Source organism: Mirounga angustirostris, unplaced genomic scaffold, assembly GCF_029215605.1.
Source record: "Mirounga angustirostris isolate CCGP_5_RB_7025 unplaced genomic scaffold, mMirAng1.0.hap1 SCAF_5, whole genome shotgun sequence".
Classification (NCBI taxonomy): Eukaryota; Metazoa; Chordata; class Mammalia; order Carnivora; family Phocidae; genus Mirounga; species Mirounga angustirostris.
In genome coordinates, this window is record NW_026991713.1 from 790544 (window position 1) to 849524 (window position 58981).

The 58981-nt window shown below is 63.0% G+C and overlaps 3 protein-coding genes across 10 annotated transcripts in view; 1 reads left to right on the forward strand and 2 right to left on the reverse strand.

Moving 5' to 3' along the window:
* The window catches only part of PIM3 (Pim-3 proto-oncogene, serine/threonine kinase), a 14804-nt gene extending 14185 nt beyond the window's left edge, over window positions 1-619 (reverse strand). For 2 of the 3 annotated variants that reach the window (XR_010411259.1, XM_064590449.1), the window contains exon 1: window positions 1-619. This exon is cut by the window's left edge and continues 481 nt beyond it. The gene's annotated coding sequence lies outside the window, so the exon portion shown is untranslated. The other variant, XM_045872314.3, reaches the window with a different exon arrangement.
* A 29431-nt stretch (window positions 620-30050) lies between these two features.
* CRELD2 (cysteine rich with EGF like domains 2) lies at window positions 30051-40573 on the reverse strand. 2 transcript variants are annotated; one of them, XM_064590453.1, is made up of 10 exons: window positions 40227-40573; window positions 39538-39620; window positions 38924-39056; window positions 36699-36790; window positions 35633-35809; window positions 34274-34369; window positions 33293-33376; window positions 32045-32140; window positions 31318-31464; window positions 30051-30336 (listed from the first exon to the last, which is right to left on the reverse strand). In XM_064590453.1, exons 1-10 carry the CDS (start codon window positions 40556-40558, stop codon window positions 30287-30289), a joined length of 1290 nt encoding a protein of 429 aa, XP_064446523.1. In that variant the 5' UTR covers window positions 40559-40573; the 3' UTR covers window positions 30051-30286. The 2 variants fall into 2 exon arrangements, with proteins under 2 accessions (XP_064446523.1, XP_045728275.1); XM_045872319.3 differs by having other exon boundaries at window positions 38924-39034; window positions 40227-40478.
* Window positions 40574-40720: 147 nt separating this feature from the next.
* Window positions 40721-49077, forward strand: ALG12 (ALG12 alpha-1,6-mannosyltransferase). Of its 5 annotated transcripts, none has more exons than XM_045872316.3 (10): window positions 40721-40859; window positions 43150-43373; window positions 43445-43577; window positions 44649-44822; window positions 45624-45818; window positions 46271-46374; window positions 46783-47006; window positions 47947-48116; window positions 48241-48316; window positions 48421-49077. In XM_045872316.3, exons 2-10 carry the CDS (start codon window positions 43206-43208, stop codon window positions 48707-48709), a joined length of 1533 nt encoding a protein of 510 aa, XP_045728272.1. In that variant the 5' UTR covers window positions 40721-40859; window positions 43150-43205; the 3' UTR covers window positions 48710-49077. The 5 variants fall into 5 exon arrangements, with proteins under 5 accessions (XP_045728272.1, XP_045728273.1, XP_045728271.1 ...); XM_045872317.3 differs by lacking the exon at window positions 40721-40859 and adding an exon at window positions 41545-41683; XM_045872315.3 differs by lacking the exon at window positions 40721-40859 and adding an exon at window positions 41582-41936.
* The last annotated feature ends 9904 nt before the right edge of the window (window positions 49078-58981 follow it).

The window sequence follows — 58981 nt, forward strand, 5'->3', positions numbered from 1 at the left end:
GCGACGGTCTGGCGGGGCCGGGCGCCGTCACCCCGGGTCACGAGGGCCGGTGGGCCCGGGGTGCGTGGCGAGCCGCCCGGAACTAGCTCGCTGTAGTAGAGCCGCGGAGGCGCACAGCGTGGCGCGGAGGTACACGTCAGCCCTCCCCCGCGCGCGCACACACACACCCACCGCGCACGCGCAGCTCCTGCGCGGGCGGTGGCCGAGGCGTGTGGGGCGGGGCCGTGGGAGCCAATGGTAGCCGGGGTTTCCAAAGGGCCCCGAAGCCCCAGCCAATGGCGGCGCCTGGGTGGGGCGGGGACTCGCAGGTCCCGCCCCAGGTTGTGCCGGGGAAGGTCACCGGCGGAACGCGCTCCCACCTCCGCCGTGCCCTGAGCGGGCGGCCAGACCGCTAGGGCTGTCGCGAGCGCGGGGTCCCGAACAGGGGCGGGAGTCCTGGAGACGAACCCCCTGTGCCTCGGGCCGTGCGAGTGGGTCCCCGGCCGTCCGTTCACCCTCGCGCGCAGCTGGTCCAGCGCGGGGAGGCGGTGCCGCCCCCTCGGGGACCCCGCTCAGCGTCCGCGCTCGGGAACTCGCAGCCCCTGGTGTGGGCTAAGTGCTGACCCAGCCCCGGGCGCCCCCTGCTCACCCCGAGGCCGCCGTTCTGACCGGGGCTTGACCTCAAGCCCGCAGCCCGAGGTCCCTGCCTGGCCACGCCTCCCCCCCTTGGAACCTTTGCCCTGCTGTCCCCATTACCTGGAGCGCCCGTTCCTGTTCTCCACCCCCCTGGCTGTTCTCCAGGCCCAGCGGCTGACCGCCTTTACTCGGGGCTCCACCTTGACCACCGCAACCAGGGCCAGAGCCGGCCCAGGTCCACTCGGACCTCCAGTGCTACACAGAACCACCTGTGTGATGTGGTCACCCCTTAGAGGTTCTGACCTCGGCCCAAGGTCACCAGCCTGAGCTGCTCAGGACTCGGTGTGCGCAGCGGTGTGAGCAGCTGTCTGCCAGCCACAGGGGCGTAGAAGAGCCTTCCCCGCCCGCCACGCGGGCTCCTTCCGCATCTCAGAGAGGGGTGAGGATTGGGGTAGCCTGGAGGCCACAGTGCTGGCACTGCAGGGGCTGTGTGTGGCCTTCGTGGCACCTGTGGGCCAGGCTGGCGTCTAACCTGGCAGCCACAGCCTTCAGGTGTGCCCCCCAAGCATGCACACTCAGCTGCCTCGGGGGCCTGGGCTGGGCTGCTGGCTCCCTCAGGGCACCCGGCCTCCCCCAAGCTCCCCCCTTCACTGCCATTCACTGCCACTCAGATCAGAAAGTGGGCCCTCCACTGGTCCGGCTCTTAGGTTCTTGCCTTACAGGAGCTCGATCCCCATCCTGCAGCATGGGCCTGTGAGGGCAGGATCCCCCACAGGGTCAGATCCAAGGTAGGAGGCAGGAGCCCACCCCTTTGGCTGAATCCACACAGCACCTGCAAGGGAGGAGGGGCTATTGTCCACTTGTGCGTCCCCCCCCCCCGCTCCCAGCCTCAGCCGGGCCAGTCTTCCCGGCTCCCAGCCATCGTTACTGTGCTACTGCCCCTGCCCACAGAGCTGGCTGTCAGGTGAGGCCCAGTGACTTGGCCACGGTCACAGCCCTCACCCTCAGCCCCTCCGGCCCCCACGCCCACTGCAGGAACCCTTGGCCTTCCCGGGGCTGTCCCGTCCCCAGCCCGTGCACCTGGCTTGCTGTCTCCCAGACACCCACTCGCGCCCCGGCCCCCAGCTGGGCCCTGAGAGCTCTGAGACTGGCCCAGCCTGCGAGCAGCCCTGCAGGGCTGCCCCTCCTCCAGCGCCCGCACACAGCTGCAGGCTGGTGAGGCGGGGAGGGCCTCCCCTCTGGCCTCCACTCGCCTCACCTCCGTGCGGCCTCTCCCCCGCTGGGGAGGGGAGCCAGCAGAACCGGGCCAGGGTTTTGCAACATTTCCCAAAGTCAGCCCAGGGTAGGGCCTGGGCTGGGCTGGGGGGAAAACCAGTGGGAGCCAGCGGGCAGTGGTGGCCTGCGTGAACTCTGGCCTCCCTGCCCAGGAGACCCCAGCCTGGCCTGACCCTCAGCCAAGGCCAGCCTGCCTTCGAGAGCTTGACACCCCACCTACTGAAGAGTGTTTATCCCCCAAGCCACTGAGGCCTGGCAACGGCTCACTGCGTTCTTGGCCAGGGAGATCCTGAAAAACCAAAGAAGCCCAGGTAGTGTCCAGGCCTAACCTGGAGAGACACCAGGTCCCCCGGAGGGCTGACCCAAGTGCAGCCGGACTGGCTTGGCGGTGGTGGCCATGGGCACGGTGAGCCTTCACGGCAGGAGTCCTCTCCTCACACAGCCCCTGGGATCGGGATTGGGCTGCCCCCAGGCTGCGCAGTGTGTACCGCACCAGCTCCCCGGACACTTAGCTGGGGCTTCACACCTCTTGGCCTTCCCTTCCTGCCCCCCCCCAATTCCTTACCCCGCAGGGCCTTCTCCTCTGACCCAAGCCGAGTAGCCTCAGCCCAGCCCCCCCCCACCAGTCAGACACGTCCCCACTCTGCCACTAACCCACGCCAGAACCACGGGCACGTCCCCAACCTCTCCTAGCCTGGGTCTCCCCGTCTCTGGGGACTCTGACCACCCTTGCGTGGGCCTGAGAGGAGCGTCCAGTGAGACGTGTGGGACGGGTTTTCCGTGGCCCACAGTAGGCCTCTCACAGCTGCTGTGCTGGGTACAAGCCCTGCGTGCCATCGAGAGGGTCCAGGATTTTCCTGGGACGGGGAGGCCCGGCACACCCTGGCAGCTCCACCCCACCAAGCTGAGACCCTCAAGGCCAAGGAGCCCAGGTGGATGGGACTGGGGAGGGCAGCCCCCCCGACGCCCCTCCTGCGTGCCCTGGAGGCCCGTCCACAGGGGCCAGGGTGGTAGTGCGGCCCTCTACGGGGACTCCACACCCTGCCTGCAGCCTCTCAGAATCTAGCCACGGAGAGTCCAACAGCCTCTGTGGATGGTGGCCAAGCTGGCCAGGCTCCTTGCTCCGGCTCTGCTCCAACCTCCAACATGCAGATGAGGAGGAGATGCAGAAGGGGCCACGAGGGGGATCCCCGAGGAGCCGGAAGCTGGCTGCGCCTCTGTTTGCCTCTGATTTGCATACAGCTCTCACTGGCCCCAGTCCAGGAGGTGTGCAGGCAGCGGGTCTCACGTGGGGGCCTCCTGGAGGAGGAGGCCCAGCTCAGCTGAGTCTCCAAGGCTGACCGAGAACAGAGGGAGGGTGAGGGCGGCTCTCAGCACCTGTGACTAACAGGGTGCAGGCTGGGGCAACAGCAGGGCCAAGGGTTGGACCAGAGTTGTGCTGTTTGGAGCAGGTCGGGAGGTCTCTCTAGAGGGGAAGGGGCTGGTGTCTTGAGTCCCGGAGGGAGGCCACCACTGCCTGCTGGGGCCCAGGGCCTACAGCAGTGATGACATTGTCTTGGGACAGTCCGTGGGCTGTGGCCCAGGCCACTCAGACCACACTCAGGCTATGGAGGAACGGCCCCCTGCAGATGGATCCCCAGGGTCTCCAGAGCACAGACTCCCGAGGGCCCGGTCCCAGCAAATGGGAGCTCAGGACACAGTATGGCCTTGGAGATGCACGTTTAGTGAGTACTTGGGGCATACCTGCCTGTGCTCAGCGCGCTCACGCACCCCCACGTCAGCCCCTGATGCTTTCACACTGCATCCCAGAGACGGCAGTGGCCCACGGGGCAGGGCAAGCCCAGGGGTGGTGGCAACCGGCTCAGCCAAACAGACACGAGAGCCACTGCCAGGATGTGAACTCTACCCAAGAACAGGTCAGTCTGGGAGAGACGCAGGCAGCGCCGGTGAGGACTTCAGGTCATGCTCGATCCAGCCCCTCCCTGCCAGCGCCTGGCAGCCGCACGGCGCGGAGCTGATAAGCCTGGGTGCCCCAAGCCCTGTGGGTCCTCCCCTTAATGGGCCAGAAAAAGACCCTTGGAGAGAGTCCCCCATGCCGGGCCCTGGGGGTAGAGTGCCAGTGGTTCCAAGGACAGCCTGGTGTGGCCCGAAGTTCTGCTCAAGCATGAAGGATGAGATTTGCGCTGGCCGAGGCCTGTGTGGTCCTCAGCACCCCAGGGACACAAGTTGGTGCCCAAGGCTCCCTGGACCCATGCTTCAGCCGGCCCGCTCCTTTCCATGCTGCTGGGGGTGGCCCCGGGCCTGTGGGGAGGGGCCGAGCATGGCAGCCACGGGCTGGAAGGGGGGCCGGGCAGGGCAGGCAAGTCTGCCAGGGGGCCCCAGGAGACCCCTCTGGCCTCTGTGCTGCTTCCCAGACTCCCCACACTGTGGCTTTTGCCAGAAGGACCCTGGTCTGGCTCCCGAAGTGTCTCCAGCGGCAGACGAGGGTGGCCGCTGAGAGATCGCAAGACGTGGCAGTGTCAGAGCGTGGAGGCTCCAGGGACCCAGGCTCAGGAAGTGGTGCCCACTGGGGAATGTCAGTATTCAGGGTCTGCTGGCCAAGCCTGTGAGGGAGGAAGGGGACAGTCCCTGGACTCAAGGACTTTCCTGCCTTCTCATGTTGTTCTGGGGGGTGGGGGAATTGAGAACAGCTAAAGGAAGAAGGGTTCGGGGCTGCTCTAGCTCTGGGCTGCCCGCCCCCCGACTGAGTCTAGGCTCCAGCACAGACTGGGGAAGGTCAGAGGGCCCACCGCAGGAGCGGCCCTGCCCTGTCCCCGTCCCTGCCCCAGGCGAGAGGTGGCCTGGACAGAGCATCCGGTTCGAAAGAAGTGGCTGGCTAGCTTCCACCTCAGGGCCGCTTCCCTGTTCCCAGAAAGTGACCGTGGAAGGGAGGGCCCTGGCCAGGAGTTGTCCCCAAATCCCCCTGCTCACTCCAGCTACCCCCCAGGTGGGGTCGTGTGCCACCGAGGGGCTTCCTGGGGCTGGGGGCAGCGCCATGGGTTCCCCAGGGCCCAGGAGCCTAGAGGGGCCCGAGCTGGCTGGGAGGCTATCCCAGAGCTCCCTAGTGGCTGGTCAGCCCGCATCCGGGCTCAGACAGCAGGGGTGAGCACTGTGGACAGGCGAGCACTCAGGCGTGCGTGCTTGCAGCCTGCTGGTCCGTGTGGACGAGGCAGGCCATGTCCGGACGGGCATGGTGGGCACTCTGGCAGGCAGGCTCTGGCCACCGCTTGTACCTCCCTCCCCCTCCTCCCAGGCCCCGGCCCAGCTGGTCAGGCACCATGGCTTGCAACCCTGGCCCTGTCCTCCCCCAGAGGCAGGGGTGAAGCCTTCCTCCCTGGTCTGGTCTGTACCTGGCTATGGCCAAGGGCTCAAGAATTGGGGTCTGGCCAAATGTCCACCATCCAGATGCGGAGCCTGAGGCCCAGGAGAGGCCATCCCCACCCATACCCCACGGCAGGGCAACTGAGTCACCGTGGGGTTGGGGGCAGAGCCTCACAGACCCTTGTGTGGACCCTCTGCCGGGATCCAGAGCCAGGTCCTCTGAGGGCAGCAGGGGCCAAGGCCCCTGTGAAGACCTGGAGGCAGAAGGCCGGGCGGGTGTAGGGATGGGCATGGCCGGGTCCTCAGGGGGGGCTGCAGGGACAGGGGAGAGCGGGGGAGGTGTGGGCTGAGCCGGGCAGGACCACACCTGACAGGGAAGAGAAGTGGGGCTGGGGCACACGCGGCGGGCGGGGGTGGGGGTGGGGGGTGTTGCTACCCCCACCCTCCAGGTCAGGCACATTCCTGGGCTGACGCAGGCCCTCAGGGGGGAGGGGAGGCGGAGCCACTGAGTCACCACAGAGAAATGGAAAGACCTCTGTGTTTTTACTCTCTGGTAAGCTCCCCCACGCCCAAGAAATTCCCCATCCCGAGCCTCCCACACCTCCCTGCCCGACCCCCTTCCTGCTTCCTGTGGGCCTAGCTAACCCCCACTGACCTGGGAGGAGTGTTGGCCCTGGGCATTGGAGGACCCAGCCCGCAGGTCACCCTGTGTCAGCTCAGCCCTGGTTCCTGGGTGTGGGCAGCTTCTTCCGGGCCCAGAGAGGCCCCCACTGGCCTGGGTTGGGGGGCACAGCTGCCTAGACAGTGGCCCAAGAGCCAACCTGGCCCGGAGTGGACGCGGGCCAGCCCCCTCTGCCTCCTTTTGGGAGCCTCCCCGGGCCTGGCTGGGCTCAGGACAGGGGCCTTGCCTCTCTGTGATCAACAGCTCAGCAACCCCAGCCCCTTTGGGCTCTGGGCCCCAGGGGCTCCACGCTGAACCTGTCTTCCTATCTGTGAAATGGGTCCTTCAGTGACTCCCCAGCACTGCTGGTGGGGGCCCGATGGTGGGGAGCTGCGGGTGCCCACGACTCGTGGCCGGCGAGCTCCTCCACCTGTGCCCGCCTGGCCACACCCCCCCACCGCCCCTTGCCCCCCGGCCTCCATCTCTCTGCCACGCCCCGTCTGGGCGTTCCCAGAGTGGCTGCTGACTTGTGGTTTCTGGGACGCGCCAGTGTGGGGTTTCGACCCGGCCCTGGATCCCCTCCCAGGCAGGCGAGTCAGCTGCTCTGGGACCCGGGGCTGAGGCCGCCCCATGGGCAGCAGGAGAACCAAGCTTACTGGGCCACCCACCCGCTACAACAATCCTGGTATCCATCCTGCCCCCACCTGGACCGCCCCCAGCTCCAGCCCCCGGGCTCTGCACTTCTCGCTGCCCTCAGGGGCCCTCTGCACCCTCCTTCCGATGAAGCCTTTGGAGCCTGCTTCTAAACACACCATTCTCTTGCTCAAAACCCTTTAGTGGCTCCCTCTTGCCTGAGGAGGAAAGGCAGAGTCACTGGGCCTCAGTTTTCCGAGCTGCAAAATGGGTCTGCAGGGAGGACCGCCTGCCCCCATAGGGCTGCCAGGGGAAGGTGTGAGTGGGGAGGGGCCTGCTGTGCTGGGCAGGTGGGGGCACCCAGCAGCACCCGGAAGCCAGTGGGACCTGCTTGTCTCTCCCACCCCTTCCTAGCACCCCAACTCCTGCGCCAGCCACTCCTGACCTCGGGGCGCTAGAAACACACCATATTCTCATGCCACTTCCCAGGCTTCACCTGGGCTTTGCCTCTTCCAAAGGCCCAGAGTGGACCGGGTCAGGGCTGGCTGGGCAAGCGATGGGTGTGTGCCAGACTGAAGTGGGCTTGGAGGTGGCCTCAGGAACGAGCTCAGGCCGGGGGGGCGTCCTTCCTGGTCCTGGATCCCAGTTCCTGGCATCCCTCCCAATGCCCACTCTTGTCTGTTGGTGAGCAGGGCTAGGACAGGGAGGGGAGGCGGATAACCACACCCCATCTCGGCTCAGGACCTGCCCACCACCCCTCTCTTCTCATGGGGCTCAGGGCAGAGGTGAGGCACGCGGTCCTCCTCTTGGTCCTCATTTGCCTATTGAGAAAGAGGCTTGGGAATGCAAATGGCCAGCCAGGCCCCGGTTGCCAGCTCAGGTCAGGCAGGGCTACCCAGCTCACAGGCTAGACAGCCAGCCGAGGCTGGGGGTCACTGGGCCGGTGGGGGGCGGGGCAGGAGGAGGGGAGGGAAGGTTGGGGAGGGGTGGGCGGCCCAGAGCCCAAGGCCTGGCCTGGAGGCTGGGCAGGAGGGGCTGGGTGTCCCTGAAGCTCCCTGTGTCAGGCACCATCAGGATGGAGGTTGGGGGTGTCTCCCACCAGAGGATCTAGGGTCAAGGAGGAGGGGAGAGGAGCTTGGGGCAGAGGGACTCCAGCCAGGCCAAGAGGAGCTGTTTTGGAGGAGGTGATGGCTGCTGGGACAGGGTGGTGGGGGAAAGGAGCCCAGGCGGTGGCAGGAGGAGTGGGCTGGGCTGAGCCCGGACAAGGGGGCCTCCGTGGAGGGTCTGCCCTCCTGACGTCTCACCTGCCAGGACCCCAGGAATCCCAGCAGAACTGACTCAACTGCATGCCTGGGTGTGAAGCCTCTCCGTGAGGCGGGGGGGGGGGGGGGGGGCGGGGCCAGCGTCTGGACAGCCTAGCCACTGTGGGCCCCAGGCTTGCTGGAGCAGGGCGGCCCATCCGACCAGCATGCTGGGACTGGTCTCTCGGCGAGCTCAGGGGCTGGCCAGGCTGACTTTGGGCTGAGGTGGGGTGGGCAGACCTAGGGCAGGGCCACAGAGCAGGTCTGGGCACCCCCCAGTGGCCAGGTCCCAGGCCAAGTCTAGCGTCCTTGCACCCATCTGTGTGCTCCAGTCCTAGGAAGAGGAGCAAAGCTGATGCCTCTCGGCCCATCCGTCCCCCAACCCCCCGGGGCCCAGCCTTCAAGGCTCTGCTGCCAGTCCTGGCTCTGCCATCTGCCGCCGGCCGGGCGCCCCAGGGTGCTGCCCGTGACGCAGGCTGTGGCCTCTGGTCTGCCTGCCTCCTGGCCAGATCCCAGCCTGCGCGCACACGCGAGCATGGTCACGCATGCACACACGCACGCGCACGCACGCTCACAGTCAGACCGGTTCTAGGCGGCAAGTTCTTGGCCTGTGGAGGACAAGCCTGCCCGGCGGCTGTCCTCTCCCTTCCCTGCCTCTAGCCTTGGCCTCCTACCTGCCAGGTGGGCAGGACTGCCCAGCCGAGGCTTCACTAGGCTGGGCACATGGAGGGGGCACATGGCTGCAGGGGGTGGGGAGCAGGGAGAGGACAGACCCTGGTTGTGGGGACCCTGGAGACTCCTGTGCGGCTGAGTGGCTGGGTGAGGTCATGGAGCACCCAGCCCTCCCCCACACAGGCGCCTCCAGCTGGGTGGGTGGGTTCACCAGCAGCGCCCTCGAGCTCCACGTCATCCATGCTCGTCCCTGTCACTTGGCCCTCGGGGCCTGGAAGGGGCTGCTGATGGGCCCCGAGAGCCCCTTAGGGCAGGCCTGGTGGGGCGGACCCTCAGATCCCAGCAGCTCCCGTTACTTAGGTAGCTGGTTGGATGCCTGACGCATCAAGGACACACCAGCCCCACCTCTCACCCTGGCCCCCACGCTCCCCTGGGCTCACGGTGACACCCTACCTGTCACCGCAACCATTTGGGCCATCCTGACTTGTGGGTGCCCCCCTCACCCTCTTCTGGCCCCTGCCCCAAGGTGTGGGGGTGTCCGAGGGGCATCTGGGGAAGCTCTGTGCAAGCTGCAGAGCCCGCTGGGACTGGCGGGAGTGGACATCTGCATGGGCAGGGGCAGTGAGCGCACACCCGTGTGCCAGGACCTGGGTGGGCTTGCCCGGGTGCTGGGTCACGGCCCGGGCCTGTGTGGACCCTGACCAGCAGGCCTGAGAGCCGGCCTCCCAAGGAGGGTGCAGGTGGCCCTCCCCGTGCCCGAACGTCCCCTGAAAAGTCCAGACCCCCCGATGCCTGGGCGGCTGCAGCTTTCACAACCTGTGACCAGGCCTCACCCACAGGCTTGGTCTCTGGGCCAGGGCAGCTGGGCCACCACCACTGGGCAGCAGAGGGGCTCATCGATCCGGGGGCTCAGCCCTGAGCCTGACAGAGGGCACCAGGGCCTGCACCTGCCCCCCCAACACACACCCCAGGACCTTTGGCCCCACCCAAGCGATTGCCACCTCTCAGGCCCCCTCCAATGGGAAGACCCTGCAGCCTGGGGGCTGTGCTTTCCCCAGGCTCTGGCCCAGCCTGAGGCAGTTGGTTGGGAGGGTCTCCTGCCCTGGGGACACCAGTCTGGGTGGGGCAGAGGGGAGGAGAAGCGGGTTGGCCCATTAAGCATGAGCACCAGGGCGGTGTCTAGGCTGGGAGCCACACCACAGATCTGGATCCAGGAAGCCTGGGCCCGGCGGGTGGCCAGGGTGTGTGTTGTCAGGGTCGTGGGCACCGCGGGAATGAGGCGGGGACAGGCTAGGGGGCACAGGCCAGGGAGAGCAGTACAGAGGCAGTGGGGGGGCGCAGGTGGAAGGAGGGGAGGGCAGGGACAGCAGACAAGAGGCAGGGTGCGGGTCTGGAGGTGGGGGCAGAGCAGTGGGGAGTGGGGGACCCGGCGGGAGCCTTGTGGCCCATGGCCTCGGGGCAGGGGCGCCTGGGGACACAATGGGCCCTTGTCTGGTCTGCTGAGGCTCCTGGGTGCCGTGCCGGGGCCCGTGGGGTGCCTTGAGCAAACACACGCCCTGTTCCGGCTGCACACAGTGTCCTGGGACCGGCGGCCGTGGCGCTGGGCCAGCAGAGAGGGCGGCAGCAGGCCCGGGCACACACCGCCAGCCAGAACCGCCCCTGCCCGGGGTCCTGAGCCGACCGCCAGGGCCCCCGGGGCTCCCTGAGGCTCGGCCTCAGCGCTCGGCCAGGCGCAGGTGTTCCCGAGGCCCCACGGGCCCCGGCAGGAGCCTCTCTCGGCCGATGGCGGTGGGCTCATCACTCAGCCCGTCTCCCAGGGCCTGCCACCCTGACCCCACGTGGCGGCAGGACCCAGGGGCTGGCCGACGCCGGCCCGGGCTCCCCTGGACGCCTGGTCTGTGCCCTGGACGCAGGGGCAGGCTCAGCTCTGGGGGTGGTGGGGCTGCAGGGTAAAGCTCCCCTCCCTCTTCCTTCATAGTCTGGAGGCAGCCACGGAAGGAGTCCTGGCCATCCAGGAACGCATGGGGGACCACGGCTGCGCTGGGTCTGCTGAGGGTGGGCCTGCACAGGGCCAGCATGGGCACTGAGGCCTTGGGGTCCCGTCGCGGCCAGCCTGGGTCTGCAGCTGAGGCCCCTCGCTGAGGGCCGTCTCTCGGCTGCCACCCGCTGCAGGGGAAGGGGCGCAGGACCCCACAGGCCCAGCGGGGGACCTGTCTTAAGCCCAGGAGGGTGACAGCTCTCCAACCCGCCGGGGAGGTTGGCAGGGCCCCAGGAGGGGGCATTTGCATGACAGTTGAGTTCCCTGGAAAGCTGCTGCGCCCAGGAGGCCCTGATGCGGTCATGCCCTTGGGCACCGCGCCCCAATCCTGGGCCCCCAGCCACCTGAGCCTAGCCACCCTCACAGGCCAGCCCCTCCCACTCCTTTGTCCCCCAGGCCTAGGCAGGCCTGTGTCCCCAGCTGGTGGTAGCCTGCTACTCCCCGGGAAAGCCCGGTTCCGGGCCACACAGCCAGGTCCTAGCCCCAGCCGGCCTCAGAACTTTTCCTCACCTTTAGGAAGACCTCATCCAGGCCCAGAGCCACTCGGTGCCCCTGGGGTCCCTACGCCCTGCAGGTGGTTCTAGGCCAGTGGGGACAGAAGTGTCTGCCATCTGAGCCAGGCCTCCTCTGCCTCCCCTGGCCTCCCAAGGTCGCTACCCCACTCCACAGCTCTGTAGGTGCGGGGGCTCCCTCCCAGATTCCTGGTCCCCCGCGTCAGGGAAGAAGGGGAGACCTGGCCAGCTCAGGTAAGGGGAGGTGGGAAGGGAGGGAGGACGCCTGTCTGGCTGCGGGAGCCAGTGTCAGGTGCTGTCAGATGGGGCTGGGGGCCTGAGGGGGCCACCTGCTCTCCCCCTTGGCCCCCTTGGAGACATCAAAGAAAAAAGGCATCTGACCGTGATTCACTGGTGGTGGAGGGGTGCCCAGACCAGTGCCACCAGGTGAAAAGTGAATGTGGGCCACGTGGGTCATTGAACGTAGCCTGAAACAGGTGAGATTAACTTTAACAATTGATCCCAGGGGCGCCTGGGTGGCTCAGTCGGTTGGGCGTCTGCCTTTGGCTCAGGTCATGGTCTTGGGGTCCTGGGATCGAGCCCCGCATCAGGCTCCCTGCTCGGCAGGGAGTCTGCTTCTCACTCTCACTCTCTCTCTCTCTCAAATAAATAAAGTCTTAAAAAAAAAACGAAAAAAAACCAATTGATCCCAGACCTGCTGTCCGAATCCCTTCAACACGCGGTCCGCATAAACCAGCGTCAGTGACGCCCTTCACGTCTCTCCCTCTACGAAGCCCCCCACCTCCTGCACCTCCCACATCACGGGCAGCGCAGGCCGCGGCCCAACGGGGCGCCTTTCCCATGGTGCGGCTCTGGACCCCGGCTGGGGGCCCAGAGCCCGTGACAGACCGATCGCCCACCAAGGATGTACTGGTCGCTCCCTGGAGATCCCAGGGCACCTCCGAGTTCCCAAGCCCGGGGCGGGGGCCTTGGGAGGAGGTGGGGAGATGTGCCCAGGGAATATCTTTTTAAAAACTATGCACATTTTAATATCCAAATTACTAAATGCAACACGCATGCAGAAAAGGGCACCAAATTCTGTGCAGTTCGAACAATAGTAACAACGCAAACACTGTATGTGACCCCCAGTCACCCAGTGGGGCCTTGCAGAACCTCAGCCTGCCCTCGCGCCCCCTCTTGCAGAAGACCACGTTCGTCATCCCGTGGCTGTCCTTATACTTACCACCTGTGCTTACGTTGCACTCCGTGTCAACACGGTCCTGCAGGATGCCTTCTCCTCCCCTGCAGCTCCCCACCTGAGCCTGAGGCCAGCCCCCTGCCCTCCCTGCCGGCCCCCTGCCTTCCCCACGGGCCCCCTGCCCTCCCCCCGGCCCCTATCCTCCCCGCCGGCCCCCTGCTCTCCCTGCGAACCCCTGCCCTCCCCGCCAGCCCCCTGCCCTCCTCGTGGGCCCCTGCCCTCCCCACTGGCCCCCTGTCCTCCCTGCCGGCCCCCTGCCCTCCCTGACGGCCCCTGCCCTACCCGCCGGCCCCCTGCCCTCCCCACCGGCCCCTATCCTCCCTGCCGGCCCCTGCTCTCCTTGCGAACCCCTGCCCTCCCCACTGGCCCCTGTCCTCCCTGCCGGCCCCCTACCCTCCCTGCCGGCCCCCTGCCTTCCCCACGGGCCCCCTGCTCTCCCCACCGGCCCCTATCCTCCCCGCCAGCCCCCTGCTCTCCCTGCTCTCCCCTGCCCTCCCCGTGGGCCCCCTGCCCTCCCTGCGAACCCCTGCCCTCCCCACCGGCCCCTGTCCTCCCCGCCGGCCCCCTGCCTTCCCCACGGGCCCCCTGCCCTCCCCACCAGCCCCTATCCTCCCCACCAGCCCCCTGCCCTCCCCGCCGGCCCCCTGTCCTCCCCGCCGGCCCCTATCCTCCCCGCCGGCCCCCTGCTCTCCCTGCAAACCTCTGCCCTCCCCGCCAGCCCCCTGCCCTCCCTGCCAGCCCCCTGTCCTCCCCGCCGGCCCCCTGCTCTCCCTGCGAACCCCTGCCCTCCCCACCGGCCCCTGTCCTCCCCGCTGGCCCCCTGCCCTTCCCGTCAGCCCCCTGTCCTCCCCACTGGCCCCCTGCTCTCCCTGCGAACCCCTGCCCTCCCCACTGGCCCCTGTCCTCCCCGCCGGCCCCCTGCCCTTCCTGCCGGCTCCCTGCCCTCCCCGCTGGCCCCTGTCCTCCCCGCCGGCCCCCTGCCCTCCCCGCCGGCCCCCTGCCCTCCCTGCCGGCCCCCTGCCTTCCCCACGGGCCCCCTGCCCTCCCCACCGGCCCCTATCCTCCCCGCCGGCCCCTGCTCTCCCTGTGAACCCCTGCCCTCCCCGCCAGCCCCCTGCCCTCCCCGCCAGCCCCCTGCTCTCCCTGCGAACCCCTGCCCTCCCCGCCAGCCCCCTGCCCTCCCTCCCCGCCGGCCCCCTGTCCTCCCCGCCAGCCCCCTGCTCTCCCTGCAAACCCCTGCCCTCCCTGCCAGCCCCCTGCCCTCCCCGTGGGCCCCTGCCCTCCCCACTGGCCCCCTGCCCTCCCCGTGGGCCCCTGCCCTCCCCGCTGGCCCCCTGCCTTCCCCACGGGCCCCCTGCCCTCCCCACCGGCCCCTATCCTCCCCGCCGGCCCCCTGCTCTCCCTGCGAACCCCTACCCTCCCCGCCGGCCCCTGCCCTCCCCACTGCCCCCCTGCCCTCCCTGCTGGCCCCCTGCTCTCCCCACCAGCACCCCCCATACTCTCCCCCCCAACACCCCTGCCAGCACTGGCCCAGGGACCCCTGCTCAGAAAGCAGGAAGAAGTAACACTGAAGGAACTGAAATAAGAACTTTTTCCTTTTTTCCATGGTCTTTTTCTCAACTAGTCATGGTGGTTTTTGTCATTTAATGTTTTTCTGAGTAAAACATTAAATTGTGAAGTTGTTTTCGTCGATGTTCCCATTTTTACTTTGTGTGGCCCGAGTTTTAAATGCAAATATCAGCACAGAACTCACTACAGACATGGAAATCCCGTGGTTTTGTTCCGTGGCTCCTGACAGGTGTGTGTACTGTTTTCGGAACAGAGCAGGGAACAAGACAGCACCCTAAGCCATAAAGGGGTAAAACATCCACGACTCGAAATCCACCCTCTAACCACAAGGTGTGCAGTTCGGGGGCGCTAAGCACATTCGTCCCTCTGCACCCGTCACTGAACTTTTGTCTCCCCAGACTGTCCCCATCACCCACTCTCCCCACAGCCCCCTCCCCGGCCCCGCCGTCTGCTCTCTGTCCCCCTGGGTCTGACCACTGCAGGTGCCTCCTAGAAGTGGAACCAGACAGGATTTGTCCTTCTGGGTCTGGCTTGTTTCAGCACAGTGTCCTCAGGGCTCCCCCGGGTCGTGGCAGGTGTCAGCAGGCTGAGTACTACTCCACGATGCTGATGGCCACGTTTTGTCTGTCCCTCCGGCCGGTGGGGGACAGCGGAGTTGCTTCCACACTTGGTCCACTGGAATAACGCTGCCAGGAACGTGTCTGAGTCCCTGCTCTTGGTTCTCAGAGCCATATGCCCACGAGCAGAACCCCGTGTCCCACGGTGACGCCCCCGCTGTCGTCCACGGCGACGGCACCGTTCTCCATCCCCAGCAGCCGTGCACAGTCTAGGCCAGCACATAGTGCTCTCCGGTGTTGGGGTTGTAGCTGTCCTGGTGCGGGGAGGGGGATCTCAGGTGGTTTTGATTTGCAGTGTCCCTGGGTTTTCCTGCCCGACACCTTCTCCCTGTCCTCAGGGTCCTCTGCACCCAGCTAAGATCCCCAGCCACCATGGGCCCCCTTCCCCCCTCAGCGCCCCCTGTGGCCACTCCCTCCGGCCCCGGGCAGCTGCTTGCCCGCTCCTTCTGCTCCATCCTCTCCTCCTGGCCCCCACCTGCTCAGGGAGCCCCTCCAAGCCTCCCGTCCCCAATATCAGTTTTCCCCACCACCATGTCCAACAGTCACATCTGGGGCATCATTTCTCATCCTTACAAGCCTCTCGGCGCCGCACCCCCAGCCGTGAGACTTCACCGGCTAGCTCCTGGAGCGGTGGCCCCGGTTGCCGCCTCCTGCCCTCCTGAACACCCTGGGCTCCACCCTCAACGTTGTGTGCGTGAGCTTTGGCCACGCAGCAAACCATCCCGAGCTTTACCAGCACTGGTTTGTGACCTCACGGTCTCCGTGGGTCTGGAGTCCAGGTGCAGTGAGGCTGCTTCCCCCGTGGGTGGCGGATTCCGGCCTCCCTGACGGGGCTTCCCGCAGCTCTGCAACCACATGGGGTGCACCTCCGTGGGGCACCTACCTGCGGAGTCTTACAGGTCAGCCTCCCACCGGGCCCACGCGGGACCGGAGGGCATGGCACAAAACGTGAAACCAGGAGGCGGGATCCAGAATCTTCCCGGTGCTCACCACCCGCCCTGGTCCTTGTCTCTGACCTGGATGACCCCAGGGCCCCTCCTCGCTGACCTCCCTTCTCCCCGGGAGGGCCTGGGATCACCTAAGTCCTGTCCCACCACCGCTCTGTCCTTGGTCCTCCCAATGGCCTTCTTGCTGTTGTCGGCACTGCCTCCAGCTGAGGCCCCTGGCAGCTCCGTGGCGGCGACGGAGCAAGACGGAGGTGGACAGCCTGGCCCGCCCACTGAAGAGACGCCGGGGCCTCGCGCAGTGGTGACTCGCGGGCTCTCCCTGTGGGGCCCGCAGCGCGCTCTGGGGGGAGGGGCGTGGCCGGCGTCCGCCTGGGTATCTGCAGCCGCGGAGGAGCACTGTGGCCCCAGGAGCGCCCGGGGCACGTGGGGCCGCGTCCTAAGTCCACACACCACAGTCCCCAGGTGAGCAGCTGGGGTTGAGAACGCCGCCTACACGCCGGGCTGTACTGCGGCCGCAGGGAAGCTTCGGGACCCCCCCCCAGCCAAGATCTCAGACCAGCAGAGCACCCCTCCGGGGGGGCAGGTGTGGCACAGCGACCCCACCCCCACTGCCCCAAGCGAGCAGGCCAAGGCTGCTGCCACCCCCGTTAACTCGCCGGCCGGCCCGCAGCCTGGCGGCCACAGGCCACCACGGAGCTGCCCGGGAAGAGTGGTGGCGTGGCGGGAGCCGCTCTGCTGAGGGCGCCACCGTGGGTTTGGTGAACGCACGCTTCCCTACCCCAGCCAGGGGGACCAGAAACGGCTCCCCCACTGAACAGACCACATGGGCTTTCCCGTTTGGCCCCGGAGCCACGGGTGTGAGGTCTCCTGCACTCAGACGACGAGGTCTGGGGTCCAGAACCCTCAGGGGTGCTGTCCTCACGCTGGGAAGGTCAAGCCAGCCGCAGGGGGACCTGGCTGGTGTGCAGCCGGGGTGGTCACTCCCGTGACTGCGTGGGGGCCCTGTGCTCCTGTCCCCAGCGCTCTGGGCCCCGCCGGCCAGAGGTCCTGCTGCCCCACGAGCCCCAGTCTCTCCAGGGAACACAGGGAGCCCGAGCTGGGCGGCCCCACGCTGCAGGGGAGTGCAGTGGCATCTCGCTGGGGCGGCTGGCCCTGCGGTGGGAGCTAGGCTGCTGTCAGCCATGCCCCAGCATGGCCCCGATGGACAGATGGCCAAGGCCAGACCCCTCGGGGATGAAGGCTTGTCTCAGGGAGGAGTCGCCAGCGGGATACCCCAGCGGCAGGGACCCTCATGCGTGGAGAAAACCCTGGGGCACTGGGGGCCCACGCACCCCTCCAGCCACACGGCCCCACCCCCTCAGCAGCCCCCGTGGGTTCTGATCTGGGCACAAATACCTGAGGCTGATTTTGGGGGTAAGTGATTTTCAAGCAACATGTCCAAAACTCCCGCGGTTGCTCCACCCTTGAGAAAGCGACCTCCTCGCCCCCCGGGGCCACCGCTTCTGCAGCCCCCATGAAGGGGCGCCCCCTCCCCATCTCACCCCTTGCTGTGACAGCCAGCTCCCGTCTGGGGGCCCTCGCTGGCGACGATGGGGCTCACCCCGCGGGCCAGGGCTGGGGAGCCTCGGGGGCCACCCCGCACACCTCAGAGCCCAGCCTGGGCCCGGCCTGAGCAGCGCGGCCATCCGGCCACCGGGCATGGGGCTGGCCCCGGGGGGGGGGGGGGGACACAGCTGTGGCTTTGTGTCCCCCGCGGGCAGGAGGCGGCCTCAGCCGCCCAGACGCCTCGGCGCTGCCTGTAGCTTCAAGAAGCTCCGTGCACAGCGTTTTGGGCCACTTCTCCTGTTTGCTCCAGAGCGCCAGACGGGCTCTGAATGCACGGGGTCAGCAGTGAGCAGAAGCGGGGGCTGGGCAGCCCGTCCGCCACCCAGCACTCCCTCCGCCACCGCGGACTCATCACGTGTGCGCTCCGGCGCTCACTCCGGCCCTCCCTCGCTCAGCACGCACCCCCTGGTTCCCGCACTCGTTCATTCACTCGCTCACTGGTTCATTCATTCATTCACTCGCTCACCCACTGGTTCACTCACTCATTCATTCACTCACGCACTCACCCCCTGGTTCACGCACTCATTCATTCACTCACTCATGCACTGGTTCACGCGCTCACTCATTCACTCGCTCACCCCTGGTTCCCGCACTCATTCATTCACTCGCTCACCCCTGGTTCACTCACTCATTCATTCACTCACGCACTCACCCACTGGTTCACTCACTCATTCATTCACTCGCTCACTGGTTCATTCATTCATTCACTCGCTCTCCCACTGGTTCACTCATTCATTCACTCACTGGTTCACGCACCCACTCATTCATTCATTCACTCATTCACTCACTGGTTCACTCACTCATTCATTCACTCACTAACTCATTTATTCATTCATTCATTCAATAAGTAGTTTTTTCCTGAGAGCCAACTCTGAGCCAGGCCCACATCAGGTTTCAGGGAGAGAGGGCAGTGGCTGGAAAGAGAAACTTTCTGGAGAGGCTATGGGTCTGCAGCACTGAAGATGGCTGGACAGATGGACGGATGGACAATAGACACACAGATTCCCCGGCTGTGCGTTCTGGGGGAAGCATCCCTGCAGTAGTCACCTGAAGCGAGGCTGCCCCCCCACCCCGCCCGCTGCCCTCTTATTTTCTCCGACAGAGGCAACCATCTGGTTGGCCAAGGTGGCACCTCCAAGGGGGCCTCAGCAGGCTGCAGGCTGTTGGCAGGCCCACAGAGGACATGACCCTGTCAGCGTGCCAAGGCCTGCATGTGGGAATCAAGAAAATGGTGGACCTGGACCACAGGTAACACATCCAAACTGTGCACCCCGCCCTGAGCCCCGCCCCGGCCCCGCCCCGGCCCCGCCCAAGCCTGGCCTCCACCGGGAACCTCGGAGGGGCCCTCTTCTTACTCCACACCAGGCTATCAGCAACGCCCTCCATGCTGCTCCAAGGCCCTCATTCCAGCCAGGAATTTCTCAGCAGCGACCCAGCACTGTGCAGCAGAGGGATCCACCAGCCTTTGTCAGTTCGTGGCCCCTCTGTGCAGAACCCACCGGGTGCCCAGCCCACAGGGTACAAGCCAAGTCCTCCCCAGATCTGCCCCCTGAAGTCCCTCACACCAGCTCTTCTTGACCCTCAGCTCCCACTCCCCTGGACTCCATCACTGACTGTCCCCCTGCCCCCACCCAGTGTCCTGTACCCTGTGGCCCATCCCTCATCTCCGCCCAGTGCTCCCCAGAAACTGAGGTGGGCAGGTCAGGGGCAAGGGTCCCCCTGAGGCCCAGGGATCTTCTGTTGAGCCCTCCAGGCACCAGGGCCAGAGCTGAACTCAAATACCTGGTCAGGGGGGTGGGGGAGCTCTCATCTCCCTGTCCACCCCTCAAGCCTTTGAGCAGCCCCTCTGAGCCTCTGCAGGGGTCACTCCTGATGGTGCAGACCCAGCCATTGGGGCATGGGAGTCGCCGGTGCCTGGCTGCCCGTGAGCTCGGGAGGGTCACTCTCGAGGCCCAGGGCCCGGCGCGGACTGGCTCAGTACTCTTCTTCTATTGGCTGAATAGAAGAAAGAACAAGATAAAACCTCATTACAGCTTGGGTGGGGGTCCAAACACTGGCCCACCACCAGGCTGAGGAGGTTGCAGTTCAGATGTAAGGGGAGCCCTTCCCGCCCCCCACCCCCACGCCCAGACAGCAGGGACACAGCTGGGCACTGTGTGGACAGAGGCTAGACTGGGCAACCTGAGGCGAGGCAGCTGGATCACAGGCAGGTGGCAGGCACCTGCTAGGGGGTCAGGGTCCTGGGGCCGACACAGCCTCCTGTGCACCCACCTCCTTTCTCCCTCACTGCTCCTGGACACCCCCACCTAGGCCTGCAGTGTGAAATCCACACCCACCCCAAAGGGCCGACCGAGGTCGCTGGAGAACCATGGAATTGACTCTGGCCCAGGAGAGCCCAACAGGACATGCAGCGGTGGGGAGGGGGCGTGCCCAGAGTCACAGAAGCCCTGGGTAGTGGGGAGACGCGACGTCAGGGGGGGCGGGGGTGGGGAACTGTCACCCTGACACAGGCCTGCCCCCCCCCCAGTGCCAGGCACCCTGTGGCACTCACAGCTGCACCGGGCAGGGGGACAGCTTGGGGACCGTGCCTGGGATGGGGGCAGGGGTGGGTGAGTGAGCCGACGGAGTCTCCTGGCTGGGAGCGGGGGCAAGAGGGTGCAGTTGCTCACGCCCTGTCCCTGAGGAGGGGGTGGCTGTGCTGATGATCGGGGCTTGTGGGCTGTGCATACGTGACTGCACGCATGCGTGTGGGCAGGTGTGTTCAAGTATGTGTGCACGCGTGTGCGCATGTGTGAGTGCAGATCTGTGTGTGCACAGGCTGGATATGGTCCTGGGTGGCAGGGACGTGATGCCCACTGACCCCAAGATGCTAGCTGCCCCGGGGCAGGAGGGGAAGGAGAGCCTCTGGGCTGTTTTGGCCACCACCTCCCCCCACGCCCTCACCGAGCCTGAGCCTCATCCCTCCTTCCCCATGCCTAACCATGCCCTTCTCTGTACTCCCTGGGTCTTCAGTCCAAGGCCGCACTCAGGGGCAGCCCTGGTTGCTGTGACCTGACAGAGACCCCTGCCCACACCTGTGATTCCTGCACCTGCCCGCTCACAGTGTGGGGCTCCTCTCTTTGTGGGCTTCCGCATGCGGCTGTGACCCCACGGTGGCCAGGCCTGCTGTGCTCCCCACTCTGCCTGAAGCTGGGGGCCCAGCAGGAACGTCTCAGGGGTTGGTCCCGTGTGGTCAGGGGGCAGGAGAGAGCAGCCTCCAGGTGACTCCCCCGCTCCCCCACTGTGGGACTGAACACTGAGGGCAGCTTTACCCCCAAAGCTGGAAGCCTGGGTCTCGTGGTCAGAGGAACATAGAGACAAGGGGATAGACAGACAGGCCCAGCTGGTGGCCAGGAGAAGCTGCGGAGAATCGGCGGAAGCTGGGGCGGGCGGCCGGCGGGTGGCCCGATGGGTCCTGGAAATCCTCTCTTCCTGTTTTCCCAACAAAGGGCCTCTGTCCCCCCAGGAAGGCTGCTGGTCAGTGGCGGCGGACGCGCCTTTTCCGTAAACAGGGTTGTTTTCCTTTTCTCCTCTTGTCACAATAACAGCGGGCTCCAGGCCCCCCATCCTGGCCCTGGGTACCACCGGCCACAGGGCCTGCAGGGGAGGGGTCACCACTAGCTGAGAACAGGCCCCCCGGAGCAAGCAGGAGACAGGAGTTCAGTGGTGCCCATCCCATGGGACAGGTGGGAGGCGGGATCAGCCCCGGGGTCCTCCAGAGCCAGAGAGTCAGGGGGCTGTGCTGAGCCTGTGACCAACAGGGCCTGGCCCAGCAGCGCCTGGACCGGAGGGCCAGGGCCGAGTCCAGCGGGGGCTGGTTTCCTGGGCCTCCCTCCAGCTGGATCTCCCTCCAGACTGGAAGGGGCCACAGTGCTGGCTGGGGTGCCGCCTCGGGATGTTCAGCCAGGTGGGGGCTGTGCTGCCTGCTCCAGAGGAAAAGCTCAAGGGTCTGAGAGGACCTCTGAGGGGGACCCAGAGGAGGAGACTGAGTCTGCCTGCACTCCCGGAAGGCCTGCTCTTGCCCACCGGCCTCAGGAGTGGATGGCAGGGGAGGGAAACAGCCCCTCCCCCCGCCAGCCCTGGCCCCGGGAGGACCCGCGAGAGTGTGGGGACCATCTCGCTGACCCTGGCGGGGAGCTGTGTGCACCCTTCTGCGTGCCTGGCCGTACAGCGGAGCAGGAGTGGGCTCTGTGCCCGGGCGTGCACGGCTCTGAGTGGGCCAGTGTGCTAGCGTGTGGGGCTGATTGTGTGCGCCCCGGCAGCAGGGTCTGAAGGGGCCTGTGTGAGGGGCTGGGGGCTATTTATAGCTGCCTGGCTTGGGGAGGAGCTATTAATAGCAGGGTGGAGGGTGAATGGACAATATACTCAGGGTGGGGTGGGGGCGGATGCCATTCTCTGCCAGAGACACCCCGGGGCTGGCACCCCAGCCCCCACCCAGGCAGCCAGACAAGGGCCACTGTTATGTGGCCAGCAGCTGAGCCAGGGTGCACGCTCACCTGGCAGAGCAGGCGGGGGGAGCCCCAGGTTGGTGCCCCCCTCCCCAGTCACCCCTCAGGGGGGCATGTCCCAGTCACCCTTCACCCTAAGGAGGGGTGTGCTGATGGTGGGGCAAGAAGGGGCTTGTGGGCCACAGGGGCACCTCAAACCCTCACCCCCAACCTGTGTGCTTTTTGGGGAACAGCCGATTTTTAGCCTGAGGCCAGAGTAGATTTGACGCGGGGCCCTGGCTGAGTGTGCAGGCGGCCTCTCCTCTGTCATGACAGCTAGGAGGTCGAGCAGTAAATGGGTGTCTGGCTGGACCTCTGGGCCACACGAAGGGATGAGGATGGAGGGGATGGACGGAGGTTCCCTTGTTTGACCGCTGTTTGAAAATTCAAAGGCATGCTCAGCTGGAAGCACAGAGATCAGACCCCACTCCACGACGGTGCAGCCTTCCCTTGGGTCCCCAGCCTCCCTGGGAGTCAGAGGGTTCAAGAGGGTGGGAGGTGCCCAGGGTCCCACGGGGCAGAGCCCGGCCTCCCAGGGGAGGGTGGACGATGGAGGAGCCGGGCCCCAGGAAGCCGTGGGGTTTCAGGCTCTGATGAGGCCAGCCCAACTCCCCGGACCCCCGGCCCTCCGGAGACAGAGCCTGAGGTCCCAGAGGCACGTGGAGATGAGCGGTCATCCCTCCGTGCCTGGCCATGGAGGGCGGCGGGGCGGGGGCGGGAATGGCCCTTCCTGAACCTCAAAGCCTGGAGTAGGCCTTGCCTAGGCTGGGCTGGCAATGGCGGGACTCCGGGGTCCTGGGGGCGCCCCCGATCGAACACGGGGGGTCGGGGGCTCCTGGGGGCCCACACCCCGGCGGCAGGCAAGGCGTCTCCCGGACACAGACCCCCGCCAGCCTCTCGGAGCCGGGGGCCACATCCTCCCCCGGCGGGGACGCGGGGGCGGCCGCTCTCACCTCCCCCGCCCTTGAACTTGCGTCGCATCCACCCGCCCGCTTCCGCCGGCCGGGTTCCTTTGGGAGCCCCCCCGCAATGACGTAACGAGGAGCGCGCGCGTCCCGCCCGCGGCCACCTGTCGTCAGGCGCTTTCCAGAAGGTCGCGGCTGGCGCGCACGCGCCGCGCCTACGCCCGAAGCCTCGGGCTTTCCCGTCAGCGTCACCACCCGCGTCCCCCCCGCTCCGGGACGGGGGCGGGCCCGGCGGACCCCGCCCCGCCCGCGGGGGGGCGAGCCAGCCGCCGCTTCCGGCGCCGCCCCCTTCCCGGCAGGGCCGCGCCCCGCTCCCGCCCGCCGCCGGAGCCCGCACGTGGGGCGGAAGGGGGTGGCGGCCGACCCTCCCCCGGCTGCGGCGGGCGGGGGGCGGGGCAGCGCGCGGCTCGGGCGTGGGCAGTCGGGGAGCGGGGCGGGGAGCCCCGAGGGGGCGGTGGAGGGGGCACGGGCAGGGAGGCCCGGAGGGGGAGGGGGTCGGGGGCCGGGGCGGGGCGGGGAGGTCCCCGGCCCGTGTTCTCTGTGCCATGGGGTCTCCCGGGGGGCTGGGCGCCGTCAGGAGGGGCCCGCTCCCCTCCCCCACCACGGCGGGCTGCGGGCCCTGCGCCCCCGAGCCCAGCAAGGACACAGGTCCGCGGGTGACCCCTCTGGGGGCAGGGCAGGAGGGGGAGCGGGGAGGTGGCTCGGCGGCTGCTCTGTGATCCGCAGGCCTCGGGGGCACTGCCCTGGGCCTTCAGCGTTGAGGCGCAGACATGGTTAACACTCTCTCCCTTCTTTCCTCCATTTATTTCTATGCACCCTTCCCCTCTGCAGGTGGGGAGGGGAGACCCTGGCCCTGGACAGCTGTGCGGTGGCTGAGAGCTGGGGGCTGCCCAGGCCCAGCCTGGCGATGTCCCCTGGAGACTTGGGTCTAGAAGGAGCCCACTGGGTCTGGGGGGAGGGGTCTCTGGAAAGGTGGGTGTCCCACACCCCACACAGTCTTACCAGGACAGGCTGGGCCTCCTGCCCCTCACTGGTGTGGAGCCAGCCAGCCTGGCGTCTGGGATGGTCCCAGCCACAATGAAGGCTTTGAGGGACCCCTGGACTGGGAGGGGGCCTGAAGGGCAGCTTGTCTCTGCAGAGGCGGGAGGCTGGTCCCACCCACCCACAGGCCGGGCTGAAGCCTTCTCCACCCCACCCCCTGCTCTAGGTCCCAGTGCCCCTCCCCCGAGTCCCTGACCCGCCCCCACCCCAGGGACGATCAGTGTGGCAGCGGGGGTACCGGGGTATCAGAGAGAATGACTGCACCCACACGCCCAGAGTCCCCCAGTCATCTGTTTAACAAGGGTCCTGCACCAAGGAGTGGGTTGGAGTCCCCTCCAGGCTTGCCTGAGCGAGCCCAGTGGTGCAGGAGGGCCAGAGGGCAGACCCAATGGGGTGTGGGAAGGCAGGTGTGGGGGCGTGTGTGAGCTGAGAGCAGTGCCTGAGGTGGGGTCCCCAGGAGTCCGGCCTAGTCCAGGACCCGGCCGGGAGGGAGTGAGGAGCCAAGGAGATGGCCCCCACAGCTAGCCCAGAGAACGGGCAGGACGAGTTGGGCCAGGGACTGGGGGTGGGCACAGTTGGGGGTGGGCGCGAGGGAGGCCGGGCAGGCCCTGGCAGTGCTGGAGGGGCTGGTGTGTGTGGGCAGTGGCCTGCACGCAGCGTGCAGACCAGGGGCCCAGCATCAGGCCAGGGCCAGGGACTAGGAGGGGACGGCCTGTCCTCAGCTGTGGGGACCTCACCCTTGGGCCCTGCAGGGATGGCCACGGCCATGACTTTGCCCAGTGAATAGTCACTTCATGGGGGATCAAAGGCCGGCCCCCTCACCACCGTGTGGACCCTTCCCAGGGGGTCAGCCTGGACTGACAGCCCTTCTGGGAACAAGCGCAGGTGGACAGAGCTGGGGTGGTCCAAAGGGCCAGTGGAGAGACAGGAGGACCGAGCCCACTCTGCCCTGTGGGTATTCCAGGGGTCACAGTTGTCGCCATGGGGACTTGGGAGGGGGCCGCACGGGCCGGGCAGAGTCCAGTAGTGGAGCGTATGGGATGATGATGTCCCCTGTCACTCTGGGAAAGGGCCACAGGTTGCGGGGAGGCTGTGAGGACTGAGTGGTCAGAGGAGCCGGCTCCCACGGGGTGAAACCCAGGTCTGCTGTGTGCCGACCAGGGTGCTGCCTGGAGGGAATGGGCACTCAGGGATGACCACGCAAGTGGCCCACCCCTTTACGGGAAGTCTTCCTTCAAGAAAACAGGAGCCTTACTTCTCAGGACCCTCCCGCCTCCCTCTTGGAAATAAGTAGTGATGTAATGTGTTGGGGACATGGTGGCTCAGTGCAGGGCAGAGGGGACTCAGGCCCCAGCACCTTGTCCCAGGCAGCTGAGGGGAGCTCACTGACCAGGAGCCTTTCCCGAGGTCGGAGGCTCCATCCCAGAAGGTGCTGCGGTCACAGGGCTGGGGAGGCAGTCTTGAAAAGGGCAGACTGTCACAGCGGCCATGGCCACAGTGGAAGGCTGGGGTGGGCTCCCCAGGTGGCCTGGAGGACACGCCGCGGAGCCAGGCCACCAGAGCACAGTAGGAGAGGCACCAGCATCGTGTGGTCAGTGGAGGCTCCTGGCAGGGTCTGCTGACCGTGGGAGAGGCTGTCACGGAACGGACATGACAGGGATGGTGGCAGCTGGCCACCAGAGGCCAGGTGGGCACAGCAAGAGTGGAGCCAGGCCAAGGGCCTGAGGTGCCGAGGTGGTGGTGAACAGAACACAGTGTTCTCAGAGACTGGACAAGCGTCCAAAGAGAAGGAATCAAGGATGCGTGACCAGGAGGTTCCAATTAGAGGTCGTGGTCCTTTGCCCAGTTTCCAGGCTTCAGGCAGATTCCAGACCCAGAACCCAGGGGGTAAAAGGGGGCCGGGTCCTCAGGAAGCAAACTAAGTCTGCACAGTGGGGATGGTGCCAGGCCCTCCCCATGACCCTGTAACTGAACCCAGGGGAGGGGACATGCCCAAGCATGTGAGGACTGCTGGACACAGGGTTCCAGTTGCCGCTGGTAACCTGAGGCCCAAAGCATGACCGCAGCTCCCCGATTAGAGTGGGGGTCCCACAAATGCGATTCCAGCCAGGGCCTGATCCCTGACTTTGGGTCCGCACACCCAGCCAGCGGTCATTTCCCAAAGCCCAGAGTGGACAAGTGGAGTGCACATACTTGATGGTTGATATCCCGTCCTTGGCCACCGGCATGGACAAGTCCAGTGGAAGTGTCTGTAACTGCCCCCAATCGAGACAGTGATGAGCAGCGTGCCCTCCTGGGTGAGTGACGACACATTTAAAGACCGAAGGGTGTCGGGGATGGCCCTGTGGCATCTGTGTTTGCCCCACCAGTCTGACCACTACAAAAGGCCGGGGATGGGTCCAGGAGGACAGCGGACAGCTAGAAGAGCGAGCGAGGCTGCGTTCTCCTCCATCCTGATCAGGAAGGAGTAGCAGAAGCCGGGTACAATCACTTGCAGAGAACACGTGGTCCCTCCCCAGGTAGCGGTAACTCTTCTGCCCAGAGTCCCCTGGACCAGCCTCAGATCCCCAGAACACAGCTGTCCCCCAAATCGACACCCCTGTGTGAATCAGACCAGATGGTGGAGAAGGGGCTTTCGTGGGACATGTGCACTCCAGGGAGAAATCCAGGGGTCCCGGGCACACGGGAGCCCCTCCCCAGAGGACAGGGGGCTGCACCGGCAGGCCACCACGAAGGAGCGCTGCAGCTGGGGGCTTCTGGGAGTCCTGCTCCAGTACCTCCTGGTACCACAGAAGGCCAGCGGGGCCAGCAGGGACGGCCGCAGGTCCCTGCTGCTACGTTTGAGCTGACTCTGGGGGGCTGGGGGCAACGTAGGCTTTGCAGCAAGTGTGGGTGGGAGAAGCCGCACAGGGGTCCCTGGGTCCAGGGCGGGGATGTGTGGTCTGTGGGAGAGCAGCTGTGGTTCTGGTCCTGAGAAAGAGGGCCTGCCTGGCCGCGGGACCATGGCCGGCTGCCCGGCCTGGCTTCCTCAGACCTGCCCTGTCGTGAGGTTGGGAGAGACATGAGCAAGGCCCTGCGCACACAGGTGGTCCAGACCTGCGTGAGCTTCACCTGGGCGACCCCCTCACACCTGTGGCCTCCCAGGGGTTCCTGTGACTAGCTGAGGAGGGGGAGGAGCTCCGTCGTGGTTCAGGGCTGGTCGGCACAGCGTGTGGGCCCAGGTGGACAGTGGCAGTGGTGGGGGGTGGGGGGTGGCCCTCTCAGGTTGTAGGGCTTTGGGCAGTGGGCCCAGCTGGCGGGCCAGGGGGGTGGGAGGAGGGAAATGGCCGTTTCAGGGACAAGGAGTCCAGGGAGAGGCGTACAGGGGACCATGGGGTGGGCACAGGGGTGGATGTTTTAAGCCCCACATGGACACCCACCATGCGGCAGGTAGACAGAAGCACTCGGCTGCGTGGCAGCGACCGGCCGGTCATGGGCCCGGGGTGGCACAGTGCACAGACAGAATGGCCAAGACAGCAGAGATGAAGGCTGCTTGCTCGTCGGTCCCACGGGTGAGCCCAGACAGCCCAGCCCCAGGCAGCGACTCACAGGGGCCTCGGCTCATGGCGCCTGCAGCCCACGGGACGGAGGCCCGGGCCTGAGGTCAGCCTCCCCCCACCGCAGGGGCAGGGGGCGTCCTGGGCGCTGGGGGGTTTGAGCAGCGCCAGGCGTCCCCCCACCCAGTTGTGACAAGTGTCCTGGGCCACCTGTGGAGAACCACGGGTTTCTAGGGTGTTTGCGCCTGTGCCGTGGGCCCCATGTACCCACACGGCAGACGGAGCGACCCGCTGTCCCTCAGTCAGAGCGGGGCACAGTGGCCGTGACCGTGGGGCTCTCCAGCACGCTCCGGAAGCTTCTAGCTGGCCGGGCGTGTATGGAAGGCCATCCTGCAGGAGGGAAGCCGCCAGGACCAGGGCGCGGTGCTGTGTCCCCAGAGGAGGACCCTGGGGTCCAGGAGCCGAGAGGCCTGGAAACGTGAGGCTCCCGGCCCTGCGGGGCCCCGGTCCGGTCCCCCAGGCCCCATGCGCCAGGGCCGGTGGGGAGCAGAAGCCCAGCCAGCGGGAGAGGACCGCGGGAGAGGCAGGCTGCCTGGCTTGGGGCGGGGGAGGGCAGCGTCTGCACCCTGTGATCCTACGCAGCGAGGCGGTGTCCCCGCCAGAACGGGTGGGTGGGGGTGGGGTTGGGAGCTGACTCGCTGGCCCCGTGAGCCCCTCCCTGGGCAGCATCCAGGGTGCGGAGAGGGAGCAGAAATGCACGGTTCCTCTCTTCCACTGGGTCACTCCAAGGTCATCAGTTTTGGGGCTCCCTGTGGGGCCGCTGAGGCTGAGTCCCACCCTGCTTCCAAGGCGCCCAAACTTCTTGCAGAGTTTGGATCCTGGGAGCACGACACTCTTGTCAACGCTGGGGGCTGGGGGCCCTGGCCACAGAGCGTCCTGACCTGGGACGCCAGCCCTCCTGGGGGCCGTGAAGCCCCGCACCCACCTGCCTCACCAGGCCGGCTCCGGGTTCCAGGCTCCAGGCTGCCGTGCGGCCGGGGCTGGTCCTGCAGCGCCACCTGCTGGCCGTGCCCCTCCACCGGGCCCGGCCGCGGCCGCTCCGCCTGGGGCCTGTACCCGCAGTCCCTTGGCCAGGCCTGACGGGCGGCCCGCAGGGGAGGCTGCCGGGCCTGGGCAGGGGTCGCCGCCAGAGGCGGGGGATCCACAGAGTCACCTCCAAGCCTAGCAGAGCCAGAGCCCCAGGAAGGGCTCCGACATCTAAGTGCTCAGCACCTGGTCCCCACAACTTGGCGTCCAGCACCGCGGTCCCCGGGACCCTGCCTGTACCCACGGCCCCACGCCAGGCCTGCTGGGGTCAGGCCCACCGTTCCTGCCCACGTCGTACCCCAGGACGACCCCTACACACACCGTGGGCCAGGCTGGGGACCCTCCGCCTCCTCTGTCTGCAGGTCCCTTGACTGGGAACATGCCCCTCTTTACAGGTGAGGACACTGAGGCGGGGGCGCTCGCCGTGGGCTCCAGACCTACGCGCCTTGGGGAAGGGGCCAGGCAGTCCTCAGAGAGGTGACCGCTGAGCGGGACCCCGGAGGAGGGACAGAGCCAGAGCAAGCCCCTGGGCGCCCCAGCGGGACAGCAGGACGAAGGCCCTGAGCAGGGACCACACTTGGTACATTCCAGGAGCTGCGTCAGCCTGATGCTGCCATGCCCTGCTCGGGGGCCCTGAGTTGGGGTTCCGGGCAGAACGAGGTGGGGTTAATTGGGCACCTAGGCCCGTGGCCGCAGCTGCTGTCAGCATGGAGATGCCCGCCCTGGCCGCCTCCCTCCCCGGGCCCGCGGTGCCGTGGTGGCGGTCTGGGGTGGGGCCGTGACACAGCAGAAGGCAGGGTTCAGACCCCGTAAGGGGCCCCACAGACCGCGGCAGGCCAATGTGGGGACCGCAGGAGAGCCAGCTGTGGGGCTGTTTTCTCGCGTCCAAAACAGCAAGGCCTGACCCCTCCCCACTGACACCCGCCTGCTATGCCCCCCACCAGCCCCCCGCTCTCAGGCTTGCCCTCCCTCCCTCCGAGAACCCCCAGCCCAGTTCCCTGGAAACCCCCAGCTGCAGTGGCGGCCTCCCCCACCGCTGGGCTCCCACTGTCCCATGGGCCAGACCCTGACGCCCCGTCTCCATGAGCAGACCATGTGCGTGGACTCCCCAGCAGGCCTGGCCTGGACGAGAGCAGCCCCCACCTGTGTGGCAGCTGCCTCGTCCGGCCAACGTGACTTGTGCTTCCCCTAGGAATTCAGGGGCGCCTGGCCTTGTCCCCCACTGCAGAGACAGAGGCAAAGCCAGGGAGGCCAGCTGAGGCCCGCGGGGGTCCAGGGAGAAGCCGACACGAGACTGGGCCGGGGTGGGATCCGCCTGCCAGCACGTGGTCCCCTGCCCAGCGAGGACCCACACGGAGTCCTGCCTGCAGGAGTTCCCTCGCAGTGCCGCAGATGCAGCAAGGGATGTGTGGGCGCTGAGGTCCTCGGTGCCAGGACAGTGGGGCCAGGCGACCGCCCCCAGGGTGACAGCCGCCTGGACGGGAGTGGAGGTGCGGGTGCTCACTTGGGGTTGGCTGAGCCTGGGGGGCTGGCCGCTCCCGCCGGTGAGAACACTCTCGGGGGGCTCAGAGGGGCCTCCCCATGAAGCCACAGCCTGCGTTTTTCTCAACTTCATTCCTGGACGAGAAACTGGCCCCAGGGCTTACGATGGACTCTCTTCTCCAGCTGCAGCCCCGAAGGCGGGATGGCCGTGTCCGGCCCGGGGGTCCCGCCTCCACAACACCCACTCTCCCAGTCAAGACTCCCAGGACCCTCGCGAGCCCGTGGTGGCGCCGCCCCAGGGCCAGCAGGTCGTGTGGGGCACACCCCATCCTGAAGCATTCGTGTTTTTTCAGTGAGACAGACTCGCACGTGTCCTGTGCCTGACTACCTTCAATGGTCAATTTTATTATAAACAACGGTATCAAAATATACAAATCTGTGTAAGAACAACCAGAAACTGCAGCTTTTTTAAGGGCCAAATGGGCATGAACCATTTCCAAGGTGGCAGCTTCGCCTCCGCCATCCCCTGGAGAAACGGGTGTGAGGACCGCATTTCCAGGACGTCAGTCTGAATAATTTAAAGGGCGGGTCTGGCCTCCGGACGCGCATCATAAATCTTCACGTGAGGGCGGCTGTGTTGGGTCTTCTTCTGTGACTTCTGCCGGGAAACAAACACAGATCGTCGGGTAAAATCCCAGCACGAGAGGCGCTGAGGGTGTGGCGGCCAGGTTTCCGCGGGGACGGTCCCGAGCCCCCACGGCTGGGGGCATCCAGGCAGGAGGTGCGGCCGCAGGACGTTTTGGGGCTGCCCTCTGCTTCGGGTGCAGAAGACAGGGATGGCGAGGCGCTCCCCCATCAGCCGGGGCCAACAGGAGCTAGGACGATGGTGAGGGGTGCAGGTGGGGTGGCCCCCCAGGACATGTTGGGGGCGGAGGTGGCACATGGCCCTGCTCCCCGCGGACATTGGGTTCGTCCCTGTCCTTGGCGCCCAGGGTTGACTACGGGCACCTGGCTGTGCCCCCGCGCCTCTCGGCCCGGCTCGGGGTCGGGCAGCTCCCGGAGTCTGCGTCTGGTCTTCCTCGTTCAGGAAAACCCTGCGTCAGTGTCTTTTGGACACCGCCCCTGCCCCTTCGGCTCCACGTTCTTCCACAACTTCTACGAGACCGTCACGGAAGAGCCGTGTCCCCAGAACATGGGGCCATCCTAACCCCAGAATTGGGGGCGCTTTACGGACGGTCAGGGTGAGGGGGGTCACTGGGGTGGGTCCGTATAGGAAGAGGGAAATTGGGACATGGACACACAGGCCACGAGAAGGCCACGTGGACAGAGGCAGGCATCGGAGGGTCGCAGCTGTAAGCCACGGAAAGCCGAGCCTGACCCGCCGGAAGCGGGCACAGGCGGGCACAGACGGGCCGATCCTGCCCCACAGGCTCGGAGCGGTGCTGGCCCCAGGCTCTCGGGAAGCTCACGCGGGGACGGCCGCCGGCCTCTCCTGCCGACCCTGGGGTCACCGACTCTCCTTCCCGCCCGACCTCCCCCACGGACGTTTCCCCTCCTGGCTTCCCCGACCCCGCCAGCACCCTCCTCGGGCCGCTTTTGCTGTGAGCTTCCGAGCCGGGCACAGCGCCACACCACTCACCGCCGCCCAGGGCCTGCGTCCGCACACACGCGTCTCCCGTGTCTTCGAAGCCCTCGGGACACACGCACACGTAGCTCCCGGGAGTGTTGTAACAGTTCTCGTCCTGGCGCGTGCACGCCTTCTCTGCACCTGCGCACTCGTCTATGTCTGCAACAGAGATGCTTGCTGGGGCTGGCCGCTGCACCCGCAAACACGTCACCATCACGGGACGCACGCACTCACGATTCGCTCCCGCACCGGAAAGTGACACGGGACAGGGCAGGTCTTGGGGGGGGTCCGCGGACGGGTAGAGGAGCCGAGAAGGGACAGCGCAGGCGTGTGGCGGTGGGAAGCCCCACGCGAGCTCACGCCGTGGGGGCATCGGTGGATTCGCTGCCTTTTCCAAGCGGGTTCCAGCCGGGTCCCGACCACGGAGGGCCTGACGTGCAGCCACGGGGGCCGTGGGGGGTGGCAAGTGGGGGGGGCTGGGCGCGGGAGGCTGGAGCAGAGCCCCTGGCCCCAGGATCGCCAGCACCACGCACACCTGACACCTGGGGGCCGGCTGGGACAGACCCTCGGTCCCCCACCTGCTGCTTCTGCATCTCACGCTTGAGAGGCTGGGGGAAACAGAGTCGCAGAAAGGGCTGGAGCCGGTGCCCCACCCCCACCAGCTCTTCGCGGGACCGTCCATAGGGTGGCCCCTCTGCCACGTTCCGTCTTAGTCCAGCACAGACGCAAGGGCACTGACCTGCACACTGGCCGCTCTCTTTGGTGTAGCCAGGGATGCACTCTTTACAGTGTCCCGGACCCTTCCCCGTGCAGCCCACACACGTAGAATCACATTCTAGAACAAGAGCGGACAGGCATCGACGTCAGCCGCCTGTGAGCAAAATGGGACCGGAAGCCGCGCCACGTGACAATCCGGCGTCCCCCTCATCAACGTGTGGGTGCCACAGAGAGTGTGTCCTCGACACCCCAGCCCTGTCTCCCGGCAAAGCAGCGAGCTGCACCCCCAGAGCCGCGACCGCACACGGACACCCCCCTTCCGCAGACCGTCTTCTCGGAGCAAGACAAAACCACCTCCAGCTCGGGCACCGCGGGACCGGCCGGCTAGGAGCTCGGTGGGAAGACCCAGGGAGAAACGCGGACGCTCCCGGGTCAGGGCTCACTACCGGCAGGGCTGTTGCCCTGGGGGGCCGCAGACGCGGCAGGGGGAGGCCAGGCAGCCTCATGCACTGCTGAGAGCACGTCAGTGCAACCTTCTGGGGACGCCGGGGCCCTACAATCCACTCTCCCGAGTGGTTTGGAAACAAATCCCAAGAAAACAAGGAAGAATACGCAAAGCTCTATCTACCGAGGTATTCTGAGTTCACAGCTGTGGGAGAACTGGTAGGACTTGAACATCCCACAACAGACTGCCGAAGAAGACCGTGGAATGGGGGCAGCCCCCAGCATCACGAACGTGCACGTTCACACCGCGGACAACGTGACACGGCGTAAACAGTCATGGCCCCGTGGAACGAGGCCGAGCGCGGTAACACTGTTAACAGAGCTCCCCACTCCACGGAATTGGTGGTTTTAAAAATTATCGTCTTGGGGCGCTCGGGTGGCTCGGTCGTTGGGCGTCTGCCTTCGGCTCAGGTCATAATCCCAGGGTCCTGGGATCGAGCCCCGCATCGGGCTCCCTGCTCCGCAGAAGCCTGCTTCTCCCTCTCCCACTCCCCCTGCTTGTGTTCCTGCTCTCACTATCTCCCTCTGTGACAAATAAAAATCTTAAAAAAAAAAAAAAATTATCTTTTCAACTTATCTGAATTTTCTGATTTTTCTGCAGCAAGTATCTTATTACGTGGGTTGCCACCTTCCACTTTCTACAGCAGGCAGAACCCACAGAAGTCACGTGGGCGAACCGCGGACAACAGCTCGCAAAGGAGGACCTGGAACCCAGGGCCCGGGGAGGTGCCGGCCCGCCCGCCCACAGGAGCCGGGGCCCAGGCACCTTCGCACACGAACGAGCCGTTGACGTTCTCACAATACTGCTGGTCGCTGCAGGGAGGCGTCTCTGCCGCACACTCGTCCACATCTGGAACACAGCAGCGCAGCTGTGAGGGACAGGCCCCCCGGACCCCGGTGGACATGACATGGTGGGTGGCCGGACACAATCCACGGCCGGCCTGGAGAGGGAGGTGGCCACTGTGTGGAGGACACATGTCCATGTTTCTCCCGGAGGCCTTCCACGTGCAGGGGGGACAAGGAACATTTAGCATCCCCGGGGGAGGGGCCGCTGTGAGGGACCAAGAGCTACCGTGAGCATCCTGTGCTTCCGCGTGGACACGCAGAAGCTCCGGGTCGGTGTTGGGACCACCACCCACTCGAGACGAGCCACTAGGGACAGGTCTGCTGCCCGCAGCCTGGCCTCCGCCTGCCGTTCCTCCCGCTGCCTGCCGGCACCCGGGCCTGAGGAGGAGCCCCTTGGCCCTACTGCCAGGCCCTCCCCGGGGCTCCTGAGGCACTGGGTTGGAAGCCAGGGCTCACAGGCAGGCTGGAGCTCAAAGGAAAGGGTACAGCAGAAGCACACGGTGGCCACCAGGCTGGGCGCGTGGGGACAGGTGGGGACAGGGCCTGGACTCTGCGGCCTTGTGTGTGTGTGTCAGGAAGGCATGCCTCCACTCTGTGGCTGAGCGGCTAGACCAGGCCAAAGGGAGGTCTGTGCCTCAGTTTCCCTGCCTGTACCTGGAGAAGGGAGGGGGACGGAGGCAAGAAAGAAGGAGCGGAAGAGGAAGGAGAGGAGAGAAAGGGGGAAGGGGAGGGGGAGGAGAAGAGAGGAGGGAGGAGAAGAGAGGAGGAAGGAGGGAGGGAGGGAGGAGGGAGGAGGGAAGGAGGAGGGAGGAGGGAGGAGGGAAGGAGGAGGGAGGAGGGAGGGAGGAAGGAGAGGTGGAGAGGAGGGGAAGGGAGGGGAGGGGAGCCCGCCCGGCCTCACCCACGCAGGCGCCGTCCTCCTGCACCCAGCCCACCGCGCACTGGCCGCAGTCTCTGTTGGTAGGGCCCATGCACGTCTTACACGACTCATCACAAGCTGGAAAGCAGAGGTGGGACACCTGTCAACATGCGTGAATCCCATTCTCAGTAACAAACAGGACACAAAGGTCATTTCAGAAATTAGGAATTTACCTTCACTAGGACGAAAACAAAAACCAAATACAAGTAAGAAAAAACCCCAGTAAAGCAAGGCTCATTCAACAATATAAAAATCGACTCTCGTGTTTCATAATATTCCTGAACTTAATGAGAAAAACACCACATGGGCTTTCAGGGCCCCTTCACGGTCACGTTCTTAGTGGACAGGAACCCCAGGGAAAGGGCTTATGACCCGAGGAAGGCAGCTGCCCAAACCCCGGAGCCCACGCCCGCCAGGCGGCCCCCAGCCCCGGTGTGCCCTGCAAGGGCCAGGCGCCGGAACCGGAGAGGCCACGGCCTTCCTGGTGGTCCAACACGTCCTGCACGGAGCGTCCAAGGGAGCCGCGGGCCGACGACGGGCCCTAACGCAGGAATTCAGCTCAGTCGCTGATGCCAAGACGTCTCCCAACGTCGGCAAGAGATCGATGAGAAAACGTATGCAGAAGGGAGCCGTGCTGGCCATCCTCCGCGGCGGTCTGCGCAAGCCTCCGTCGGGCCGCGGGCCCACGCCCCACGCACGGAAGGCACGGCCGGCGTCCGCCCGGCGCTCAGTGCGCTCACTACCGACGCGAACGACCCCACAGGCCCGTCGGAGGCCCGACCGGGAGGGAGCCCAGAACAATGGCCGGGCACCTTTGAGGACCCGGGTGGGAAGGGCCCGCCTGCTCCCAGTAAGGGAGGCGGCGCGTCCTCTGACGGGGCCGGGGGGCCACGCGCTGTGGCCCCGGGTGTGCTAGTTCTCGTTTGGGCCACCGCTCTGCCGTCTGGTGCGGGGACGCGGGCCTCTGTGGCCTGCACCATGCAGGCGGGTCATCCTGCCCAGGTGGCCGCGGGGCGACAGCAGGCCCCTGCGAGGACACGGCAGGTGACAGGTCACCCAGAACCAAGGCTGGTGTGGATGGGACACGGCCACCGACTCCACACGGTCCACCCGCTCGGTCCTTGTCCGGAGGACGTGGGGAAAGGTGGACCACTCTTCCCTCCTGGGCTTGTTCAGGGACAGACAGCGAGACCGTCCGGGGCCTGCACGCGCTGCTGTGGCCCTTGGCGCGGTTCACAAGGGCCCCCTAGCTCTGGGGGTGCGGGGGGAGCCAACAGGCCCCCACGTGTGGCAGCAGCTCCAAGAAGGCTGCTCCCGCGTGTCCCGGCGCGGCCCACGTACCTGCGCACACGCTGTGCGTCTCGTTCCTCGGCGAGCGGAAGTAGCCGTCCATGCAGTCGGTGCACGTGGCCCCCTGGTAGCCGAGGTGGCACTGGCAGGACCCGTCCCCCTGCCTGCTGCCGTCCCCGCTGCAGTGGCCGTTCCCGCCGCAGGGCCTCTCGGACCCGCCCTGGCACGCTGCGGGCGACACAAACCCGCCACTCAGACACTCCCCCAGGGAGCGCGGCAGCCTGCTCACCGACCGCTTCACAACCAAAACGGCGTGGGCATCGCCCCGTGAACCCATACTTCCTCCCTCAACAAGCTCCTCTCGGGAGCTCATGAGCCCGCAAGTGCGGCGAGGCCGTCTGGAGGACGCCCTGGGGTCTGCAGGCACGGGGCTCACCTGCTCGGGAACGAGGGGGGCCTCGGGCAGCCTCCCCGAAACGTGGGGACAACAGGGATGCTGACACGTGGCGTGGGTGCGGCCGCCTGGGACAGCGAGGACAGCCCGCCGCGGCCACACGCCGGCAGGACAGCAGGAGGCGGCCGCGGCCAGGGAGAGGGCCCCGACTTGCAACGCGCGCCGCTCCATCCCGCTGAGCGCCGGAGTGACCGGCAACGCCACACACGGACCGTGGCTTTGGTTCAACGCGCGCCTCTTCACTGTGGCTTCCCCCCGAAGGCTGAGGCGACGCATCCCACCCGCAGACGCCCGCTGCCCCCTCGCCTCCCACAGACAGGTCTTTGCTGCTCCGCGGGCAGAGCCGGGCGGGGGCCACGAAAGCCACAGAGCTGCCTCCTTGCACTCAGAGGGTAGCACCCACGCAGCTGGGTTAAGACCGACCCACGGGGGCCCCACCGAAGGCCTGCAGACCCCTGAGTTAGGAGCCCTCTTAGGAGCAGGCACTCAGGGCTGTCCGGCCCCCAGGAGGAGGCCCTACGGCGTGGAGGGGCAGGGACCCGGCGCCCGGGGCCCTGTGGGAGCTGATGGCCCCAGGTCCCAACCATGCCTCTGGCCACCTGGGAATCACGACACGGACACTGGGAATGATGCAGGACACTCAAGATTTCCCCAACGACGTACCGAGGCAGTCTGGCCCATACGTTCCCGGTGAACAGCAAACTTTCAGCGTCTCCACACAAAACCATTCAAATAAGTCGGGATACTCCTTCTTCCTGAGGAATTAAAAACATGTCCGTTAAAGCTCATGTGACAGATTTCTTCAAAACAAAAACACAGTTTATTACAACATGTGCTCCAGAGATCACGTCAGGGAAACAACGGCCCAGGTGTGAACAGCTTCTCCCGTTACCGACTCGCTAGTGTTATCACGTTAAGGTAATAAAAGGTGGTAGCACGTGGGCAAGAAGGAGAACAAGGGTGTGCAAACTCTTCTAAGTCTGAAGTTGTTTCAAATTTATAAACTAAAAAATAAGAAGTCACGAATGCTAGAGCTTCACTGAACACCCAGGGGAGAGCAGTGGGGCCAGGCTGTGGCATGGCGGTGTGTAGCGGGGGGCAGGGTGTATGTGGGGGGTATGGGGGTGCGGGGCTGGGGGGACAGGGTAGGGGTGGGGCACTAGGGGGCATGCAGGGGCATGGGTGGGCCTGGGGTATGGGGATGGGGGGGTACAGGGGCACGAGGCCAGGAGGGGACGACAGGGTGGGGGGATGGGGGCACGGGGCTGGGGAGGTGGGGGTGACAGGGTATGGGGACACAGGGGTGTGGGGTGCAGGACCGGGGGGACAAGGTGGGGGGGTGCTAGGGGGGCATGGGGCTGGGAGGGGTGAGGGGGACAAGGTGGGGGGCACGGGGGCAAGGGGGCATGGGGCCGGGGGTGGGGGGACTGGGTGGGGGGGCCAAGCGGTGGCACAGGGTGGGGGGCAGGGGGCACGGGGCTGGGGGCACAGGGTGGGGGGCATGGGGGCGTGGGGCTGGGGGGGACAGGATGGGGGACATGGGGGCACGGGGCCGAGGGTGGGGGGGCTGGGTGGGGGCACGGGGCCGAGGGCGGGGGGGACTGGGTGGGGGGCACAGGGGCACGGGGCCGGGGGGTGGGGGGTGGGGGGGATGGTGGGGGGCCGGGGAGTGGGGGGACAGGGTGGGGGGGAGCGGGGGGGCACAGGGTGGGGGGCATGGGGGCACAGGGCTGGGGGTGGGGGGAAAAGGGTGGGGGCCAGGGGGCGGGGGGACTGGGTGGGGGGGCCAAGGGGAGGGACAGGGTGGGGGGCGTGGGGGCATGGGGCCGGGGGTTGGGGGGACAGGGTGGGGGGCCAGGGGGTGGGGGGACTGGGTGGGGGCACAGGGATGCGGGGCCAGGGGGGGACTGGATGGGGGGCACGGGGGCGTGGGGCCAGGGGGTGGGGGGCGTGGGGGGAATAGGGCCGGGGGTGGGGGGACTGGGTGGGGGGCCAAGGGGGGTACAGGGTGGGGGGCGTGGGGACATGGGGCCGGGGGTTGGGGGGACAGGGTGGTGGGCCGGGGGGGTGGGGGGGACTGGGTGGGGGCACGGGGGCGTGGGGCCGGGGGGGACTGGATGGGGGTACAGGGGCGTGGGGCCGGGAGGTGGGGGGCACAGGGTGGGGGGCGTGGGGGCACAGGGCCGGGGGTGGGGGGGGACAGGGTGGGGGACCGGGGGGTGGGGGGACTGGGTGGGGGCACGGGGATGCGGGGCCAGGGGGGGACTGGATGGGGGGCACGGGGGCGTGGGGCCAGGGGGTGGGGGGCGTGGGGGGAATAGGGCCGGGGGTGGGGGGACTGGGTGGGGGGCCAAGGGGGGTACAGGGTGGGGGGCGTGGGGACATGGGGCCGGGGGTTGGGGGGACAGGGTGGTGGGCCGGGGGGGGTGGGGGGGGACTGGGTGGGGGCACGGGGGCGTGGGGCCGGGAGGTGGGGGGCACAGGGTGGGGGGCGTGGGGGCACAGGGCCGGGGGTGGGGGGGGACAGGGTGGGGGACCGGGGGGTGGGGGGACTGGGTGGGGGCACGGGGGTGGGGGGCACCGGGTGGGGGGCGTGGGGGCGTGGGGGCGTGGGGCCGGGGGGTGGGGGGACTGGGTGGGGGCACAGGGGTGGGGGGCACCGGGTGGGGGGCGTGGGGGCGTGGGGCCGGGGGGTGGGGGGACTGGGTGGGGGGCACGGGGGTGTGGGGCCGGGGGGCACCGGGTGGGGGGGTGTGGGGGCACAGGGCCGGGGGTGGGGGGACTGGGTGGGGGGCACGGGGGTGCGGGGCCGGGGGGGACTGGGTGGGGGCACGGGGGCATGGGGCCGGGGGGTGGGGGCACAGGGTGGGGGGCGCGGGGACACTCACAGCCGCAGCCACCAGGCTTCCAGGTGCTCCTCGTGCTCCTCCAGCAGACTGTGGCACTCGAAGTCACTGCTCCCGCACAGGCTCTCAGTGATCTCCAGCAGCCGGACCTCACTGAAACACAAGCCCGTCAGCACTGCAAGGTGAGGAGGCAAGCCCAGGTGGTCAGCGTCCGTCCCACAGGGACATCCTGAGGCCCCACTTGGTGCTAGGTGGGAACGATGGTGGCAGTTTGGTGCAGAACGCATCAGCTGGGGACGAGCGCCGTCGGTACCACGGGGAGAATTAAACTCAGAGGGCGGTGGTCAGGGTGGCAAGGGAGACCCTGACGTGGGGTGCAACAGGCAGAGGGCTAACCCGACCTGCGGGGAAGCCAGCGACCCTTTACGTGGTGGGACTCAGTTCCCGCGTGCACCATTAAAAGACCACTCTGTCTGCCATGTGGAGAGTGGATGTGGGGACAAGTGTGGAAGCAAAAGGCCATTTAGGGGCCAGAGTACAAGTGACTGCACTGAAGGGACCCCGTGTGTGTCCCCGTCGTCAGTGTGGGTGACGGCATTCGCGGGGACATGTCAAGTGCCGAAGCTGGGCTGTCAGAGCAGGGCTGTGGCACCCACCTGAATTCATACTTGGACAGCGACTTTTCCTCCCAAGCTGTGTTCCCGCCGCCAAAGTTCTTCTTTGCGGTGTCCACCATTCCCTGCGGGGAGAGAGGGCGGGCACGGGGCTCAGCACTGCTGCCCCCACCCACATCCCTCGTGGGAGCAACCCTAGTCCACCATGGGGGTGACTCGTGTCCACTGTGAGGACAAAGCCATTCATTGCCGGTGACCCCGGGTCCATCACCACGGTGACCTGGGGTCCATCCCTGGAGTGAGTCCGGTCCATTGTGGTACGGCCCTGGGTTCATGACCCCAGTCCATGGTGGGGTGACCCCGGTCCATTGCGGTGCAACGCCAGTCCATTGTGGGGAGACCCTGGGTTCATGACCCTGGTCCATTGTGAGGTGACCCCGATCCATGCCGAGTTTATCCTGGGTTCGTGACCCCGGTCCATGATGGGGTGACCCCGGTCCATCGCGGGGCGACCCTGGGTCCGTGACCCCGGTCCATGGCGGGGCGACCCCGGCCCATCGCGGGGCGACCCTGGGTCCGTGACCCTGGCCCATGGCGGGGCGACCCCGGCCCATGGCGGGGCGACCCTGGGTCCGTGACCCCGGTCCATGGCGGGGCGGCCTCGGCCCCGCCGCCCCCCAGGCCGGCCCCCCCGCCCCGTCTCCGTGTCCCCCGTGGGGCGACCGGCCCACCTGGCTGAACTTGTCCACCAGCTCCCGGCAGCGCTTGCAGGGCGTCGCCTTCTTGGTGGCCTCACCAGGCGGCGGCGGCGGCAGCAGCAGCAGCAGCAGCAGCCCCAGCGCGGACGGGGCCGGCGGGCGCATGGCGGGCCGCGTTGCGCAGGACGCAGCCGCGCGGGCAGAGCCGAGGTGCGGCGGAAACCGGCCGAGCGCTCGGCCTCTGCGGCCGCCCACCGCTCCGCGGTGCGGGCAGTTCCCGGGGCCACTTGACGGCGCCGGGCGGGATTCCGCCCACCGCCAGCCCTCGCGCCGCTATTGGTCCGTGGGACCCTCCCCGTCCCCATGTGGCCCAATCCGGGCTCGCCACGAGAAGCGACCAATAGGAAGGCCCCGGGTCAGCGTCCAGCCGGGAGGGGTGGGGACGGGGGCGTGGAGATCGGAGCCGGCTGCCCGCGCGCTCCGCCCGCGGCGGCCATCTTTACTCCGGGCGGGGAGGGCGCCCCGCCGCGACGGCAACTAGGCTGGGGGGGCCATGTTAGGTTTGGGCAAGGGCCTCTCGTCGGCTCTCGGCTTCCGTCACTCCGCTTCCGGCCGCCCGCGGGCGTAGGGGCCGTGCTTCGAGGGACGCCGCCGCGGGCTGGCGAGGTCAGCGCGCCCTGCCGCGGCCGGGCTCGCGGGGCTGGCGGCGGGCGAGGGCGCGGCCCGGGCCGGCGGGGAGGGCGCGGGGCCCCGAGCGGGCGCAGCGTCGCCGCCGGCGCGAGGCGGCGGGCGCGGGAACCGGGTTTGAACGGGGAGCGCCCCGACGAGCGTGGGCCGCGGTCGTCTCTGGCCTCGAGCTGCCGCTCTCGTCTCCAGCCTGCGGGTCGTCCGTTTTCGGTGGAGCCCTTCGCCCGGGCTGGCGGGAGGGCGGGCCTCGCAGGCCGCCGCCTCCGCCGAGAGCCGGCCTGTGCCCCTGCGGCGCCCGGCTGCAGCGCCGGGCGGCCCTCTCGCTCTCCAGCCCCGCGCGGCGCCGCACCTGCTTCCCGCACCTGCTTCCGCCCCGCCTTCCCGGGCGCTGGGCCCGCGCCCCGGCTCGGCCTCGGCGCTGCGGTGCCGCCACGTAGGCGGCGCGCCTGTGGCCTCTGCGCTCGGCTCCTGCGGGACCGAGGCAGCCGGGTTGCGCGCCGGCCGCCGCACCCCGCAGCTTGCGAGCGGACGGTCTGCGTTTCCCTGCGGGGGCGCGGCCTCGGGGCGGGCGGGCCTGGTCTTCGCTGCCGCGGGACAGCTGTGGGCCCGCGACGCGCTCGGCCAAGCGGCGTCTCGACAGCTGGCGTGCGGGTGCCTCCGGTTTCTTTCAGCGCTCCCCCCTCGCAACAGTACGGGGAGCCGAGGGTTCCCTACGAGCGTCCTGCGGTCCCCTCGGCTTTGCTGGAGGTTAAAGCGTTAACGCGTTTTTAATGAAACCGCCGCTGCTGCGATGAGATCCACGAGTGAGAGTTTTGCTGGATTCCTCTTCGCGTAGTTCGTCGAGCCCTGCTGCGCGCCAGGCTCTGCGGGGAGAACAGCGCCAGCCCCTTTCACGCTTGGCTCCTTTGATGACGAGTCCCTGCTCCTTGGGGAGGGGGCACACAAGTCCCACCCTCAAGCAGCTTACGCTTTAGAAAGGCGGGGGGACAAGCTGGTAACAGCCCTGTCCCTCCGTGGTTTTTATATCTGGGAAGAAAGGAATTGCATGCTGTCCTGGTAATTCTTTTTATTAAAGCCCCTTTCCCCTCCTGCCCCCACCTCACCACCACCTTGAGCAGGACTCCTGCTCCTCCTCCGTAGATTTTCCTTCCCTTGTGGACCGTCTCTGGCGACCACAGACGTCATAAATCTCCCTCCAGTAAAAGGTAGTGAGCACGGTGGCTCTCTCCTTTTGTTGCTGATCCTTCTGGTTTTGATCAAATTTTATTTGATCAAATAAAATCATGTTTTAAGGGAAGCCAGGAACTTGAAGAAGAGCTTGTCATCTTTCCTCCCGACAAGTTGAAAACTCTGTGTCTCCCAGGAAGCCTGGTACCATAGGCTCCTCCCGGCACTGCCCTGTTGGGATTTTGGTGACCCACCGCAGGCACACCTGTCTGAACACCTCGAGGACACGCTCATGTTTTTGCCACCTACGTATTCATGTGCACAACGCGAGGTGCCACGTGGCTCCCAGGGTGAGGGGCAGGACACAGCAGGGCGGGCGTCCACAGCTCCTGTCCCGTTGTACTTGGATGCAGGGGCTTCGCTGGCTGCCCTGAGCCCTGCATCCCGCCTCCTGCCCTCCTGTGGCTGCCCCTCTGTGGTCCTCCAGACGCATCCCTCCCGCCCCACAGCCTCCTGTCCCCGGTCTCTCTGCCCAGACCATGGGGACCTACTCTCTTGCCAGATTTGAGCCTCTCGAGGGCAGGGGCCACCCTGCTGCCCTCCAGAGGCTGGGCCAGCCCCGGGCCCGGCTGCCTGGAGGACCAACTCAGTCCTGCAAATAAAGCCTTTCTTCCTGGAAATATCTGCACACAGCTCAGAGCGTGAGGTAGCTGGTTAAGACGTAAAAGGCGCTCAAGCATGATTTTTCTTTGAACTTTCTTTTTTGATGTGTTCAGATCTATGGATGTTAACGACAGTAGTTTGTTTATTTTTAAAGATTTTATTTATTTGACAGAGACATAGCGAGAGAGGGAACACAAGCAGGGGGAGTGGGAGAGGGAGAAGCAGGCTCTCCGCAGAGCAGGGTGCCCGATGCGGGGCTCGATCCCAGGACCCTGGGATCATGACCTGAGCCGAAAGCAGACGCCCAACGACTGAGCCACCCAGGCGCCCCCACAACAGTAGTTTAAAGAGTTCACACACACCCTTCACCAGACCCCCAGGTGTTAACTCACAGGGGACTTTTGAAACCTGGGAATCTGCGTTTTCGTCTTCTCCCCAGGCTCACAGAGCCACACTGTTGATGACCGCTGAAGGCCCGGGAGGCGGGAGAGCGCGATGGCTGGGAAGAGGCCGTCGGGCGTGGGCAGGCAGCGCCGGCTGCTGGGGCTGCTGCTGGCTGTAGCCGCCATCCACCTCATCACCTGCCCCTATGCCAAAGTGGAGGAGAGCTTCAACCTGCAGGCCATGCATGACTTGCTTTACCACCGGCTGGATGTGGGCAAGGTGAGCCCCTGCGTCCAAGACCGTGCAGCATCCCCACGCGGGCGCCCACTGACCTTCCGTTCTCCCTGCAGTATGACCATCTCGAGTTCCCCGGAGTGGTCCCCAGGACGTTCCTCGGGCCCCTGGCCGTGGCGGTGCTCTCCAGCCCTGCGGTCTATGTGCTGTCCCTGCTAGAAGCATCCAAGTTTTATTCTCAGCTAGTAGGTAAGGGGGTCTTCAGATGAGGACGGAAGGAAGAACCGTGGTGTGGTCAGGGGATTTCAGGGAGCCCGGTGGAGGCTCCCTCCTTCAGGAGTGTCCTTCCGTTGGAAGCTTGGCCGTCTGTGGCCACTCACCGTGGTGGTCTGGAGCACGAGGGCAGCTCAGACATCGGCCCTTTCTGGGGCATAAGCTGGGACAGCTAACTGAGCGCCTCTCACTTCTGCTCTCGGGTCCGTGAAGTGAGGGTGCCGGCCCTTCCTCCCCAGGCGGGCGATGCAGCGGGCTCGTGGCGCGTCCCGCGGTGCTGCACCCTCCTGCCGAGGAGCAACCAGCCTTGCCGTTGCTGTATCCGTCTGCATCCGAGGCCTCCCTTCCCCCACCCGGAGGTCACCGTTGATAGGGCTTTGTGCAGATCGGTCTGGATCTTTTTGTGTGCCCACGTGCATAACTTTCAAAACCAAATTTAGAACGTTCTGTACATATTGCCCCACAACCTCATTGTTGAGCCAACAATCACCATTTTTCTGTTTTAGTACGTTTTTATCGTGTCTGTACCCGGACGTTATTTAGATTTCCCCAATGAACTCAAACACACTCTGCAGCTAGCTGTCTGCCTGTACCTATGTAGACTCCCGGAAATCCGCCACCCCGGGGGGGCAGCTAAACAAGCTGTGCTGGTTTTGTGGGGTCCAGGGAGCCCCAGACGGAAGAGCCAGCGCCACATCTGAGCATCGGGCTCTCAGCATGTGTGGCCCTGGAGGTGTCATGTCACCTCCAGGGTGCTGAGCCCGTCACACTGACCTCTGGACACTGCCTGCCCTGCCCAGTGGCCGTGTCTCCCAGAGCCCACCTGCCCCAGGCCATGCGGTCACAGCGAAGCTGTAGGGTCGAGGTGCCAGGGTCCAGGCTGTCCGTTCCCCACGCCCCGTCTGTTTTCAGTAGCAGAGTCGATGCCCCCTTTTGAGGTGGTTTTATTGTCACCTGGTCATTAACTCATCGTCACCAGTAACCTGTCGGGATCCCCTTTGCCCGCGCCTGTCGCTGCCGGCCACACACATTGCCGTGTTTGTTTAGTCAGGGCTGTCCTTGGACTTGGCGTCATCTTCGGACTCTGGACTTTACAAAAAGAAGTGAGGCGGCAGTTTGGGGCCACGGTGGCCACCATGTTCTGCTGGGTGACAGCCACGCAGTTCCACCTGATGTTCTACTGCACGCGGACGCTCCCCAACGTGCTGGCCCTGCCCGTGGGTAGGTAGTTGCTGAGCCACGCGGGTCACTGGGTGCACTGGCCAGGTGAAGGGGTGTCTGTCCAGGGTGCGTCTGCCTGACGAAAGCTGCTTCCTGCTGGGCATCTCGGAAATGCCCAGTGACAGGATACCCTGTGACGAGAAGCAGGGCCTCGGTGCTGGATGGAGGTGCACTTTCCAGCGAGGGGCCATTTGGGAGGGCTCCCCTAGCCTGCGGACAGTGAGTGCTGGGCAGAGAGAAGCTGCCTGCGCGGCAGACGGGCAGCTCTGTCCAGGTGTCCTGGGGGTGACCCAGGCAGATGGGAGAATGGCCGTACCCTGGGAGCCATGAGGAGACCGAGAGCCAGTGGGACGGGAGGCTGTGGATGGCGTGGGTCTGGGGGTCTGTGCCGGTCAGAGCAGAGGCACGGCCGGGACCTCCCCATGCCGTGGGAGGGGACCCCTGTGGGGTGTGGTGGGGAAGGTGGCAGGCAGGCGCCATTCCGAAGGAACCCCCGTGGAGCCAGCAGGACATGCTGCGTGCCTGGAGGGAGGCCAGGCGAGGCTAGCACCAGACGTGTGCAGCCGGGGCGTGTGGTTGCTAGGAAGCAGGTTGCGGGACGCAGTCATCTGGGGTCCGGGTGCATTCGGGCCCGTAGAAGTGGGCCCAGGCCGAGTGATGGGGCAGGCTCCATGGCTGGAGCCCGGGCCCAGTGTCAGCAGATCTGGGTCTGAATGGTGTTGGCTGTCTTCTGGAGGGTTCTGTGTGGCTTTCACGATGGGGAAGTCAATCGGCCTGCCCCCGGCACCCCATGTCTTGCAGTGCTGCTGGCCCTCACGGCCTGGCTGCAGCTGAAGTGGGCCCGCTTCACCCGGCTCTCGGCCTTCGCCATCCTCGTGTTCAGGGCCGAGCTGAGCCTGTTCCTGGGCCTGGTGCTGCTGACACCGCTCTGCACCCGGAGGCTCTCCGTGGCAAAGGCCCTGCGCTGCGCCCTGCCGGCCGGGGCCCTCTGCTTGGGTGAGTGGGGTCGCCGGAGCTGTTTTCACTGGAAGCTCTGCTTTGTCTGGTTTTAGGAAGATGAAGAGAAATTCAGGAGAGAGGGTTTTTAAACGAGATCACCTTAGTCTTCAGCAGCATTACGTCTTCACGCGGCTCCCCTTGCGGTTCTGCCCGAGGTTCCCCGAGAGGCCCTCTCCCCTCTGCCCGGTGCTCTGTCCCCAGACTCTCCCCCTTGTCCGGGCCGGGAGGGGACGGCTGGGCCCCGCACCTGGCTCACCAGGGGAGCCAGCGTCCCGATGCGCGGGCTGCTCCCCATGAAGCGTGGCTCGTGGCCTCTGCACCAGCGTGGCTGCCTCGTGGGACATCGACCCGTGGCCGGGAACTCTGGGCTGCCGTTAGCACTGCTGTGGTGAAGTCCGAGCTGCTCAGGTGGCCATGTTCTTTCCTGAGGGTCTCCTTCGTCTTCCCAGGACTGACGGTCGCCGTGGACTCCTATTTTTGGCGATGTCTCGTGTGGCCGGAGGGAAAGGTGCTTTGGTACAACACCATCCTGAACAAAAGTTCCAACTGGGGAGTATCCTTCAAGTGTCTCTGTAGGTCAGGCCACGGGGCAGGGCAGCTGGCGCCCCTGGCCTCACTCAGGGGACGTGGCGGGAGCTGCTCTCCCCGCTGTGGAAACGCCGCCTTGCCTCTGGACGCTCAGTTTGTACCTGAGCGTTTGGGATCATCTCTGACGGTGACTCGCAACGGTTTGTTGCGGAGTACGCAAGCACATGCGCAGCTGGGGACTATAGCGTGACAAGCCCCCAGCGCACCCGTCACCCTGGGACAGGCCGTGCTGCCGTGCGGAGCGGGGGCGGGGGGACGGGAGGGGGAGAGGCCGGGGGGGGGGGCCCGGGGGCTGTCCGCCGTGCCGCCCCGCTCCGCTCCGTGTGGACAGGTGACTCGCTGGCGTGTGGCCTCCTTAACCGTCCCACCCGAGACCTCCCCGCTGCTGTGGTATTTCTACTCGGCCCTGCCCCGCGGCCTGGGCTGCAGCCTGCTCTTCGTGCCCCTGGGCGCCGTGGACAGGAGGGCCCTGGTGCTGCTGCCGCCCTCGCTGGGCTTCGTGGCCCTGTACTCGCTGCTCCCGCACAAGGAGCTGCGGTTCGTCATCTACACCTTCCCTGTGCTCAACATCGTGGCCGCCAGGGGCTGCGCCTGCCTGTGAGTCCGCCGCGTCCACAGCCGTGCCGCACGCACTCGCCGTCACGCGGGGCAGGCGCTGGGTGAACAGACGTGTCTCAGCGGGCGCCTGTGTTGAGGGAGGGCAGCAAGGTCAGGATGGGCCACCTCAGGCCACCGACGGTCTGTGATCAGTCGGGCCTGTCTCCACACGGCTGTGCACACCGTCCAGGGCCCGGCCGCCCGGGGAGGACCCTCACGGGGTAGCCAGGGCACAGGGCGGCCGGGCAGGCTTCGGTCAGGTGGGTAGTCCCCGGGGCTGACTTCTCGGAGGGACAGGCCCTGCGTGGCGGGTGTTTGTCCGGGCAGATGACAGGCCAGAGGAAGGGGGAAGGGCGGGGGAGTGCTGTTGGCCCCAGGGCTTGGGGCATGAGATGGTGTGGGGGTTACCGAAGGAGGGAGATGGCCCAGCGCAGAGCGAAGGGCCCCCGCAGAGGGTGCCCGGGCTGCAGGCAGAGTCCCACGGGGCTGAGGCGGGACGGTCACTGCCCATGGCGGGAGCTGACAGCTCAGCAGCACCTGACCCGAGTGCGGGCCTCATCCATCCTGTGCTCACAGTGGGCCAGCAGACCGTAGAGGACCAGGCAGAGAGCACCCTGTCTGTGGGGCCTCGTGGTCTCTGTCGGAGCTCCCAGGGCAGCTGCAGCCCTGCCCGTCCCCTTTGCTTACAAACCGGGCAGCGCCCAGCATGTGTCTGTCCCCTGAGGCTGATCTAAGCAGTAACCCGAATGTTTGGAAACATCATATAAATTTTAAATCGGCATCTGGGTGGAATGACGTGGAGGAAATTTTCGAGGTGGTATTTACTCACTTTCTCTAATAGTTTGTGCATCTACGTGGTGATCAGTGCTCATTGTGATCACGGTGGACAGGAGCTGTTTTCTGCCGCAGTGTCTTCTGAGATGTGCTATTCTCTTTCCAGGCTGAACAATTATAAGAAGTCTTGGCTGTATAAAGTGGGGTCCCTCCTCGTGGTAGGACACCTTGTGGTGAATGCCACATACTCGGCCACAGCCCTGTATGTGTCCCACTTCAACTATCCTGGTGGTGTGGCCATGAGGAAACTGCATGAGTTGGTGTCCCCCAGGACAGGTGGGCGCTGGGGGCCGTGCCGGTGTCCCCTGGGACGGGGTGCTGGGGGCCATGCCGGGACCTGCAGCTGGGGCCAGAGGCGCGCCGCTCGCAGTTCTCACCAAGCCCTTGGGGTTGTCTGCAGATGTCGTTCTGCACATCGACGTCGCTGCCGCACAGACAGGCGTATCTCGGTTTTTGGAGGTCAACAGTGCCTGGAGGTATGTTCCCACCGTGTTGTGACTGCAGATGAGGCGCTCCTCCCAGAGGTGGTGCGTGGGCTCCCTGGGGGCCACAGGTGTACAGCCACCCTCTAATCTTGCAGGTACGAGAAGAGGGAGGATGTGCAGCCCGGGTCGGGGCATATGCTGGCTTACACGCACCTCCTCATGGAGGCCGCCCCTGCGCACCTGGCCCTCTACAGGGACACACACCGGGTCCTGGCCGGCATTGCAGGCACCACCGGGGTGAGTCTGAACCTGACCACACTGCCTCCCCTTGACGTCAACCTAAAGACAAAGCTGGTGCTTCTGGAGAGACTCCGTGGGCCTTCCTGGGAAGGGGCCAGTGTCCTTCCGAGCACATCGGAGCTCCGTCAGCATCCCGGCAGATGAGACAGTACGAGAAACAACGGAACCACGGACGTGCCCCCGACGCAGGCCTGAGGGAAGAGGCCCAGCTCTTCCACGGCCACCCGGGACCACGCACGGTTAGAGCAGCGGGGACGGCAGGCCTTGCCCCATGCCTCGGCTGCTGGCCCTGGGCCTCTTGGAGCACCCGAGGGAGCGCCCCCTTCGGGCCAGAGCATGTGAGTCTCTGTGACGGTGGACAGTGGGAACCTCGGCGCCTGCTGACCGCGACTCCTGCCCCCGCCCGAGCTGCAGGGCGAGCCCTTCGTGGGCACAGGCACACCGTTTCTGTCTCAGACAAAACTCTGGGGAAGTCACAGAGGAACAAGAATAAAAATTTAAATGTTTCCTTATTAGAGATCTCATGATAAGTGGTATTTCCAGACACTACCTCCCCATAGGTTGTGTTTTAAGTGATAATTTTGATACTTTTACACTTTAGTGAACAAGCACGTATTATTTACGAAGTACCCGAAATGCATCTAACACCACGAGGCACTGAGGACAATACAGGGAAAGGGTGCTACTGAACATGCGCACATGGACCAGAGCACGCACGCCACGCGTGTGCTGATAACCGCTCACGCGCACACACGAGCCCTCGCGCCATGCGTGCTGATACTGTGCACGCGCACGCGCACTCGCACCACGCATAGTCACCACGCACACACACCACTCCCACGCATAAAGAGGGGCTGCTTTTTCTGAGCCGCTTGAGAGAGTTGCCTGTGGCGTGGCCTTGACCACTGAGCGCCTCGGTGTGTCTCAGGAAGGAGGTGACGGCATTTCCCACCGAAGCTGCCATGTTGTGCGTGGACGGCAGCCGACAAGCGTGCGTGTGCAGACGCGTCCACTGGGAGGCCCTCCTCCAACTCTCCCGACTCGCGCCCTCCGATGGTTCCGCCCGGGTTGGCAGCTCCCCCGCCCACCAGCTGGTGCTCAGCAGTGTGTGCGAGCCAGCTCCGCCTTCCCTCTCGTCTGTCGTCCGTGTTTATTCTTTATGCGTTTTTGCATTTATTACTCATTTATAACGTATCGGTGTTCAAATACTTGTCATCAGTTATCAGCATGCGTCTGCAGATTGCTGCTGGGCCTCGACAGTCTGGGTCGCACCCGATCACCTTGGTGCTCACACTGCACCAGGTCCCCACGCCCCGGTGTCCTTCCTAGCTCAAGACCCTGGGCCTCTGTCCCGCCCTGAAATCAGCCGTGTGAGGGGCCCTGGTTCCTTCGTTGGGGAATGGTCGTGGCGCTGCTCTCAGGATGTCCGTCCTTAGGTCCTCTGTGTGGACGGAGCTAGGGAGGATGGGCGAGCACGCACACAGACACCTACAGACGCACATGTGTGTTTGGGAGAATCCCCAGCGCCGTGCTGACCCCACGGGCTCGTTTGCCTCCCTGGTCCCGTATCCGTGCACCCGCCCTCCGCAGTGACAGTCCTGACCCCGGCAATCTCCGTGGACTTGCTTGTTGGCCGTGTTGCACGACTGCAGGTTCGTAGGCAGACGCTGGTCTGCGAATTCCTTGGATGAGCCGTCCTGCTCCGCTGTGCTGGTTTTTCATTTAAAACGTAACTGGGTTCACATCTTTCCATTAGTGCTCAGGCTCGGGATCGGACTTCCTCCCCGTCCTTTCCCGTGCGTCCAGAAATCGAAGTGTTCACAAAGGCATGCTCAGGGACACCACTCCCTCGTGGGCCTCCTCCACGTTTTTATAACTAGTGTCACTGCTTTCTGGCTTTTCCTTTCTTTTTGTAAAGATGAGCAGATACACATGAACTTCGTTCCCTTCCTTTCTATGTGCTCTTTGCCCTTTTTTCTTCTCCTGGAAATCACTCCTTCTACCCAGAGACTTCTCCTTGGAACCACCTGGTCCTCCGCTGAGTGACTGTCTGCGGTTCACTCAGCCGGTCTCCTGTGAGTGGCATTTGGTCATCGCCAGGACTTGGCGACTCCACACCATGCTGCACGTGTGACCTCACACGTGTGTATTTTCACGCGGTGTGAGGTGTGTCTTTATGGTGAATTCCTACAAGTGGGACTGCGAGCTCTCGGGGCAACGTGTAGCACTTTGGCTGGGTATCGCTGCATCGCCCTCCCTGGGGCTGGCAGAGTGTTAACGCTCTCCCCTTGTTGCTCTGATGGGGGAGCAATGGCGTCTCTGTGGACTTCTCTTCATTTCTTCAGGAGTGAAGGTGAACATCTTCATAGGATTAAGAACCATCTGGTTTTGTAAGTTGTCCATGTATTTTGTCCGTTTTCCATTGGACTTTTGGTCATTTCCCCCTCACTTTATAAAAACTCAATTATTAGGGGTAGTCACTCTTTCTGTCCAGTAGATGCTGCAAATAATTTCTCCCTGTTTGTCACTTGTCTTCTGACTGATTATGAACCACTTTCCTGGGCACGAGTTTCCTTCGTTTCACGTTTGCGTGTTTACCACTCTTTTCTTGACCGGCGTCGTAGTTGGGAAGCTTTTCCCACACTCGGGCTCCGCTGTGTTTTCTGTCAGTCACTTCTGCATGTAGACTTCGGGATCTTTTGAGGTTACTTCTGTTTGTGTGAGGGGTGGGCCTTATTTTATCTTTCTTCACATGGCTGTCCGCCTACTAAAGGTCCATCATTGCCTCAGAGATTTGAAGTCACAAACTGAATGTCCACATTTCAAGTTTTGTCAATTATGAATAAAGCTGCTATAAACAACTGTGTGCAGGCTTTTGTGAGGATATAAGATTCCAGCTCCTTGGTGTAAATACCAGGGAGCATGATTACTGGATTGTAATGTGAGAGTATATTTAGTTTTATAAGAAACCACCACGCTGCCTTCCACAGTGGCTGCATCACTCTGCATCCTGCCAGCAATGATGAGGGTTCTTGCTGCTTCGGTCCTCACCAGCATTGGGTGGTGTCGGTTCCTACATTTTGGCCGTTCTGATAGACGTGCAGTGGTGTCTCGTTGTTTCAGTGTGTATTTGCTGGGTGCACGTGATGTGATGCTTACCTGCTGTCTGTACATCTCTGGCGTTTGTTAACATCTTTAAGACTATTTTTCAGTGGGATTGTTTCCTTACTGTTGAGTTTTAAGGGTTCTTTGTATATTTTGGATTAACAGCCCTTTATTGATAAGATGTGTCTTTGGCATGTTTTCTCCCATCCCGTGGTGTGTCTTACTGTCTTGACATCATCCTTCATGGAGCAGAGAATTTTAATTTTAACAAAGTCTACTATCAATCAGTTCTCTCTTTCAAGGATCGTGCTTTTGCTGCTGCATCTGAAAATTCATCTCCACACTCAAGGTCATCTAGGTTTTCTCCTATATTACTTTCTAGGAATTCTATAGTTTTGCATTTACATTTAGGTATGTGATCTGTTTCATGTTAATGTTTATGAAGGGTGTAGGTCTGTGCCTAGGTTCTTTTTTTTGGCTAGTGGATGTCCAGTTGATCCAGCACCATTAGTTGAAGAGACTGTCTTTGCTCTATTGTGTTGCCTTTGCTCCTTCTTCAAAGATCAGTTAACTGGATATATGGAGGTCTATGTCTAGGCTCTCTGTTTTGTTCCATTGATCTATTTACATATTCTTTTTCCAATACTACATTATCCTAAGTAACTGTAGCTTTATAGTAAGTCTTGAAGTCAGGTAATGACAGTCTTCCAACTTTGTTCTTCTCCTTCAATATTCTGTTGGCTATTCTGAGTCTTTTACTTTTCTATATAAACTTCAAAATTGTTTTGTCAATATCCACAAAATACTTGCTGAGATTTGATCAAGATTGCATTGAATCCATAGATCAAGTTGGAAAGACCTCACATCTTGACAATATTGAGTCTTCTTATCCATGGACATAGAATTCCTCCCCATTTATTTAGTTCTTTGAATTTGCTCATCAGAATTTTGTTCTTTTCCTTATATAAATCTTGTATATATTTTATTAAGATTTATGCTTAGGGGCACCTGGGTGAATCAGTTGGTTAAGCGTCTGACTTCAGCTCAGGTCATGATTTCAGGGTCCTGAGATCAAGACCTGCATCAGGATCCATGCTCAGCAGGGAGCCTGCTTCTCCCTCTCCCTCTCCCCCTGCTTGTGTTACTGCTCTATCTCTCTCTCTTTCAAATAAATAAAATCTTTAAAAAAAGATTTATGCCTAAATATTTCACTGTTTTGAGTGCTAATATAAATTACATGTTTTTAATTTCTTTTTTTTTTTTTTAAGATTTTATTGACAGAGAGAGAGATAGAGAGAGCAGTAACACAAGCAGGGGGAGTGGGAGAGGAAGAAGCAAGCTTCCCGCGGAGCAGGGAGCCCGAAGTGGGGCTCGATCCCAGGACCCTGGGATTATGACCCAAGCCGAAGGCAGATGCTTAACGATTGAGCCACCCAGGTGCCCCTTATGTTTTTAATTTCAAATTTCATTTGTTCATTGGTGGTATATAGGAAAGCTATTGACTTTTGTATATTAACTGTGTCTCCTGCAACCTTACTATAATTGCTTAGTTCCAGAAGTCTTCTTATCACTTCTTTTGGACTTTCTACTTAGATGATCATGTGATCTGTGAATAAAGAGTTTTATTTCTTCCTTGCCAATCTGTGTACCTTTTATTTCCTTTTCTTGTCTTGTTGCATTAGCTAGCACTTCCAGTTCAGTGTTGAAAAGGAGTGGAGAGACAGGACATCCCCTCTATGCCCAGTTTACTGAGAGCTTTTAGCATGAATAGGTGTTGGATTTTGTCAAATGCTTTTTCTGTATCAATTATGATCATGTGATTTTTCTCGTTTAGCCTGTTGATCTGATGGATTACATTAAAGATTTTCAAATGTTGAACCAGCCTTGCATACCTGGGATAAATCCCATTTGGTCATGGTGTATAATTGTTTTCATACATCGTTGGGTTTGATTCACTACTATTTTTTTTTTTAATGTCTGCATCTCTGTTCATGAGTGATCTTGGTCTGTAGTTTTCTTGTAGTGTCTTTGGTTTTGGTATCAGGGAAATGATGGCTTCATAGAATAAGGTAGGAGGTATTCCATCTGTTCCTATCTACTGGAAGAGATTGTAGAGAATTGTTTAATTTCTCCTTAAATGTTTGGTAGAATTCAGCAGTAAACTAATCTGGACCTGGTGCTTCTGTTTTGGAAAATCATTAATTGTTGATTCAATTTCTTTAATAGATACAGGCCTATTCACATTGTCTATTTCTTCTTGTGTAACTTTTGGCAGACTGTGTCTTTCAAGAAATTGGTCCATTTTTATCTAGGTATCAAGTTTGTGTGCATAGTTGTTCATAGTATTCCTTTATTATCCTTTTAACGTCCATGGATCTGTAGTAATGTCTCCTCTTTCATTTCTGTTGTTAGTAATTGGTGTCCTTTCTCTTTGTTTTCTTAGTTAGCCTGGCTACAGGCTTATCAATGTCATTAATCTTTTCAAAGAACCAGCTTTTGGTTTCATTGATTTTCTCCATTGATTTCCTGTTTTTTATTTCATCAGTTTCTGCTCTGATTTTTATTATTTCTTCTGCTTACTTTGGACATAATTTGCTCTTCTTCTTCTAGTTTCTTACGTGGAAACTTAGAGTATTTATTTTAGATCTTCTTTTCTAATATATGCATTCAACACTATAAATGTCCCTCTAAGCAGTGCTTTCACAGCATCCCACAAATTTTGATAAGTTGTTTTATTTTCATTTAGTTCCAGTTATTTTAAAATTTCTCTTGAGATTTCATCTTTGACCCATGCATTGTTTAGAAGTGTGTTGTTTAGGGGTGCCTGGGTGGCTCAGTTGGTTAAGTGACTGCCTTCCGCTCAGGTCATGATCCTGGAGTCCTAGGATCGAGTCCCGTGTCTGGCTTCCTGCTCAGCAGGGTGTCTGCTTCTCCCTCTGCCCCTCCCTGCCCTCGCTCGTGCACGCTCTTTCTCACAAAATAAATAAATAAAATCTTAAAAAAAAAAAAAAAGTGTGTTTTTAGGAGCACCTGGGTGGCTCAGTTGGTTAAGCATCTGACTCTTGATTTCAGCTCAGGTCATGATCTCAGGGTCGTGAGATCAAGCCTGGATCGGGCTCTGCACTGGGTATGGGGTCTGCTTGGGATTCTCCCTCTCCTTCTGCCCCCCACCCCCACCCCTTTCACATGTGTGTGTGCTCTCTCTCTCTCTCCAGAAGAATAGAAAAGTGTGCTGTTTAATCTCCATGTATTTTGGGATATTTCAGTCATCTTTCTGTTACTGATTTCTAGTTTAATTCCATCATGGTCTGAGAGCAGACGTAGGATTTCTACTATTTTATATTTGTTGAGGTGTTTTATGGCCCAGAATGTGGTCCACCTCGGTGAATGTTCATGCGAACTTGAGAAGAATGTGTGTTCTGCCGTTGTTGGATGAAGTGGTCTACAGATGTCACTTTTATCCAGTTGATTGATGGTTTTGTTGAGTTCAGCAATGTCCTTACTGATTTTCTGCCTGCTGGATCTATCCATTTCTGAGATGTGTGTTGAATCTCCAATTACGGTAGTGATTCAGCTATTTCTCTTTGTAATTCTCTTATTTTTTGCCTCATATACGTTGATGCCCTGTTGTTAGGTGCATACACATTAAGGACTGTTGTGTCTTCTTGGAGAACGGACTTCTTTATCATTATATAATACTCTTCCTTATTTATCTCTGATAACTTTTCTTCCTTTGAAGTCTGCTGTGTGAAATTAATAGTTACTCCTGATTTCTTTTGATTACTGTTAGCATGGCATACTTTCTTCTATTCATTTACTTTTAATCCATATGTGTCTTTATTTTTGAAGTGGTTTCTTGGGGCGCCTGGCTGGCTCAGTCAGTAGAGCATGTGACTCTTGATCTTGGGGTTGTGACTTCGAGCCCCGTGTTGGGTGAAGAGATTATTTAAATAAATAAAACTAAAAAAAAAAAACCCAAAAAACCAAAGTGGGTTTCCTGTAGGCAACATATAGTTGGGTCTTGTTTTTTGATCTACTCTGTCAGGCTGTCTTTTAATTGAGCATTTTCTATGATTCCGTTTTCTCTCCTTCTTAGCATATTTGTTATAATTCATTTTTACTTTTTTTTTAAGTGGTTGCCCTAGAGTTTACAATATGTATTTACAGCTAATCCAAGTGTATTTTCAAACAGCTCTATACCACTTCATGGGTAATGTGAGTACCTTATAATAGAATAACCCGAACCCTTCCTCCCGGTCACTTGTGCTGTTGCTTATTTATTTATTTATTTGAGAGAGAGAGAATGAGAGAGGGAGAGGGAGAGCATGAGAAGGGGGAGGGTCAGAGGGAGAAGCAGACTCCCTGCTGAGCAGGGAGCCCGATGCGGGACTCGATCCCGGGACTCCAGGATCATGACCTGAGCCGAAGGCAGTGGCTTAACCAACTGAGCCACCCAGGCGCCCAAGATACGTATCTTATATGTGTGTAAGCATACATAATTCCAGGTTGTTGATATCATTATTTTGAACAAACTTATGTTAGATTAAGAAAAAAATTTTAACTTACTCCTTCTTCAGTGGCTTTCCTTATTTTATGTAGATCTGAGCTTCTGACCTACATTCTTTTCCTTCCCTCTAATGAACTCCCTCTAACCTTCTTCCAAGCCTGTTTGCTGGCCATGAGTGTCTTTGTCTTTCTGAGAAGTTTATTTCTCCTTCATCTTTAAGAATATTTTCACAGGGGGCGCCTTGAGTGGCTCAGTCGTTAAGCGTCTGCCTTCGGCTCAGGTCATGATCCCGGGGTCCTGGGATCAAACCGCACATCGGGCTCCCTGCTCGGCGGGGAGCCTGCTTCTCCCTCTCCCACTCCCCCTGCTTGTGTTCCCTCTTTCGCTGTGTCTCTTTCTGTCAAATAAATAAATAAAATCTTTAAAATAAAAAAAATATATTTTCACAGCATGTAGAGTCCGCTGTTGGTGGGATTTTTCTCTCCACACTTCAAGTATTTTGGTCCACTTTCTTCCTACTTGCATGACTTCTGAAAAGTCAGATGTGGTTCTTATCTTTGTTTCTTTACAGGGAAGGTCCCCCCTCCCACCCAGCTTCTTCAGGATATAAAATTTATATGTGATTTTCTAGAAATTGAAGATGATATATTTTTTTTCTTTTTAAAGATTTTATTTATTTATTTGACAGAGAGAGACACAGCGAGAGAGGGAACACAAGCAGGGGGAGTGGGAGAGAGAGAAGTAGACTCCCCGCTGAGCAGGGAGCCTGATGCGGGGCTTGATCCCAGGACCCTGGGACCATGACCTGAGCCGAAGGCAGATGCTTAATGACTGAGCCACCCAGGCGCCCCTGAAGATGATATTTATGTCCCACAGTCTTTGGATATTCTCTCGTTTTTACAGTCTTTCTGATGAAGCCAAAGGGCATGACTGAATCCAGGCTCAATCCTTTTGGCAAGAGCTCCTCCCGCGTGAACTGTACTTCCTGCTGCATCCAGCATGCATGAGGACACTACCGCGCGCTGCCAGGGGCGAAGGGTTTGATCCCACAATTACAATGGTTATTGGCAAATGCCACCATGGGGACCTGCAGCTCTTCCACTTCTCTTCTTGAAAGATCCAGAAACCATTAGGGACGGCCCAGCAAGAGCATCTGCCCCCGAGGGGTGAGGGAGCCACCAGAGGCCAGGTGCTGGAGAAGGGGACTGCTCAGGAGGGCAGCCTAGCACCCAGTGTGGAGGCCAGAGTAAGGAGGGTTTGCATGGGGTAGGGGAGCGGGGCTCAGCGGCCTGACGTGAGGTGTCAGAGCCTGAGCAGGGTAGGAGGGTGTCGGGGAGAGGTAGACGGAGGCACCTGTTAAGTAAGTGACTGTGTTGAGGATGCTCAGAGATGGTCTGAGAATGGGGGCTGTGAATATGGGAAGGGAGAAAACTGGAATGAACCCTGCATGTTGGACCCGAACAGGTGATACAGAGTCCTGGTTCCAGCATATCAGACAGAAATATAAACGCGAATGCACGTGTGCCCTGTGAGTCCCCACGAGGAGCAACACCCCAGCAGGGACAAGCATGCCCCGCACCTGGACCTGGGCTCCCCTACGCGGCCTCCAGTGTGGGGCCAGGGCGCCTTGGAGAAACACCCAGCTCCTTGATGGGGCAGGGAAGGAAGAAGATGAGCCTGAAGGCGTTGCCCCTGGAGAAGGCCATTTTGCAGAATGATGGCGGCCTTCCAGGACACACAGGCCAGACCAAGGGGCTCCCTCTGGCCATTTTGGGAAAAATCTGTGCACAATAGTGATAGTAACAGCTCATAAGTGAGATTTTAAAACGTGATTTAAAAAATGAATAAAATTTTACGAGGAATGGGATGTTTACATCATCTCAAAGAGCTTCATACAATATACTCTGTAATTATAAAGGGAAGACAACTCGCAGGGAGAGGCCTGGTAGACCTCCCTTCACCCAGCAACCAGGTGAGCGACCAGGTGAGTGACCTTGTGAAGCCACCACACAAGCCCCACTCGAGGGACACTCCACAGGATGACCACCTGCTGGCAGGAGTGTGGAGGTTGAGGACACTGAGGAACGTTCTGGACGGGAGGGGATGGAAGGGGCAGGTCAGCCCAACACAAGCTGCGGGGCTGGATTGCGGTCAGCACGGCTGGCCCTCTGTGGAAGCAGCAGAAGTGGCCAGGGCCCTCGGGTCTGCATCGGGGTCCGAGGCTCTCCTGCGCGTCCTGCCCTCCCCCAAGACCTTCCTGGGGGGCTGACCCCTCTTGAGGTGAGTCTCCTGGGTGCAGGCACTCGGGGGCCGGGGAGCATCAGGCCCACAACACCCTCAAGAGGTTCGGGGAAGAGGTTCTTTGTGTCCTACTTGCAACAATCCTGCAAGACTGAGATCGTTTTAAGATAAAATAATTTTTAAAACTAGTTTGGATTTTAGGAAAACCTGCCTATATATAGGAGTTTTCATTAAAACAGCTGCACACAGGAATTATTAAAATAGCTTGAACAAGGTGCTTTATGCAAACCTCAGAGGCTGCAGGGGAGGCGGGCCTGGGGGCCTGGGGGCCCGCAGCGTTCCGGGCTGGGCGGGGTCACGCCACGGATGCCCCTGTGCCGTGGGACATGCGACCCGCCCTCGGACACGCGGCCCGCGGACTGAATCCCTGGCTTGTCCCGCATCAGATTCTCACGCTCTGGCGACAATCCCCACCCTTCCGTCAACTTTCCCGAGCGGATTAGTCAGAGCCCACGTCTCGGCTCTGCCTCGGATGCCCGTTGAGTCTGTCTCTAGTCTGTTCC

Coding starts and splice junctions, on each gene's coding strand:
- ALG12 (XM_045872316.3), top strand. CDS start 43,206: ATGGCTGGGAAGAGGCCGTCGGGCGTGGGCAGGCAGCGCCGGCTGCTG. Junction 45,819..46,270: donor GGCCGGGGCCCTCTGCTTGG/GTGAGTGGGGTC, acceptor TCGTCTTCCCAG/GACTGACGGTCGCCGTGGAC. Junction 48,117..48,240: donor GTTGGTGTCCCCCAGGACAG/GTGGGCGCTGGG, acceptor GGTTGTCTGCAG/ATGTCGTTCTGCACATCGAC.
- CRELD2 (XM_064590453.1), bottom strand. CDS start 40,558: ATGGGGACGGGGAGGGTCCCACGGACCAATAGCGGCGCGAGGGCTGGC. Junction 39,057..39,537: donor CTGTCCAAGTATGAATTCAG/GTGGGTGCCACA, acceptor CTCACCTTGCAG/TGCTGACGGGCTTGTGTTTC. Junction 30,337..31,317: donor GACGCAGGCCCTGGGCGGCG/GTGAGTGGTGTG, acceptor GTTTCCCGGCAG/AAGTCACAGAAGAAGACCCA.